We start from the raw sequence: 72089 nt of genomic DNA, 5'->3' as shown, positions 1-72089 counted from the left end.
TGTGCTTCATTGAGGTAGATATATAATTTGCGAATGGCGCTCTATTCTTCTACTTAGCATTGCAAGCAGTACTGTTTTCTTAGCTTTGTGCATTCCAAGCCTATTTACAAGCGTTAGCTGGTTGAAGACTTCCATCTTGCTTCACAGCTACGTTTCCTTACGTCTCTTTATGTATCAATATTGTTTCATCTTACATGTCCATTACATCGTTATTCTTTGTATTTCGCGCTTGTGTGTCATCTTTCGTTCGTCTTTTATGTTCATCTGTACGTCTGTCTGGGCTCTTATGTCGTCACCATTTGCCCTTCATTAAGACTCTTTGGGTCTCTTCGGGGACAGTTTGTAAGTAGTCTTCATTTCGTGTCAGCTGCTGGTACGTTGTCTCAGTGGGCACCGAGCTGCCCATGGTTGTCTGGTTATAGGCACTTCAACACGTATTGATTTTCTGATGGGTACTGGGAATAGGCTCAATGCAGCTCTCTGTTGGTTCAATTACTCATCGTACGTCACCTACCTTGGCGAGTGTGTTCCTGGTACCTCAAACTGTGGGGCTGGGGTGTATGCTATGTCTTGGACATCCTCTACACTCCCCCCTCTGGTTGGTTCACCGACCACTTCTGCATCCTCCTTTGAGTTTGTCTTATTTCGCTCTTCTGCTTCTTGTTCATCTTCTTCTGTACACAATTGTGTGAACGTATTTATCTTTGGAGTCCATATTTTTATTACTCCTTTCAGACTTCCTGCTGTTTTTACTAGTTCTTCTTTGTTTCAGGTCATGAGCTGACATTGTCCATGTGGGCTGCAATAGATCCACTTCCCTTTGTACCTTTGTCGTTTTCTTGGATACACAAACGTTGTTCCTTCTGACGCAAATTCACTAGCCCTGACACAGTCTCTGATTTCTTCATCAGTCAGGTCTCTGGGCTTCCATCCTTGTTTGACATTGACCACGATCTTCATTCCAATGGCTTTCTTTGCAGTCTTCCGGCATTGTGTGACGATTATCTTGATAACACAAAATCCTAGTAGTATCATTACTAGCAGGGCTCCCAGAATTTTGAATATGTCTGCCATCCATTGTGGGACCCATAGAAATAGTGTTCCAAACCAGCTGTCGTCATCAACCTTGTCGGTTTCAATGATCATCTGGTTCTGCAGGTTTGTCAGCATACTTATGGCTTCTGTTAAAGTTCCATTTTCTTCATCATGTGAAGGTATAAACATGCAACATGATTCTCCGATTTTTGCACAAACACCTCCATCCATCGCAGTGATCATGTCGAGTACATATCTGTTCTGGAGGGTCATCAATCGGATTGCTCTCAATTCTTCTTTGATTGCATTGAATCCTTTTATGGTGGTGTCGATGGTATGCAATAACTCCCATCTGGTTATCTGCAACCATTTCATATTTACTCCAACTTGGATATGTGGCAAGAGTATTGTTGTCAATACTGATGAGGTGAGGCTATACAGCCTGTGCTCATAAGGTATCACATAAAATGCTTCTTCTGATTTTTTCAGAAAAGTAATTCTCTTCATTCGGGATATCAGTTCCACAGACCTCCTCTTCCTCATGTGAGCATTTACCTTTGGGAAGCTGTCAATACTCAGGTCACTTTTTGGGATCACTAGTGCAGTAACGTGGACGTTCACTATCGTGCATATGCCTCCCCAGTTTTTCAGCAGCCTTATGTATGCTTTCGATCCACACGCCCAGTAATGGTGCATAATGACTGCGGTTGCCTGAGTCAGTCCTGGAGCTTCAAAGATTCTTACGCAGTTTTGATTCTCTCCCATCTTCCTTGTGCCATTGTTCCTGAAGCACAATTTTGGGCTTTCCAGTGCACTATCTGCAGGGGTCCTCCTCTGACTTTGACCCACGTTAGCAACTTCACCAACTTTGGCCATCGAGGTTTGCACAATTTTTGTGAGTTTTCTATTGCTTCCTTTCAGGCTCCAAGGAACATTCATGCTCGGCATATCACTACTCCTTTCTCCCTTCCATTTGGAGAAAGCACTGTTCCCAAATCTGCATCTGGCCTCTATAATTCCACGTTCGGGCTTCTTCTGGAGTTTTTCCTTGGACGTTTAGTCTCGGGCTTATCTCCCATCTTGTTCCTGCTCCTTGCACTTCTGGCTTTGCATACCTGATCACGTGATTCCTAGTATGGGCTCTGTTTCTTGTCTTAATGTCCTGGACATAGTCATCTTCATCGGGATATGCTGTTTCTGTTGCCCATATCAGTGAGGCATCTCTTCCCATAAACTGTCCTCTGGTTTTGCACATTGCTATGTGTGACAAACAGTGTGCTGTCGGAACATCAATTTCTACAGCTACGAAGATCTTGGATTTTCCCATGCTGTACGGTAGGAGTGCACAGATGTAGCATTCTCCTTCAACTTTCTTCTTCCGACCTCTTTCATGTGTTGGTACCAAATGTTATTTCCTAGATGTGATGTGCTGTCAAGGTAATCGTTCATTGTTATCTTCATACAGGCTTCTCTTTATTCTTAGTGTCTTTCTGTAGTTAGCCATAACTACATCTGTAAATGCGTTGGTGTGACTTTTCCTTGCTAGAGGGCTCTCAGGCATGATTGTCGGTGAAGCAGGTTTTATTGTCTGTATTGCTGTGATAAGAGGCGGTTTTGCATTTCTCTTCCTCTCCTCTTGTATTATTTCATAGAGTGCCTTTATCCACCATCTGTTTGGCATCGGCCCAACGTAAGGTTGTATCGCTGGCCTGGTGTTTGCTGTTTTCGTTGGAACTGGTATGCTTGTCACTCTAGTCTCTGTAGTTTTATTATTCAGCTGCTCGTGTAGTATCCTTGCTTTAGCTATAACTGGGAATAAATTATCTATCAGCATTTGTGTCTTTGCAGTAAAATCTCTTGTAGCTGTCTCCGTCTTCATGAGGGCTTTTGTTATGTCTTCCTTAGTTGGTCTTTCACTTGATTCTTCTTGGTCACTTCAACTATTTTCTGGGACTGATTGTTTGGTAGGCAGTCTCGTACTTTCTGTTGCCATCATTTGGGGTTCTGAAGCCATTGATACCTGCCCCTGTTCGTGTGCATTCAGTGTGTGCGTGTAGTGGTCAGTGCTACATTTTCATTCATTTGGCGCTGACCCTGTCTCCAGCCTTTCTCTTCATTCATTACCTCAAGTGTGTATAAATCGCTGCTAATTACATTCAATTTTAGGTCGCTTACTTTACCATCAGATTTTCTTGGGACTGGAATTATTATATAGGGTCTAGGTGCTTTTGTGGGACTCATGCATAACTATTCCGGTGGGTGCACTGAAATTGGGACACTTCATGCACCAATGAAAAATGCAGTTCTGATTGTTAATGACAGAAAAACAATTATAATTACTATGCATATACACATAACTGTGCGATGCGACAATTTGCAGCATTTTCTTCCAGGGAAGAGGGAGCGCACCTCTGTTTGTGGGAGGACCAGGTTACTGTTCTGGGCCCCCATCTCAATCATGTCAATGTCAGTGTTTAATTCCTTTCACTTATTCCATTATTGTTTCTCAAAAGTTTGTAACATAAAGTGACATGTGCTTCGTAAGTGTTCCCCCTCTTGCGGGTGACGATTGTCTTTGGTTACGGGATCCAGTTCCCTTGCTAGACTATGGAAAAAGGTTAGACTAACACCTTTGGTGAGGCACATTCGTTATGCATATTCAAAATAGGTCAATTCCCTGTCCACCCCCCGAATTTGCTTCAGTCCTGAAGACATGCTGGATCCTGTTTAATGTAAACGTGAAAAAATGGCAAAAGTGGTATCACCCAAAATTAAACCAAAAATAAAATAAAAAATGAAAAACAAAAAATAAAAAATAAAACAAAACAGTGAAGTTATCTTCTCTGCTCTTCTCGATCTGTCCCACAGCGGAAAGATGAAGAACTGTGTCTCTGTCCCCTCGATCTGTCCCTCGGCGGAAAGATGAGGAACTGTGTTGTGTCTCTGTCTCTTGGATCTGTCCCTCGGCGGAAGGTTTCACTGGACTCTCCACAGATATTCTCGTAGGAAGTTGGACAGCTCCACTTGGAGCATGATCCCATGGAGGAGTGTTCCCATGTGTGCGACATTAGCTGGATCTCTGATTAAGGTGATTACGTCAACCTCGGCAGGTCTCCCCACTATTTCTGGATAGTCAGTGACTAGGCGGAACAGGACATTGTGGGCCAGCCAGCTGTCCTCGGGAGACAGGGACATTGTCATTGTCCTTTTTTGCTGGTTTATAGATCATAGGCCTTTCTTTTGACGTGAACAATCTTTACACTTTCCTTCTGCGTGGATTGCCACTAGGTAGTTGAACTTAATCCACAGTTGGTTCAAATGTTCAGTGTTTCTTGGATCTCTAATGTATGTGAGTGTGTCCGCGGTTCTCCCGATGAGTCCTGGGCACTCCTCTATGATACGAAAGGAAAGCGTGTATGTGAGTTCATCTATGATCACTTGTGGTGGAAGCATTTGTGTCCTTATCACTGTATCCGGGCAACTCGGCAAAGGCTTCTGTGATGACAGTCAGTAGTTGCCAGATTACTTTCTTGTTAGCAGGATCTCGAACAAAGTCTGTGACACAGGTTACTCTCCCTATAAGTGACGGATAAGATAATACCACTAACTAGAAGTAGGTGAGTACATCCCATGTGAGATTTCTGCTGGGAGACACCATGAATTCTGCAAAGCAAAGTCTTGGTGATGGTTGCTTCAGGACCTGTTTTATGCTCTTACACGGAAAGTCGTTGCTCACAGTCTCTCAGAGATTTGTTTTCCAACAATGCTTAAGTGAGGCTTGGTTCAAAGGTTCGTATTGTCAATGCGTTGTGGCTTAGATGCGTAATTCTCTTCTTCACCCTGCAACTAAGATGCACAGAGTGTCCATTATGTCCTTATCCCCCTTTTTGCTTAGAGGTAATGTCCAGTTTAAAGCCACAATTTTTTTTTTGTCTTGGCTTTGCTGCTCATGCATCCTTCTTCCTCGTCATGGATCTCGTCAGCACGTGCTGAGGTTCTACCCCGTTGTCTGTGATTTCTTCGTGGTGGGGTGCAGATAGAGGGATCTCACTGATATAGGGTTTAAAGTCCTTAAGGAAGATCCATGCTCGCCTGCCTTACAATTTAACTGCTTCCGGAGTGCAGTCCTCGACGATAAAAGGGTCGTTGAATCTTGGCTCGTCCCACCTTTTTCTCGTGTGGTTCTTTACCAACACGGCATCACCAGGGAAGATGATTGCTGCACATAGACCTTGAACTGTGTCTGTTTCAGCACCTCCTGCTGTGTCTTGTGTTGTGCTGCACCCTTTTTCTTGTCACTGTACTTGGTCTGAAACAATAGGACGGCTTGATGTCATGCAGTTCAGGTACTCCGATAATTTGGTTCCCAGGACCTCTTGAGTTGACTGGGCATCACATCTAGCTCTATTTCGTGGGGTAAGAGGGGTGTTCATTCTTCTTCCTGTGACTATCTTGTGCGGGGTAAGATTATGGTTGGAGCCTGGTTGGTTCCGAAGAGCATACAATGCCAGTGGAATACAGTGCAACCATCCTCTCTTTAGCGTAAGCTTCAACTTGGCTATCCTTTCCTTTAACAAGCCGTTGAGCCTCTCACAAACACCATTACCTTCTGGATGATACGCCGACGAGAACTTGTGCTTTATACCAAGCAGCAACCTAATCTGCTCAAAGACAGAGTTTACAAAATGAGCCCCATTGTGTCATGATGACTACCCCCGGGCATCAGGACCAAGCCCTTCTGCCCCGGAAGCAGGCATCCAGACATTTAGTAAAACCTCAGAAGCCCCGGCTAGGGGCTATCTGGGTCCAGTCCTGGTGCCTTAGGCGGCAAGCTCATAGTAGGAATCAGTCCTGGCGCCTAAGGCACCAGGCTCATAGTCATCACTTACCTCAGGCAGACCATGCTGCACATGCATCCAGGTCAACGTGAGACCTGGAAGGGGCTATTTTTCTGCAAGGACTATTTTTTACTCGGGTGTGGTTCCAGGGACTTCTTACCTGGGACTACTTTTGAGGCTATTTAAACCACGCACGATCTACAACACACGCTTCATGTTATTCTGCATTCTGCAGCGTAACGCTCACCATGCCTGCGAACCTGCATCCAGTCTTCTGCCACGCCCGCCTCGCATCCGGAGCTCCTAGAAGAAAGGGGAAAATAGGAGAAGAGGTTAAGTTATGGACATTAATCTAATTCCTTAATTGATTCACGATCTTGCACCATTCCGAGCCTGAAGGGACATTACTTCGACACGCGTCGCTTCGCAGCTGCAGCGCCGCTCCATTCTCACCAGTCCACAGCATCTTCGACTCGCCGCTGCCTCCATCATTTTCTTCGGCGATCTTCAACACCTGGGGAAAAAAGACAAAGGAATAGCGAGGTGAGCCTAGAGAGACTACAAAGACAATCATTTTACAACAAGGCTTACCTGATTTACCACCGGAGGCATTATCCTTCAATACGCTGCATCTTCTTATGCCACATCTATGAAGGGAGGACAAAACAACAAGTTAAACTCACTCAACTTTACCGGATAGTGTTGGGTAATACAGACTCTTACCTGAACGCCACCAGCAACCTCCAGACAGTATTTGTTGCCGCAAAATCACCAAGGGGTACACGAGTGAGCATTGGACATATTGAACACTTTAAACTTGGTAAACTCTGAAGTCAATAATCTTCCAGAACTCCAATACCCCAAACCAGTGAAGTAACTGGTATCTACGCGCCCTGCAAGCCATGCAGGATGGAGAGCTCATCAATTAAAAACATAAGGTGAGGACACTAAGTGGGAATATCAGAGGTGGCCAGCGGGGAGAGCGGGAGCAGTGGGGAGGGGTCTGCACTCAAATCCACAAGACTAAATCCCTTTCTCCATCTACAAGAGAATATTCCTACGAGTCAAGCACACGAGACTAGGCGGGTCCGTCCAGACAGCCATCTTTGCCCTACGCTTCACATTGGTGGAGGCCGCTGCTGTCTGGGTTCGATCGATGCCTCTGTGGGAACCAGGTTAGCATAACACATTATCTGATCTCATCACCTCGCACACCCCCCATCTAGGGAACACTTCCCTCACCAGGAATTTGGCAGCACAGGTTGAGTCTGGGTGTGTACAGGGACCTGCTTCTATCCATCTAGAGAATGGACACACCACTACAATTAAATACCTGTACCCGTTACACACTTGAATCATGTCGACATAATCGATATGTAAGTGCTGAAAAGGCCCATTTGGCCGGGGGATGACTCCTCTCATTACTTTTATTGTGTGCCCAGTGGTGAATTGCTGGCAGATTATGCAGTTCACCATGAAGAATGCAACATGCTCTGCTAAATTCGGCATAAACCAGTCTTCTGCAAGCGTTGCAGCTAGATTTTCTTTTGTCATGTGAAATGTGTAATGTAGTTGTTCCAATGCTATTTTTAGAAGGGCTTCAGGCATTACTGGTTTACCAGTGCTGTCTTGCTGCCACAACCCATCTCTGAGGGGTTTAAAGAACACCCTCAACGCTTCCACAGGTTCTTTTCATCCTGTGGTTATTCCCCTTCAATCTCCATCATTTGAGTCTGCCCCATATTACTGTAGGCTTCTGGGGTGGCTCGAGCTACCATCATTTGTTCATGGGTGCATGCCACTTCTACTTACATGATCATTTCATTCTTGGATGCCACACGCTTGGCTTCTGTGTCTGCTGCATGATTTCCACGTGACACAAAAACTGTCCCATGATTATGGGCGGTACATTTCACGGCCGCTATTCCCACTCGGAGCTGCCGTGCCTTTATCAGCCTGTCCAATAAGGTTGCATGCTGCACTGGCGTGCCGTCCGCTCGGAGGTAGCCCCTCCTTTTCCAGCGCGCTAAACCTGCGTGTACTGTTGACGTCACATAGGCAGAGTCGCTGTACAACATTACTTCTTGATCTGCGTGATTCTCAATGGCGGGTATCAACGCCAATAGTTCTGCCGCCTGTGCTGAATAATGATACAGTATTCGTGCACTGACGAGTATTTGAAATTCTCCGTTTGATATGTGTTTCATTACGACAATGCCTGTGTATCTTTGCCCATCTTCTTGGTTGATTCTCGAAGAACAATCAATGAAAACAATCTCAACCCCCCACCAGGGCATTTTCCTTCACCCTGGGGATTTCATCATAGAATTCTTCATAGTTTGCACAATCGTGTATCGGCTCACCTTCAGTGACTGGCTCAGCTATGAACGTAACTGGGTTTACAGTTTTACCTCAAACTATTTTGATTGATGGATTGAATATAATCACTTCATAGGCAGAAGCCCTCTGTGATGTCAATGTGCCTTTTGCTTTCTCCAAGATGGCGAATAATGAGTGCTCGATGTATAATGTCATGGAGCATCCCATTACAATGGTTGTCGCCTTCTCCATGGTGAATGCTGCAGCAGCTAAGCTTTGTTCACATGGGAACTGGCCTCTCATCACTGGGTCCATATTTCCACTATAATACGCCAGGGGCTTGTACCCCAACAAGGTTTTTTGAGCGATCACTGGCGTCATAACTCTGCCATCTGTGTGCCAGAACAGGTAGAAATCCTCTGCATAATTAGGAATCCCGAGAACTGGACCCGTGCAAATTGCTCTCTTGAGTTCTGCGAACTCTTTGTCCATTGCCTCAGTCCATTCAATCTGTTCCTTTGACGCTTGGGCCTTCTTTAGGGCCTGGAGTAAGGGCTTGGTATACGAGCTGTAGTTGAAGCCTCATGCTCTAACATAATTGCACAGGCCTAAGAAGCTCTGCATTTGCTTTATCGTGAGTGGTTTAGCCGTGTTCATGATGGCTTCAGCCCTTTCTGGGGTCACTTTTTTTCCTTCATGCGAAATTAACTGGCCTATGTACAGCACCTCTTGTTAACAGTATTGCAGCTTTTTCTTGTCAACCTTATATCCTTTCTCTGCCAATATGGTCAGTAGCTGGATGGAATTGCGCCTGCATTGCTCTTCAGTGGTGCTGCAGATCAGAATGTCATCCACATACTGCAAAACAACACTGTCTACTGCAATATTGCTTAGGTCCATTTGCAGGACTCTGTTGAAAATGCACGGGGACTCCCAATACCCCTGTGGCAATCTCGTGCTCTTCAGACGCATTTGTCTGAATGTAAATGACGTCAGATTTTGCAAGTCGCGGTGTAACGGGATTGAGAAAAAACATTTTTTAAATCAATCACCGTGAAATATTTTGCCTCGATCGGTATGTTACACAAGATCGTAGATCGATTAGGGACTATAGGGAACTTGGCTTCAACAATATCGTTTAATGCTCTTAAACCTTGGATTAAACGCCAAGATCTTCTTTTTGATTTCTTGACGGAATAAATCACCGTATTACAGTGTGATTCTGATGTCACTAGGATGCCCTGATCCATCATGGAGGAAATTGTCTTCGCGATGCCTTCATCCGCTTCTCTGGACATGGGATATTGTCGCGCTCTTGGTAAAATTGTTCCTGGTTTTAGTTTAATGTTCACTTCCCCAGCCCCTTTCACAAGGCCTACATCATAGGGCCCTGTAGTCCATACTGAGACAGGCACCTGGGCCATATCGTCATCAAAGTATGCAGGACGGATCAATGCTAACATCATTCTCTGTGGTACTTCTCGTTTGATCATTTTGACCCAGAATATGAGACTTACTTCCACCCTCGTCTCTTCTAAGTCAGGGTGTTCTTCGAACAGATCGTCATCGGTGCTGTCAGTCACTCGATACCCTTCTTCAATGGCGATAATTGCACACCATTGTCTGCCTTTGTTGTTGAACCCTTCGACCATTGCTACCTTCCCCTGTACTGCTACAATATGTATCGTTAAGGGAAATACTTGTCCCCCTTCTTCAAGCATGGGTAATCTTGGTCTGAATAGAAACTCGTCAGGGGTTTTCATGGTCCTATCTGCAAGACCTGGCAACCCTGCCCTAAGCACACGTATGCGATATACGAAGACTTCTGGTTCTAATGGTATACCTCTCATGGCTATATGTCCGGTTTATGCTCTAATCATTTCGCACACGTTTCAATAATGCATTCCCGGAGTGGAGCATACTATGCCCTTCTCCATGAAAGATATAGTCATATTCAACTTTGTCATTAGGTCTCGACCCAAAATGTTTACTGGGGTCTGACATGAATACAATAAAGGTACATTCATCTCACAATCTCCTACAGAGACTGGGAGATTGTCCGTAAAGGGAACTCTGCTGTGAGCTCCTGTAAAACTCTGAGTATCTGTAGTGGGCCGGACAAGGAAAACTTGCCTTCTCGTATGCATGAGCGTGTTGCACCCGTGTCAAATATCAAGGAATATTCTTTCCCCCCTATGACAACATTTACCCTTGGTTCCCTGTTAGGGTCTGGTGTTACTGATAGGATAGAACACATCAGGGTTCCCAGCGAGCTGTCCTATTTCATGTATAAGTTCGGTCCACTGTATGATTGTGGATTTTCTCCATTCCCAGGGTTGCCTCCCTTGAGACATTTGCCCTGAGACATTTGCAGTGGTGTCTGTTGGGATTGCCGTTGTGGCAGATTCCCCATGTTCAATGGTTGAACTCCTTGTTGCGCACCTTGCTGCAAGCCTGGTGCTTGCTGCTGTACTGTGTGATTTTGTGCACTGCCCTGTTGTGGGATAGCAGGCGAATTCACCGTGCCTTCTCCCATTCTTTGTCCATTTTGCCATGTGCCTCGGCTTCTGCACGCACGTGCCACATGCCCTGTCATACCACACAGCCAACATACTGGCAGTGGTCGGGCTATCTGTCCATATGACATATATGGATTGCCCATCTGCACTTTTTGAAAGCCTCTTTGATTATTCTGGAAACCTCCCTGATTACTCTGCCATCCATTTCCTCCGAATCCCCTTCCCCTTGGGTAAAATCCCGCATTTCCCTGGTTATTCTGTGACGGGTTAGTCGCCTGTGGTGTGTTAGATTCAGTTGGGCTGGTCAGCATGGCTCATTCGAGAGCATACTTTGAGAGTTTCTTTTGCACCAGCTTCGTTCCTCACCCTTACGAGTTGCCTCCATTTTTCGATTCTTTTCTTGCAACAATCTACAATAATGTGCAATTGTCAACTGTATTTCGGCCCATGGTTTAGCTTCTACTCCTACCAATTTCTTGAGCTGTTTTTACACCGGCTCTGGCAACCCTTGGCACAATATATGGTAGAATACAGGGATAGATTTCATCCAAGATTCATGCGTTTCGAGCACCCACGTGTCTTGGAAATTCTGGATATAAATCAACAGATCTTCTGACTCCTTCGTTGTTCGAGTCATTATAGCTCCCATATGGATAGTGTTAATTATGGTTACCCCAGGGTACCCTGCTCTTTTCCACACATTGGCCCTCATTACAACTGAGGTGCTAAGTGCACCAACTTTACCACCATGGTGTAAACTACGTTTACACCATGGTGGATGGCGGATTTACCGCCCCATTACAAGGTGAGTGGGGCGGTAAATCCCCATTTCCCATTTTCCCTTCCCCATTCCCATTTTTGCCCCATAGGGCATAATGGGAGTGGGGAAGGCGCTAATTACGGCACCGTAAATTACGGTGCCGTAATTAGCACCAAGGTGCCTTAGCACATTGGAACTTAACGCCTGCAAAAAGCAGGCGTTAAGGTGGGAATCAGGCGTTAAGGGTTAACGGTGGCGTTAACCCTTAACGCCTGAGTTGTAATGAGGGCCATTGTCTGCTCTCTCCCCAAGTATGCGATCAATAGGCCCTTAATGTCCTCTATAGCTAACGTGACACCCCCTGTCATTTTCTCTAACTCGTGTATCCACTTCCCGGCTCCCGATGTCAGCAATAGAAGCTTGTTTTTCAGGTTCTCTCGATCCATGTGTGGCCATGGAATATAATGTGGTCTTATTTCCCCTTTTTCTAGCAGTGGGAATTGGAATGCGCATTCTTCCTTCTCCTTCCCCATGGCTCTCCTGTCTATTGCTGGAGTAGCATTTCCGCAATGTCCCGGCAATGTCCTCAATCTGTCTACATAGGCAGGTGCTGACACCCCCTCTGACCGTGGGGTGTTCCTTCATGTCGGCCAGGCTGTGTGACAGACTGTGATGCCCTGGATGCAGACTCACTGGTGTCTGACCTTTGTCTCCCTTCTTCATTTATCTCGTCCTCCGTTTCCCCTCTGGAGGACATTGATTGTTCCGAATTCACACAACTCCTTGCATCATCTTTGTTCTTACTAACTTCTAGCCTGTTCAGGGACATTCTCCCGCTCCCACTACTTCGGGTGACCTCCTCTGTATCATATAACTGAGTACTCTCTAAGCGCTTGTCTTCCCTTTCCCCGTGGGATTTTGGCTCCAGCCCCATTTCATCATATATTTTATCAATCGTTTCCCCAATGCTTCTGGTTTCAAAGTCATTTTCAATATTTGCCCCAGGTATGCCGGTAAAGAGTCGTACGTGGGGAAGAATTCTTCAATATCTTCCCATTCTACAACAGGATTGGGTTTTTTAACTTCCCGATCCAAATATTCAAGAGCATGCTGTCTATGCTTACGTTCTATATCATCGTCAACTTCCTTGCGTCTCCTTGCGTCTTCTCTAGTCCTTTCTTCTTCCCTTTTTCTTTCATTCCTACGTTCATTTACCCTTCTAACTTCCTCATCCTTTCGCTTCTTTATCCTTTTTGCACATACTCTTTGCTCTTCTTCCAAAATTTGCTGATTCTGTCTGTACTGGTCATAGGCTGCCTTCTGTTTGTGAACAAGCTGTTTTTCTTGCTCTTCGCGATATAGCTGTTCTCGTCTGAGCCTATCTTTCCTTTTTATCCTTTCATCCCTTATTTACTTCTCCTTTTCTTTCTCCCTTCTCTGCATCTCATCAGACTTCTCTCTCGGTCTCACATCATCACCTCCTTTCCCATCAAGTTTCAATAATATCTGTCCTCCCATCTGTTCATCTTTTGTCAATGCTATCTCATCAGTTCGGTCTTCACTTCCTTTCCACTTCTTTCATTCTCTCTCTTTAAAGAGAGGTGCACCAATCAGTGCCTGGTCCTTCCTTTCACCATCGCGTCTCTCCTTGTCCCTCGGGACAATGGAGGTAACATTAATTTCCTGATCCTTCCCCTTAATTTCGTCACTACTATAAGTAGGTGACTCATATGTGGGGTTGCTATACCCAGTGGCTGCCTTAAGCTCTCTTAACGGGTGGACTCCCTCTGACTTACTTCCCTCGATCTCAGGCAGGGCTGGTGGCACGGTAGGCATCTCACCCCCCTCTGTGCATACGTTTAATTTCCAGTCCATGGGTGACTCCTCCTCTTTTGGCTGTTCAATCATTTTCCAAAGTTCTAGAACAGCAAGCCATTTCTCTAGTTGTTTACCTGTATATGTGGCATGCAGATAAGTTGGCATGTGTTGTAGGACAGCTTTGGATAGGGACCTGTTCTGTGGCCATGACATAAACATCTTGTAGGCGGTACCCTTAACCCATTCAGCACTACATTTCTTAAGCTTGGGTGCATGTTCAGGCGATTGCTTACATAAGTGAGCGAGTGGTGTAATATCCTCCATGCTTGAATTCTGTTTTCAACAATATTTGCATGCACTTTCAATACTCCCAACAATACGAGCGAGCACCAAATAACGCAAGCTCCAATCCAATCTTTTCCCTCAAAATTTGATATCATAAATGTATTAAAGAACATCAATCCATGTGCGATTCCCTCTCAGTTACAGAATCGCGTAAAACCCAAACTTCATTTCAAACAATCAATGACACAGTTCTCTACATTTGACATATAACAGAACACGCACAACTGACACTTGACAGACCAGACAGACACCAGCTGGACAATCAATACCCGATGAAGTTTAAACAAACCCCTTTTATGACGTCTTTAACTGTCATTGTAGCCTAATTTTTCCCTATTATGTGGCACTATGAGTTCACATTTCTTCTGACTGCTATATGAAAGCGCAGGAACAAGGTGAATCCTCTTACTTTTTTATCTCAGCTGTCCTTCCTGGTATCCTCAGTTTTCTCTCGGGTGTCCTCCCGGTAACCACTGTTTTCTCTCGGGTGCCCTCCCGGTAACAACTGTTTTTCTCTCGGGTATCTATCCCATAATCACTGTTTTTCTCTCGGGTGTCTATCCCGGTAAGCACTGTTTTTTTCTATTATACTCGAGTCATAATCCCCTTATATATATACAGTCTTCTCTACTTCTGATTATTTTATTTTCCGCCGCCCTCTGTTACCTTTTCCCTTACTTGTTCTAATGCCAACAAAACTTTTGCCAAAGTATTGAATCCTTTTCGTTCACTCACCACTCGCATGGTTCCTCTCTGGATCTTCAGGATCACCTGGCCCTCCGTTACCGCATCTCCGGTCTTTTCGTCCGATCGTCTGCCCGTAGGAATGAGAAGGGTTATGCTCTGTAAGGCAGGTTGCTTCAGACCCACTGCAGATTTTATGGACTTACACTATCATTGTCCACAGGAAGCTTCTCAGTCTACTCAGCCAAATGGCAAAGGACTTGTGATATTGCCAAAAACCTAGAGTTACTTTGTGCTGTCGGTCAATAGGTGTCTTATCAATAGTTAATCAATACTCGATGGTCACAACCATCCTCTGCTACCAAGTGTACAGGAGGGCGGATCATCCTCTGACAGGCCCATAGGTCAGAGCTCACCCTCGAGTACCTGTAAGACAAGATAGCTGCACCTTGAGGAGGATGAGGTGCAGGATTCTCTTACTCCGACACAATTCAATAAGAACAACTCAATGGTTTGGCAAAGGGAAGTCTGTTTAATGACAAGTACAAAAAACGGGGAAACAAATGGAAATCTGCAGTGTTGCGATCGCCTGTCTCGCTTCAACATCCAAATTCTTCATGCAAACAGTAACTTTTATAGTAAATTCTCGTCATCATTGACGTGTAACACTCATAAGTTTGACATGCAATTCTATTGGTTGGAAACAGATAACTTAAGTATAGGTGCAATATCTGTATATGGTAACAGAGCGTGAGGATTGGATAACTCTAATCGGGTGGGCGTCTACGCCCATACCTCTACATCATTCGTGATAGATGTCACTACAACTACGACATCTTATTGGTTCTACAAGCTATAGGGCCCTAGATTATTTGGTCCATTGTGATTGGGTAGGTTACACCCCTAAGCATAAATCTCCACTTTAATTAGCAGCATGCAGAAGGGACACCCAGATGTGGAGTGCCTCTAGATTCATCCTACCTCCCTTTCATCAATCAGTACTTTTAGGGCTATGTGTCAATTAGTTGGCTGAGCATGGCCTCGAAACTCTAGTTTCTTATCAGGAAAAGTTATGGCATCCTCGGGTTCTGGGTGACATCAGAAGTTGGTACCTCTTCGCCCTTGGCTGGTCACGTGTATGTTCACTGTGAATCAGCTTCATTTTCCTTGCATTTGTGTATTTGATTCTCCCGTAGCCTCGCCACCTGCCTGGGGCCTCTTTATCTCGAACTTCAATGGCTGGCTGATATGCTCTGAAGTTTTGATTTTCTAAGTCTGCCACTCTCCTCCCTTCCTTAGGTTGACCTTGAATTCCCAGGCATTGAGCTGCTTCTTACTGAGTTTTGATTCCGCTCCTTCCTTTGGCTTTGGCTGGAATATGAATCTTGGCCTTGTTAGCCCTTTGCTGCCTGGGTTTAATTCTGCTTTTACACAATGGAGTCGCACTTATTTAATGCGCTTCATCGAGGTAGATATATAATTGGCGCATGCCGCTCTATTCTTCTACTAAGCATTGCAAGCAGTACCGTTTTCTTAGCTTTGTGCGTTCCAAGCCTATTTACAAGCGTTAGCTGGTTGAAGACTTCCATCTTGTTTCACAGCTACATTTCCTTACGTCTCTTTATGTATCAACATTGGTTCTTCTTACACATCCATTACATCGTTATTCTTTGTATTTCGCCCTTGTGTGTCCTCTTTCGTTCGTCGTTTATGTTTATCTGTACATCTGTCTGGGCTCTTATGTCATCACCATTTGCCCTCCATTAAGACTCTTTGGGTCTCATCGGGGACAGTTTGTAAGTAGTCTTCATTTCGTGTCAGCTGCGGGTACGGTTGTCTCAGTGGGTACCGAGCTGCCCATGGTTGTCTGGTTATAGACTCTTCAACAGGTATTGCTCTTCTGATGGGCACTGGGCATAGGCTCTGTTCAATTGCTCCTCGTAGGTCACGTACCTTGGCAAGTCTGTTCCTGGTACCTCAAACTGTGGGGCTGGGGTGTATGCTATGTCTGGAACCTCCTCTACAAAGTGATCCATGTTATGGCACTAAAGGAGAAGTGTGCAGAGGTGGTGAGATGTTGACACAGAGTTTCCTGGTGAACGAGATCTTAGGCTGCCGAGAGGTCTGGGGGGAATGAGTTAAGCCACTTTAGTGCACATCTCTGTATGTCACATTACATCAATCTTTTTTTATTAGTGTTGCGTGGCTGATTGTATCAAAAGTTGCTATGTCCAATAGTATGAGGGCCGATTGGGTATTGTTGCCTGCGTTTATTTTCATATTGTCCCATATTGATAGGAGTGCTGATTCTGTTCCTCTCATTGGTCTGAAGCCAGCTTGTAATCATTCTAGTATTCCATTTGTTTCAATGTGTTTAAAGAGGATTTGGGAGATGTTGTTTCCTAAAAGGTTTGCTGGGTAGGGCAGGTTGGCTATCGGTCTGTAGTTGCTTGGGTCTTCTGTGCTTTCAGATTCCTTTTTTATCAGTGGTTTGATTTATTGCGATTTGAATGAGGATGGTACTATTTCTCTTTTGATTGATAGGTTCATACGTTTCCAGAAGTGTGTTGCCGGGGGTACTGTGGTTGAGGATCCCTTTGAAGATTTCTGGAGTGCAGGGGTTCCTTGGGGATCCTGCAAGGTTTGTGTCCTTGATCAGTGCAGCAAAGGTTTATTCTGTGATTGGTTCTAGACAGGTGACATTTGCTGCAATCTGTGTTTTGCCTGGTGTCTGTGATCCAGCAGTTGTGGCTGTATTTTCCCGGGCTAGGTTGATGGCCTCCTGGATTGTGTCTATTTTTGCTCTCAGGTGGTTGATGATGTTGTCATAAAGTGTTTGTGTCGGTGTGATGGAGTTCTTGCAAGAAGAAGTTTCTTTTTGTATCTCTTTGATGATTTTTAAGATTTCCTTCTGTGGATTGTTTGCCAATTCTATTCTTGTGGCACACGAAAACCTTTTTGGTTTGAGGACTTTTGATTTGTATAGTTTAAGTTGTCTTTGATATTTTATTTTTGCTAATTGGTCAAGGGCCATGGTATCCAGTTGTTGAGTTTGTCTTCTGCTGTGCCTATGCTTGTTTTGGGGGGTTCCCTTTTGTTTGGGACGGTTGAGTCTCGAGGGATTTTTAGGGCCTCTAGATCCAGGTTCTTCCAGTTTCTTTTCTTGTTGGTATGGATTATCTTCTTCCCGGCCAGTAGGTGGGTTTAGGATTTGATGTAGAATGGTATTAAGTAGTGGCCGCTTCATACCATTGGTGTAGGTGGCACGAATATAGGAGAACTAAAAATTCATGTTTAATTCCCATTTTAAAAAATTAGATCAATTCAACATGCAAGGGTGGGTTTGTTACCTGCTTTAAAGCTATGTGACAAAATGAGATAGAGTGTTGATTTACACATTTGTTGAAAATGCTCTCAGAATAAGAAGTCACTATTCAATGCAAACTATAATATTGTCTTTAAAAGATTTCTACTATTTTATCAAGCTGTATTTACCTTAAAGTACATACTGATGTGACTATCTGTAAAAAAATGTTGTTGTAAAAAACATGTTAATTCTGTTGTTGTCCAACAATTCATGACACTATTACCACTGTATGAATATATTTTCAAACTGGCTGCCCCCAATGTATCCCAACATAAACACATGTGAGTATAACATTGCACTGCACAATGTTTCTAAATTGTGCTGTTTAACCATCGTACTGTGTAATGTTTACAAAAAAAACACGTATCAACATATGAAACAAACCACAAAGGTTCTACCAAATCATGAAATTCTTCCTTATTACCTTAAAGATTTAACAAAACACCTTAGCTAGATGTCAGAATTGTGCCTCTAATATGTTCTACCATGCTTCTGGAAACCTAGGGGAAATAATTATTGACTTATTGATTACTGATAGTGTATGTAGCTGAAAATGCATAGGAGATCCATGATTTGTTCTGTATTGTCTTGTCAAAAATTGACCCATTGGAATTTCTAGAATGCATATAGTTCCCAGGACTCAATCCTGCACATTACACTTATGTAGTAAATGTTTTAAGACTGATGCCACCTTTACAAGACTACTTGTAGGATGTGTTACCGCTGGAGTAATACAACATTTAATTGCCAAACATACTACAAACATGATGGGGTTTCTCAACTACAACATTAAAAAAGAGGTACAGTTCCAAAAAACTTTTTCTATCTCCTAATCCTGAACCGGTTTATCATGCCATATGAATATCAAATGCCTTTTTCTAGTTCAAGAAAATCTATATTTCTGTGACTAAGAAGCAGCAAAAATCAGAGAAGTCTTTATTTCTTCCCTCCACCACGAACATTACATCTTTTCTTGTCTGCTCTCCACTTTGTTCAAGAGAAATAGTCCTTTTCCTTGCTTAAAGGGTGGTATTCAACTGGAGCTGATTTCAGGTGATCAACTGAAACCTGACATTTTTATTTTTGGGCACATAGATGAAAAGACTGTTGTTCCTAAATGCACAAGCCCAATTACCTATACTGGTTGTCTGAACGTACATACTTGATACTTTTTTTGCTTTGTTCAGCCTCTCAAAATCCCAAGTGCCCTCCTGTATTACATACTTTTCATTCAGGATATTTGTTTCAATCTTCACAGGGTTTTGTCTGATAAGCAGTTTATATGTTGTTATGGAAATGGTAGTATTGCATAAGCCATAAATGTACATATTCATGCCATGAATCATTACATAACAAATTGCACTGTCACATTTTGATACATTAGTTGTATCTAGGGTGAGAGAACCCATATAAAAGATCAACATTGTGGAAGGAAGCCCCTGGAGACAGACCCTGCAATGTAAGTCTACTCCATGTCCAACATGGGGGTCCTCCTCCACACCTCTCCCCTCCTGCACACCCTCATTGCCCAACTTCCACCCACCACTGACCTGTTTGACCTACGATACCTGTTTGGACCTACGCTGACTCCTCTTTTGCTCTCCAATCAGCTTCCCATGAATCGGGCCCACTGTCCATCCATCAACAGGGATAATCTGCTAATCAGATCATACTTTCCTAAACTCCATGCCAAAAGCATAATCTACGCCTATACTCTGCTAGATCAGTACTATGATCTGAAGCACTTGCTCTCTAGAGGCATAGAGCAGGCTCAGGTGTCACAGGAGCACTTTTGACAGTTAGTGTGATAGCCAAGTGACATGCAGGGACACCATTTAAGACATGCACCCTTGTTCCCAAAACCACTTAACTATAGGAGTGTATATCCTGGTTGCATGTTCAACTGTAAATGTAAGCCATACCTGAGTTTAAGGTACAGTGCCTAGTATCTCTCATAATTATCCAAGTCATGTCAACTGACATCACATACGTGTCAGCCCTGTGATCCCAGCTCACCTGTGGAAGTGTTATTTGTATTGCCCCTAAAGCGCTGTGTCTTTTGCTTCCAGCAGAACTGTGGCCTATGGGGTTGCCTCATCCTGTCCTGGAAACAGGAATCAAAGGACACACCATTGACAAAAGAGCTAACCTTGCACCAGGTTACTGAATATCAAAAGCACCTTTGATGCAATTGACATGGAAAGTGGGCAGTTAGTGTAGATGCGTGAGCTCTGACCAGTTGCAGCTAAATTCCACCATCTTGATTCGCTTTATATTCTCTCTTACACCCTTTCCCCTCAAAGTAATTTAGCACAAAGCACTTTGAGGGTGATGTCAGAAGGCAAAGGACACTAGTTTCAAGAACTGGGATTGACTTTTAGAACAAATACTTAAGGGAGAATTAATTGGACCTATATTGGGAGAGCTGACTTTCCAAAGGCCTCTGTCAGTAAAGTGAAGACTGAGTATTCAAGATAGAGGCATGTTCTCTTTCCTAATCATCCCCAGGGCATATTGGGGTTGACCTCCAGGAGCAAAGGTACAGAGTACTTTGCTATATTGAAGAACATGAAAGGATGGCAGCCTAAAACCCGGGAATAAAAACAATACAAACATCAAAATAACCACAGCACGACATTGCAAGGGAAAACAAGCCTTATTACATGCAAAAGGGGTCTCAGATGTTCCTTTAGAACCACACTGACACTGAGCTCTCTGATTTTCCAAAGGATTACACATATAGCGACAAGACCGCAAATTAACAATACTATGTATAATGAGTACAGCGTAATCTCAGAACTCTCATTGGCTAACACCTATACATATGTATATATATATATATATATATATTTTTTTTTTTTTATTTTGTAATTTTATAGTTTGATTTACAAACTTTTTAAAACAAAAAAAACTCTTATCACAGATTTTACAACAAGATAAAAAACAAAATCTCTTGTCACAGACTTAAGCTTTGTCTTTTGTTTTCAGCATCCCCTTTGATATCGTCTTTCAAGATTTCATCCAAATAGTCAATTATTCGACAGGTCAGTGATGCATTTTTCCCTCCAAGGATGTAGAACCACCAATCTTCCATATTTGAGTTCCTCGGGGTGTATTTCCCTAGATGTAGTGTTTGTTGGCTCTTAAGGTCCGCACATTCAATTATTAGATGTTTGGTAGTTTCTACTTCGCCCTTGCATACTCTGCATAGGTTGTCACATGTTTCATTCACGTGTGTTCTGAATAGTTGATCTTTTGTTCTCAAGGCATTTAGACGAGAGTTTCATGAAACTGTCACGATGGTGTCTTGATGGAAATTGTTTTATGTACGCCGGTATTAAGTCTAGCCCATTTGCAGCTGGTCCCAGGTATAATGCAGATGCCAAGTTATTGTATCGTTCTGTATTTAGAATCCATTGCCATTGTTTTATTTTTCTTTTTGCAGTTTCAGGGCGATTTATCAACATCTCTAAGGTGATATCTGCGCTGACTAGTATTTTTTTGACGGTTTCTTTCCGATCATTTATCAGAGAGCTTGTGTACTCGCTGTGGCAGTTTTTGAAGATTTCGTAAGCCAGTTCTGGTGGGCTTAAATTCATTTTCCTTAGGAGTGAGATTGATTTCCATAGGACTGTTCCTTGCAGGGAGTCTAATACAAGCTCATTTCGTATTTTGATCACAGAGATGTAATTTGGTAGCCTCAAAACCTTTCTTGCACAATGTACCTTCTAGGTATGGCCATATTCTGTGGTGTAAGTTCCAGGTAGGATTCTACGCCATACGTTAATGCTGGTGTTACCTTTAGTTGGTAAAATTCTCGTACGGGTAGCATCGTACATTTTCTGCATAGTCTGTGTAATTTTGTAGCTTGTAGTGCAAATGTCAGGGTCCGCTGTATTAGATCTTTTGACCATGCCTATTCCCTTATTGATGTGTTGAATAAAATGCCCAGATATCTTATTTCTTTTGTTTTTTATTTCGTTTCCGCTGCAATTGACCATTTGTAGTTGTTGTTCCTTTTTCCTGCCGTCGACCAAATTGTCATACTCTTGGTCTTTGCTATGTTAATGCGCAGTTTGTTTTTGCGCATGTAATTGTCAAGTGCTGTTAGCAACCTTTGCAGGCCAATCTGCGTTTGGTCGGCTAGGACTATATCGTCAGCATATGTGACACCCCTTATTTGATGGCCATTTACTTTTGGAGGAAAGCAGTTTACTTGGTTTAGTGCAGTTGGAATATCAGCGATGAACAGCTTGAAGAGCAGCGCAGCTAGACGGCACCCTTGTTTCACTCCCGTGTTTGTCACAATGGGAGCTGTCAGGTCTCCTTGTTGGTTCAGTCGTATCCTGATAGAGGTGTTTGTATGCAGAGCAATTATAGGCTGTAAGATCTCTTCGGGCAGTCCCAGCTCCTCAATTTCTTCCACGGTAGCTCGCGGTTTATCGAGTCAAATGCTTGACGCATATCGACAAAAGCTAGGTGTGTTCTTTTTTGTTTTAGCGCCTCTAGATTTAGCAAATTCAATATTACTAGGTTCACTTCTGTCCCCACTCCTTTGGTGAACCCAGTTTGTCGATGATCCAGGCGATTTGATTTCACAGCCCAGTTTGCTAACTTCTGCTGCAAGAAGGATGCCATTATCTTACCAATCGTGTCTAACAACGCAATTGGTCGATAGTTGGTTGGGTCCTCACGCAGGCCTTTTTTATAGATAGGCACTATTATTGCCCTGGTCCATGACTGAGGGAATTATTTTTCAGTTGTGATGTGAATAAAATCTCAATAAAGCAGGACTATTCTGTTATATTCTTTTTTAGCATTACGCTACTAATGCCGTCTGGTCCAGCAGCTCTAGAGTTTTTTAATTTTCAGATTTTTTTGTTTATATCTTCAAGTCGCTCAGACGTGTCCCACTTTACTTGAGTGATATAGTTGTCGTTGTCTGTGCATTCGCTGTTGATGAAGAATAATTTTGAGAAATGATCTACCCAAGTCGCCTCGGCTACCCCATTAGCCAGCTTTAAGTTCTGAAACGGAGCCTCATTGTTCAAGATCGCCCAGGTTTCTCTTGAATTTTTTGTTACTATTAATTTCAACATCAGAGCTCCTCTTTCCTGATCTCTCATTGAGGCAAAGGATTTTTTCCAGTTTTGGTATTGTTGTTTTCTTTTTTTTATCAGCAGAAGAGTTTGTGGGCCGAAATTTTTCTTTAGTTTTCTTATGTCTTTCCGTACCTCCTTTTTTTTTTGTTAATCAGTGTACTCCACTTGTATTTATGTTGTACGTTGTTACTTGTTTTCCTTCCTTTGGGAAATTGAAATTGCATCAGCAGAGGCGTGTAGTTTACCAGTGGTACTGCCTCATCGTTCTCTGCTCGTAGTTTCGCAGTCATATTTGAGATTTGTTTTCTGTTTAATCTCAGGCGAGTTGTCCTTGATCTATTATTGCTGTTATTGAATTAATGAAGTGTTTAGTTGAGATCTTTACTGGCTTCCAGTATACATTGACTATTAACATATGTTTCCTTGCTCCTGCTGCATGGCATTTTAGTTGTAACAGTGTGCTTTGTACAAATGGGTTTGAGTTTTTTGATTCAATCACTTCCCAGCCTTTCCCTTGTTTGACCATCGTGATTAACCCTGAAAAGGGTCACCCCAGCCTGTTTTTAATTGCGGGGTTTGCGAGAACTAGGTAGCCGTCTCTCGTGGGTGTCTCACGCAACCAAGTTTCTTGCAAACATATGATCACGTTCAGCTCCAGGTCTATAGAGAATTCGTTGAAAAGATGGTTGAAACCCCTTGTATTCCAGGATACAAGTGTTGAGTGGTCTCTCTTTATGTCCATTCATTGCTAAACTGGGTTTCTTTCAGATCTTGTGGCAGAGTTGTTTCCGTTTCTCTGTGTATCTCCATTACTTCTGAATTTAGAGGGGTTTGTAGAAAGTTTCATCATTTCCCTGAGCTTCGCTCTTACCAGATCCTTGGCTTTTTCATTTAGTGAGGATGGTTGGTTGTCTGTTGCAGAATTTTTTGGTGAAGCCGCTTCTTGTTTTACTTCAAATCCAAAAAACAAGTTCTTCTGAAGCCACCAGAATTGCTTGGCGCACTGCGTGAGATTTTATGTGCAGCAATACTATGTCGGTGCCGCATTCGGACACATATTCTACAATTTTGATGTCATCTGTAGTTATGGTCCGTAGTGCAGGAACACTCTGCAGTAAATTTAGGATGTTCCGGCGATTTAGATTCATTGAATCATTGTCTGCCAGTACATTCTCGAGTCTCAGTTTACTCACGGAATCATTCGTCTCCTTGTTTGTTTCAACATGCACACATCTGTTTATTTTGGATCGTTGAGCTGCTGTAAATTTGGGATTTGGGTTTAAGTCGGTGTATACTGTTGGTGTCGTCCCGGCAGCAGTTTGTTTGTGGGTTTTTCCCTGCTCAGAACCATCATTGCTGCTAAGTCTTGGGAACTTTGCCGGGTTGTTGAGCGCATGTTTGTCTACTACTTTTGTAGTTGAGCCCAGGTTTGAGTCTGGGTTTTCGTCTTGTTTTCTTTTCCGATTAGGTTTTTTTTGTCGGTTTGTCTTGTCAGACATAGTTGCCAGGTGTTCACTTCTGTTTTGGTCAGGACTCGACGACGTCATTTGACTAGCTTCATCCTCCAAACTCACTGAATAAGTGGATAGATCTGCGAGATCGATTGATGAGGGTGTGGAGTGAACTTCACTACCTTCCGAATCACGACAAGCTTGTTTTTTCAAATTTCCTTTATAGGGTACCGTTTGCTCGTTGATATCATTCGATATTTTCTGCTTTTTCTTTGCATGGGCTGTAGGTTTTAGATGTTCACGTTCAAACAACCCAGGCCTGGTGGGGGTCGTCAAATTTCTTAAAAATTTTCTGGAACTGGTCGTTTGCTTCTTTATTCCTGCATTTTTAGTATATGTACACCTTTTCCTGTCTTTGCCTCCTTTTCTTTAGTTTCTTTGCTTAGAATGAATAAGGTCGACTTCGCTGGACCTTTGAACATATCGAACGTCAAGGGTGTGTTTTTTCCAGTCGGGTCGTGCTCATCAGTTTGTGGGGCTGGTAGGGCGGTTTTTACTGGATTTTGGTAGTTCGAAGTCGACGGGAGCAGAATTACTTGAGGAGGGGTGTTTATTTCTTGCACTTGTTGTGGGTCGTGATCACTTTCCACTACCACGACCTGTGTTACTGATTTGTCCTTCTTTCCTACTGCCTTTTGTTCCAACTGGGATGACTTCCCGGATTCAGTGGAAGTTTGTGTGCCTACTGATGCTGCGCTTTTTTTGTAGGGGACTCCAACTGATGGCACGGTCGTATCACTGGTCTTGACTTAGCTTCTTTGGTACCGTGATTTTCATTTTTTTCCTTTTTTTCTTCCCTGTCGCGCAGCCATGACATACATTCTAGTACAGCCTTCAGCAGGATTTCCTTCTCGTGATTATCGCGCATTGCAAGATCAGTTAGCCTTGATTGCCAAGCCGCTGTTTGTTCTATTTCCTTTTCCATGCATCCCTTTTCCATGCATGCTAGTAGCTCGCCATTTTGAATTTCCATTTTGTTTAATTTTTCGTTTATGTTGGTTAGCATGGAGCCCTGTGTCGAAATCCTGTCACTACGCGTTTCATATAGCTTGGTTAAAGGAATGAGAGCCAAGGAGGTGGCAGCTAGCACTTGTTATGTATTTGAATTGCGGCGGCCGTTGATATGTTTGATGTGGAGGTGGCTTTTGTTTTTTCTTCGTTATTAGCTATGCCACTTCAGTCGTTATGATTTTTGCTTGTTGTTGTTGCATCAAAAGTCTTTTCCGTCGTGCTTGTGTTAAGGTTTATTTTCGGCACAGCATTTGTTACATACAATAGCTCACCCTTTTTTTGTGAGGAAGTTGTATGTAAGCTTGACGTGCTGGATATGTGAAACTGCTATTTTCCAGATTGTTAGAATTTTGTAGCTCCCAGTCATTACTACTGGTGCGTCTGTCCTTTTTTTCAGTTTCAGGTGGGCTTCTGTTAGTTTTTGCTTCATTTGTTCAAAGTCTTCTTTCATTCTCTTCATTAGCCACGCTTCCCTTGTGGCTTCTTCGTGAGTCAAGGTATGAACACATACCGTTGTAAGCGGCGGACCTATTTTTGATGGGCATGTCCCCATGTCCTCAGCTTGCATGTTCGCTGGATTTTTGAGACCGGTGCTGTAGATTCTTGCACCAGTCTGTCATTAGAGATCCTTTCATCACTGACAAAACTCTGTGTTTTGTTTACAGGTGAGGCGAGATTTCTTTCGTAATCAAGTTTCCATTTGGATTTTGCCACTGTCATCTTGGCTAGCCATTCGATCGTACTTGTATTTGGAGCCAATTTTTTCAGGGTGGGTGACGTATTTCTTCATACAATGGGATCTCTATTTACTGGGTTTGAGGAATCGCCATTTTCCATGTTGTCTTTATATTTATCAAGGCAATCTTGTCCGTGGGAATTGTCATCTTCTAATACAGCGCTGTTTGCTGATTTTCCAACCACCTGGGTGCTTCAATTTGGCCGTGTCGAAGGTGACAGGGCAATTGAAACTTCTAGCAGTTCTCTGTCTGATTTATCTAACATAGAGGGCCGTGGTGGAACGCCTTTATCTGGTTGATTCTTGTCATTGGATGTTACCGGTTCGGCACACATCATGTCGTTGTTTGATTCTTGAGTTTGATCCAAATCTATTTGCATTTCTGCTCGTGGCTCGTGTTGTGAGCTCGAGCAAATGTCTTTTTCAGTTTGATCTATCAGTCTGGAAGGACTGGAAGGATTTTGGTCATTGGACTCAAGGGATTTACTTGCAAGTTTGTCGAGGGTCCAGTTATTCAAGCCCGCAATCACTCATACCGAGAGCCGCTGAATCTTGACAGCATTTTCTTCTCCCCTCCCCTCTTTCACCCTCATTGTCTCATTTAATTGTGCTCTATCGGTGGACGTCGAATTGTCATCTAGCACCTGACTAAGAGCTTGCGTGGGAGTGCATGTTGTACGTGAGTCTGGAGTGGGCGAACCTGGAGAGTTACCAGAGGGGTTTCTATTTGTTAAGGCAGGTAAGCTAGGTGTTTGCATATTTATGAGCAATACCTGCGAGTCGGTGTAATTTACACTGGAGTTAGAAAGCTCCAGTCTCATGACAAGGGGTGCTAATTCCAGGGTTTTACCCCGGTTATTTTTAGCTTTTAGGCGCGTTTGTGGGCCAATGTCTTGCATAATCCGACTCACCTCTCCTCTCCTCTCCTGCAGACTGCAGACTGAACTCCGCGCGCGCTCCACGTTCCTGTGGTTTTTAAAGTTGGTTGGGCTTTTTTTTCACTTAAAGCCTTAAAGCCACACCGACACCAGGATCAACAAAAAATAAAAAAAAAACACAAGAGAAGCCCGTCGCTGCAGCTCCTCACTTGTCAAGGGTCTCCTGCAGACTGAACTCTGCCGAACTTCGCTGATGCTGCCTGGAATCAGCACCTGAACGTTTCGTAAAGGGAGGCCTTATATTGCTTTCACTATCAATCACACATTTAACGTCCCACCTATACATATAGTCCCTTGACCTATTGGGAACACCTTCACTACCCCCACTCCCTTAGACATGTGGTCCCCTACATTGTCACTATCATATCCAGATATATGATGGGTGGTTTCTTACCAATAGGTTTGTAAATTTGGGACCATCCTGTTCCAGATGTGATCAATGTAACTTAGCGAGAGCAACTCTGCTTTAAATAAACAATAAGATTCCTCATTAACCCAGATGCCATGGCACACATGAGCTGCACCACCAACCTTGTACTAACTTTATTGGTATCAAATCACCTCCTTCTGTCTCAAATCACAAGACGTTCCAGACACAGCTCCCTCTTATCTCCTCACAACCCCAGGTAAACAGGGATGGCGTGACCAGGGGACCATTCTTGAGTCTGAATTACGAGGATTTATTTGCTTAAATTGTGTGTGTAGGTTTAATTCATATGGGGTGTCCACCCCAGGGTGAGAGCAGTAGTGTTCTAAATCTTTGCCTGGCTCTTTGGCCCTTGTGCCCCATTCTCATGAATTTGTCCTTGAATACAATTAGTGCTTATCTGCACACCGTGAGTGCCTATGACCTCAACTTCTCTCTTGGGGAAGGGGAAGTGGATTTGTTTTTGGAGCTGATCTACCAGAGCCGCAACTCCAAACCAAGGTCTGTGTTCTCCTCTGTTGATTGTGTGCTAGGCCTTAACATCCAAAATGGTAACACTTCTGCCAAGTCAATACACCAACCCTGCTCTTCATTTTCTGCTTATTTCAATCCTTCCTGCACATCACGCTATCTTACATAACTACAATACATCAACTAAACACCCGCCTATAATGCTGCCCTATCTATGACCTCTGCAACCACAACATTGTAAAGGGATACTACTTTACATAAGTTATCTGAAAAGGTACACACAAATGTATTCCTCAGAAGAACAGACATCATGCAAGAAGATACACATATTTATCAACTCCACCACAGCTGGCAGAAAGCAATTCAGGCAGTCCTGCAAGATGAACTGTTTATAAAGTTCTCAACTCCACGCATGACAGGCTACAATGTGTATACAACTAGACACACGTTATTATAATCTGAATTAGTTACATTTTGGGTCAGGTCAAAATGAATGATTGGTTGAAATATCATGTGCTACACCTATAGTGCTGTATTGATTGGGCTAGACCTATTGGACAACATATTTCCTGGAACACAACCCTCTACCACCCTTTTATGATGTCATAATCCTACCCCCAAGAGCTCTTGGTTACATCATTAAGCTAAACCGATTGGCTGGCATAGTCAAACATATGAAAAGCTATTGCAGTTACAAGTTTTAAGTGGATTCTTTTGGTTGGAGATACGCGAGCCCAGCATAACAGCCCCAATGTCAAAAAATGTTCCTTCCAGCTCCAGCACCTGATATCTCCCCACCTCCTTCCTTTCCTTGTGCCAATAATAGTTAGAATACAATCCATGCACCACCTTTGGTGAGTATGTATTTTCTAATATTTAATTCTCAATTGCTATTGTATTCACTGCCAGAGCTCTTGAACTTGGCATCGGGCTTAATCCCTCTTTGAGGCCCTCCTCCCATGAGAAATGCCTCCATTGGATCTCAGCCGTGCTTCTTCACGTGTCACCAGAAATTCAATTTTACTGTGAGCTGTGGTCTTAAAAAAATAATAATTCCATCACCAGTTCTGCAAAAAGATGTCTGTACTGTGGTTCATTAATGCATATAACACTAATGTATTTACTTATTTTTTGTTGTTTTATTTATTAGGAATTTAAATGTGCCTTTATAGCAAAAGGTGTTTTAAGGCTCAACAAGACAAAGGGGCGTGGAGGGCAGAGACGAAAAAAAAAAATGGTCCTACTAGGCCTTGTGTCATTCGGATTGTGCAAGTGCAGTAATAAGAAGTGCAGGGGAGAGTGGAGAGGTAAGCAACAGTCAGGGTGGCAAAGGGTCCATGGTTTAGAGGAGTGCTAAGTGGAGGCCAGGTAAACAAATGCCGGGGAAATGCAAAGAGTGCAAGGGAAAGAAGGTCCACATTCTGAATCAGAGGGACAGAGCTGGAAGGGCTGAAAGGGGTGTAGACCGAGCCAGTCTAGTACATGGGGAGAGAGCCTGGAAGGTCAAGCGCAGGTTAGGGTATGGGGGTAAGGGTAGATCAAGTGCAGTGGTAGACTGTTCTAGGAGGGCCCAGTCCCCTGCAAGAATCAGAGGGAACCAGGCAGCCAGTCAAAAATATGCAGAGGGGGACATTAGAAGGGGGAGGAGGGTCTTGAGAATCTTCTGGAACTTAAGGAGATCCGGCTCAAGTCTGAGAGGGGCAAGAAGGTCATTCCAGAGGGAGGCACCTGCAGTAGAAGTCTAACCCGCACTTTCTGCTTGGAAAAGCATCTGATTTGCAGAGAGTTGTAATTAGAAGACTGAAGGACTCCAGCAGGGAGGTATTTAGGGAGAGAGAGTTGGATGTAGTGGGATCCCAAGCCACGGAAAGCCATGTGGATGATGCAGATGATCTTGAACTAACTTGATCCTCACAGCAACCAGGAGACAGTAGAGAGATTTTAGGGCTATAGAGATGCAGTCACTGGGCTTGAGGCCAAGAATAAGTCATGCAGTCCTATTCTGGATTAGTTTAAGGGGCCAAAGCGAGGAATTATGCAGATTGAGGAAGAGGCTGTTGCAGTGGTCCAGCCTGGAGAGGACCAGAGATCTGGAGGCATTGAGTTTCTGGGGGAAGGTGAGGTGCTGCAGCTTAAAGTGGGCCTTCTTGGCAAGATCTGTGATGTGAGGAGAGAAGGAGAGAGAAGAGTCGAAGATGACACAATGGTTATTTGCCTCACAGGAGGATGAGAGGGCCATTGAGTATAAGGGAAAGAGGGAGCTAAGGTCCCAATCAGAAGGATCTTAATTTTACAGGCATTAAGGCAGAGATAATTAGCAGTGCAGCATGCCTGAATAGCAGATAGACAGTCAGAAAAGAGAGACAAATTATGTGAGGCAGTGGAAGGAAGCTTGAAGGAGAGCTACATGTTGTCCACATAACAAAGGAAGTTAGGAGAGTAGACGGAGATCAGATGGGCTAGAGCGGCAAGATAGATGGTGAAGAGCCAGGGCAAGAGGATTTATTCTTAGGGACACCACAGGTGTAGAGTGTGACATGATTGACCATGTCAAAGGCAGAGGAAAGGTCAAGAAGGATGAGAACGGAAGGAGAGCTGGAATCGAGATTAATGATCAAGTCTCCACAGGTGTTCTAGAATGCAGTTTCCATGCATTTGGCTACTGGTGGTCATGGAGACAACCAACAGATTCAGTGTGGAGGATAAGCTGGGAGATGGCCAGCTTCTCCAAGAGTTTGCCCGGAATGGGGGTAATGGAGGTAGGGTGGTAGTTAGCTACACAGGAGTGGTCATCAGAAGGCTTTTTGAGGAGAGTGTGTACATAATAGTTCTTGAGGAGTAGCAGGAGGGAGGCAGTGGCAAAGGCATGATTGAGAAATCAGCTGAGGCTGGAGCAAGGGACAAAATGTTGTACTTGATAGTTCTGGAGGGGCAGGGAGCACCTGTTTGGATGAGACTTTCATAGAGCGGACCTCATCAGGTGATATGGGTGAGAAAGAGGAGAGTAGGAGAGAAGGGGAGAGGAGGGCCAAGGGAGGCCTGAGAGTGGGTGAAGGGTGTGGTGTAGAGGAGAGTGAGGACAGCATGTTCTGAATTTTATTAATGAAGTGAGAAGCCAATGCAGTGCAGAGGGTCATTGAGGGCAGATGATAAATGGAAACTGCAGTAGGGTTGGCACATTCCTTTAATAATCCTTATTATACTTCAATCACACTGCTACAATTACCTCTAGCTGAAAGCCCTTAGTATGCTCCACTTATGCTTATGCAAAATAAACAATAACAGAACTGCCAAAAAACTCTGCAGTGAAAATATAACACAATTATTTCTACACATGTTATTATTCTTCACAATAACTGTGCTCTCACACCCCTATTCATCTATACCTTGGCACTGTAACTTCATTTACACATATATTTCTCTGTACTCCAGTTGTGGGGCTTTTTACATTACTGCACAGGCCTCTCCTCTTATGGACACCATATTTACATTTCTTCAACATTAATTAATGTGTTGCTCTTTCTGTGTTGCTACATGTAAGTAGCTAATATGTATCAGACCTAACTAAGACAATGGGCCTCATTCTAAGTGTGCCAGTCAGGAAACAACAGTGTTGGTAAGCTTACTGGCACCGTTGTTTCTGGACCGGAACACTACAACTCTGCGAGCAGGCCCCCGTCTGCAGACATTTCACGGAAGCACTGGCACCATTATTAACGGTGTTAGTGCTTCCGTGGTCCCAGTCCCATAGAGTCCTATGGATGCTATAGGAATGGGGACATACCATTTACCGGCGCCTGAGTTTCCTGGCCACCGGGGTTGTTATCCCCTCGTGGCACCGGGAAGTCAGGTGCTGGTAAATCATTATGGGTCTGGCAGCAAACCCACTGGTATCACCGGCATGGTTAGCACCGGACCCGTAATGAGGCCCAATGTATGCTATGTCTGCGGCACAACCTTCCCTCTGCTTCCACGTTATTTTACTCTAATAGGTTTGCCTCAACCTGAAACATTTTGCCTGGCTGGGATCCTGTACATGCAGCCCGAAATTCCCCACTTTAGATAATACTCAATTAACTAACACTTCTTCTTCCGTCCTTATATACTTGTATTCCTTTGGTACCCATGCTCTACACATGTGATGTAAACTGTCTCGCCCATGGGCACATTCTTCCAAGGTGTTGGTCATAAAACAGCAACATCCAACTTCTGCTAAATGGACCCAACACTCAATATACTTCTCTGGGTCTGATGGGGGTGTGGTCCTCATCCCCAGGGGTTCCAGAGACCACTCTATTTTCACGATTCTTGGCCTGACAACCCCATCCCACCTATCAGTCTGGGTGTAATTGTGTTTTCTGAGAGGAAGAGCTTTACCCGCCCTGTTGAAAACTACATTATGGTGCTTTTCTACAAAGTCTTCACACAGCAACTCAGCATCATTTGACAGGAACACAAGATCATGGGATCAAACCAGTCATCTGAGCTCACTGCAGGTTCTTTCTTCATGACAATCCACAAATTATAAAGGGTCCCTATGGACTGGGATAATAATTGGTTGCCCGTGTCATTTTGGGGTTGTGCATAAAGCAATACATTCCAATTGTCTTGCATACACCCCCTTGCATAGCTGTGAGCAAATCCAGAACATATTGGTTCTGGGGGGTCATACGCCTAAGCCTCTTCTATCTAGTTCACTGCAACCATTTTGCATTGGCTGCACTCTGGATACCTGGTACTAGATGTGAGGGAACAAATGTCTTGGTAACCGATATTCATTCACGATCACCTTTAGTTTCTTGGAGGAATCCTTGCACAGGTAGTTAGATCACCCACTATCCGTGGCGAGGCCTCCCTCACCACCTTCCGCAAAACGCTGAAGACTACCCTCTTCACATAAGACCAGACATGCCAGCACGAATACTTTTCATGTATACTGTATTATATGACCAGAAGCAATATCTGTAACAACAGTATGTTTTCCTATGACATTCACAATATGTCAACAACCGCTATCATGCCTGTACCATGTAACTAAGTTATTGCAAGTAACAGCGCCTCAATGCCCCTGGGCTGCTTGCGCGCTATATAAATGTAAATAAATACATAAATAAATATATATCCTCTGCTGGCAACCTCTTAGTGAGCAACAAACCTGCTTAACAGTTGGGGGCTCAGTTGATTCTGGGGCAAGCAAATGTATAACTTATAGATGAGAATAAGGAACTACTAAAACTGCTGAGTGTAGGGTAGTCAGCGAGCATACACCCCTCATGATGGTGGGAGGTATAAATATGCATCTTGTCCACACCTCCAGTACAGATCCATTAACACAGGTGTGCCTTCAGTTAGATCAGGGATGAACAAGGTCTCATCAGAACAGCTGTTTGTTAATATGGATACAGTATAATTTCTGCAAAAGAAAAAAGAGTACTCTGCTGGCCTTTGCACTTTTGCTGGTGTTCCACTTAACTCACTCCATGTCAATTTAGGCACATATTTAACCCATATTGTGTCACAGTTCTGATTCACGTTTGACACTGTGTCTTCAGGAAACCCCAGTAAGCCCCCACTTCACAGCTCACTACTCCTGCCACCCATATATTGTTGGAAAATAACTTTCTTTACATCTTAAACAACGGCAGCACCTTGCACCTTGCCTGTTCTTTCTTCTTGGCACATTCTTCATCATCTCTGTTGATAATTACTACTTAGACAGTCTGTCCTTGGAAAAGACTGTACTTTGCTCAGACACTGCCCGATAAGAGGCAGCATTTCTTGACGTATGAACAACTTTGGTGCATTTATTGCATGATGTATCAAAGAGCATACATAGCAGAACTCATTTGACCTCTCCCTCCTCACATCACACATGCAATCATTCCACATGTTATCTGATACAGGGTGATGCAAATCAGCCACTTTGTCAAATATAATGCCCTGTACTGATTGTATTCTATATCCTCCTCAGTATTCCTCCTAATTTGTGTTATCCCCAAGTATGTTTTGTTCTCAAAACATTCCATAATCCCCCAACCTCCCCGTTATATGTCCCCACATTATAAAACTATCACACATAGAAATATCCACCCTACAAAGAAAACACAACATAACATATATATCACACAATAGAGCTCATTACAAGGATGCCGGTCTGGACCGGCCTAGTCTGAGTAGCGATGCCGGTGACCCACTGCATCCGGAAACACTGTTGCTGGTATCTGCGGAATGATGCGGCAGCCGTGCCTGCTATACCGGCATAGCATTACTAAGTGCACATTGCCAGCAGCACGGAAACGCAATTACCGGCATGAGCATGCCACTATGAATGTGAAATCGATGCTGGAGACACCGGCATCACGGACCAGGCGTTGTAGTAGATCCATGTGTGTAGAAACATGCCACAGGTGCAAAAAATCATCACAGGTACTACAAATCAGCAGTGCTACACCACCAAAGGACCAGTTCCGAATCCCCTTACAACACCACAACGCTAGCACTAGCAGTACAGGAGCTGGAGGACATGCCTGCAGGACTATTACTTGAAGAGGCAGAAGATGCAGCGGATGGGCTTGAGGAGAAGGAGGGCCATCATGGCCCAGCAAAACCCTATTGTCCAGCTGGTTGCACCACACAGACAGCCACCAATCCCTTGGTTAAGGGCCACGCTATTAAACCTGAGCGAAAGGCAGATCCACACCCTGTACCGGATAGACAGGGACACCATCATTTATATAGTGGACTTGATCCATGATGACCTAGTCAGCCTCATAAATATACGCACAGCCACCCCCCCACCACCATGCTCAAGATAATGGGCCTCATTACGAGTCCGGCATTAACCGAGGCGTTAAAACCGCCTGGTTAACGCCGGACTCGTATTACCATTCTGCCTCCGTGATTCCCGGAATTACCGGGGCATTACAACCCCGGTTTTCTGGGAATCACGGAGGCGGAATGGTGTAAATCCCCATTCCCATTGAGTCCTATGGGACTCGATGGAAATAGGGATCATGGAAACACCGGCAGCATCTCGTAATGCTGCCGGTGTTTCCTCGTCCGCCTGCATGCGGGAGGTGTTAAACCCGCCAGGTCAGACCTGGCGGGAACATCACCTCCCGCCTGCAGGGGTCAGACTCAGGCGGTCCGGAAACAACGGTGGCAGCGGGTTTACCGCCACCGTTATTTCCGGACCGCCTGAGTCGTAATGAGGCCCAATGTCTGTGCTACAGTTCCTTGCCACAGGCACAAGCACACAGTTGGAGAGCTGCATGGGATATTGCAACTCTGTTTTTCAGGTGTCCTGTTCCAGGTCACTGATGCACTCGTGCATCATGTTCGAGACCACATCAGTCTACCCAGAACAGCAGACCAGGTCAATGTCACGAAAATAGCCTTCCTTTCCCTTGCCGACGTCATTGGTGCCTTGGACTGCAAACATGTGGAGCTGGTGGCCAGGCAGGCTGTGGAGGCTATGTATGGAAACAGACAATTTTATCATTCACTGAACGTGCCAATAGTGTGTGATGCCTGCCTCATCATCACCCATTGCTGTTCCAGATTTCCCGGTTCCCCCATGACTCCATGGTGCTGCGTAACTCCACGCTGCCTCGGTACATGGCACGTCACAGTGGACAGTGTACCTGACTGCTGGTTGAGTCCAAGTACAAGCCTATAAGTATATTTGAATTGGGGGCGGGGGTGCCTGAAACAGCATAGTGTACCTGGCTGCTAGGTAAGTCTAACTACAAGGCCATGAGCGCATTTGAATATAGGCCACACACATCACCAGTGGCTGTGCACACTGAATGCTTCATTTCATCTTACTGTCCACTTACCTGTGCTCCATAAACAACAAAAGCACCATGAAATGGAACATGTACACGATAGGGAATGTAAAGGGGAATGGTTGCCATGAATAAGACTAATTTTCAGGAATCAAGGCATGAGTACTACACGTATAGTCACTAAATAAAAGGGAAGAAGTATCTACTTTGTGTTGTGAGTGCATCAAACATGAAAGTGTACAGGTGTGACTGAAGCTGTTACACAGTTATAGCATGCCTGAGTGCAAGGTTTTGACAGACGTGCCACAATTTTTTTAATTGATCCAGTGCACTTTCTCTCTTCCCCCACCACTGCACTTGTGCAATCTCTATGTCACCTGGCCCAGTAAGATTGTTGTCTCTGTCTTCTCCCTGTTCCCCCTCACTGGCCGTGTTGCGCCTTGAAACACTTGTGTATAGGCACAATATAAATGCCATATCATATCATATTATATCATATGCGCAGTCTGTTTTTCAAGTTTGTATATCCACTTGCCCGCTCCTGCGGCTAGTGAGGGCAACACCTTAATCAAATAGTTTCTATCCATGTGTGGCCAGGCACATACTATGCTCTGCCGGTGCCTTCTTGTAGCAATGTAAACTGTGTTTCCGCCTTCTTTGCTGGTAACTTCTTACCCCCTTGCTTCCCTTTTACCACTGCCATACAACGTGGTTGTGCTCTTAATCTTGGGCACCACAAACTCTCTACTTTTGCTGTCACTCTACGTGGCACCTCTTCTCGATGCTCCACACCTGTCCCCTACTCTTCCTCCTACTCATGATTGTGGGATGTTTTTACCCATGCATCCAAGCCCTACCATAAAACTGTGCATTACTGGCATTGAAGACATCATGATGGCCAGAACTCCCCAGAAAGTGCACAGGGAAACATGAAGAATAGGCTGCCACCCATTTTTTCTTATGTTTGTGAGCACAGGAGGGCACTCCCTAAAACCACCATTGGGCTACACACACAGTAGCCTGAAACCGTTGGGAATGGCAATGCTGATTGCCAAAAGCAACCGAGAGCTGTTGGGAATTAATTTTCTTGATGCCAAAAATTTGTTAAAATCATGGCTCACAAGACCACTCTAAAGATTCAACCTTCTTGTGGGGTGTTCCACATCACCACTCTACTGTAAGGATTCCCATCAAAACTCCTAAAAAAATGGGTGCAGTACCCGCATTAGACACAAACCGGCGCTAGCGGTCTAAACTCTGACAGGAGAACTGTACTTCAGGAGTTGCAAAAGGATCCTGAGCCAGCTGGAAACTTCAAAGCCTTTTGGTTAATTACAATTCTTAAACACCTGCTGTTCCCAGAAGACAGGCTGATTCAATTAACACTCCAAGGGGCTGGGAAACCTTCTCACCTCAGAACTCCACACAAGAAGGCAGGATATCACATGGCCCTGTTGAATGAGAGGGAGGGGTTTCTCCTGCAGCCTGCTGGACCCAGCACAGTAGACCCTTTCAATTGAATGGAGTATGCTGATTTGGGTGTGGACTGTAAACAGAGCTCTGCCTGAAAGGAGAGACATGTGATCCCTGACTCCCCTAGTTCCTAGGGGCGGATCAGACAGGACTGTGGATTCATATTGCAGCAAATATATGTTTAAGTTAAATGCTTCTAAAATCTTGTATTAAGCTCACAGAAATGTACAATTTGGGGATCCTGAAAATGAAAAATGCTATCACGATTTGAGCCCAAATTCCACTTTGTACGGTGTTCTGGGACCGAACCCCGCTATTTATTAATATTGCAGACACTGTGTTTAGGATAGAGACATAGTAATTTCCATTAATATGCTCAGGGAAGAGGTGCAAGTCTGTGTACATTTTGAGGAAAAACCAATATGGCGAAAGTCACTAAAAAGCACAAAATGTTGCCATTTGTGAACCCAGGCTCTGAGGGGGATCAGAGTTGGGCGAGAGTGTATCTTAAATTAATCTGTGAAATGTGTATGTAATTTCAACGACGTGTGTATCTGGGAAACCTGTTAGTTATGAAAAATTCATTTTCTAAGTAAAAGCAAAGGGGCGTTTCTTCAATAGACTGTAAGACTCTGACTTACTCTGACACACTATCCCTTCTCAAATCAGGTCACAGAGAATCCTTGACCTATCAGATCACGAGTGGGTTGGGCATAGAAAGTTACCATCCACACCCATTTTCAAAAGACATAAAAAGAGCCACTGGAAGCCAGACAGGGACATTGATTTTCCAACCTTCAACTGAATTCCTGCGCAGCACGCTGACAGAGAACTCCAGAGATCCAGACTGACTCCAGAACAAAAACTCCAAACAGCTGAACTCCTATCTGCAGGCCTTCAGAACCTAGCAACCAAACCAAACTATTCAACTGCCGGGCTGTGCGGTTTGCTGCTTGCTAAGAATCCTGTGTATCCAGAACAGAACCAGTACCCAGAAAGCAGTGTGGTATCTAGAATCCACTTGATCCAGACCAGCAGAACCAGAGACCCAGACCAGACCGCTGTGAACAGAACCGGTGCCTGATTGATCCACCGAGCAGAGAGAACCGCAGCTAAACTTGTTGACCAGATCCGTGACGAGGCCATTCCTTTCAAATGTATAATGTGAGTACCCAGCTAGAACTGTGCAGAACCCATCTCTTAGCTTAAAATAATCTGATTCAAAACATTTGAACCTGTCTCCAGAACTGCATCATAGGAATCATGTGTTCCTTCTCCGATTTAAACCTGTAAAGTGTCATTTTGCCATTTTGAATCATTATTTCATATCTGACTACCTTCACAAAATCGTCTGTATCTCTTGAACCGTTTGTGCTAGGAGCGAGTTATAAATTTCATTTTAAAGCTAAGATTCCAGGCTTTCCAACGAAACCATACTTTCTATTCATTATACTTTTTCCGTAATTGTGCTCGACGCACTCGGAAAAAGTGCTGCGATTTGCGATTTGTCTCAAATTTCTTCACTTGTCAAATAGCAGCTTCTTGCTTTCCTTTGCTGAAATTCATTTGCAACCTGACAATCATTCATAGAGCATTGCTAAAGTGATCCTGAACTAATTTAAAGTAGCTATCACTCACCCTGAAACTCTAGAGGGAATTAAAAGCATTTTAGCATATTTTTCACTTCATTGCCACCGCATTAAAGTATTTTGGGCCTGTGTTTAAAAATCATCCCTGGTGCTTTCAGCTTGCTGGGGGGGAATTGGAACTTTGTATTTCATTTTTGTTGGTATTCTTGAAGACTGTGTGCTCTCCTTCCATTTCCTTATATTGCATAAAGGGGGGGAGTGAATTGTCAAAAGAAAAAGTGATCGCATTATCTCTTGTTGAAATCATATCAAATTATTTCTGTGTTGATTTCTCTCCCACCTTGCATTTCCTTGAAAAATATAAAGCATTCTCTGCTACCTTAGTCCTCTGTTCTTAATCATAAGTAACCAAGAACTGTGCTACTGTAGGATTACCTATTGCTGATTACTGCTCATATTCACAAGGGTGCTATCAATTATCAATTTATTTATAAATGTGTGATATATATATATATTGTTTAATTTTTCAAATAAACCTTTTTAATTTGCAAAACAAACCTACTTCTTGGCTCAGTGGGGTCAGGGGGATTCTAAGAGAGGGGCATTATACAAGGGTTCATCATCCTGTAAGCGATATTCAATCAACACTACAGCTAAGTCAATGCCTAGTCTGGGATGCTGAGGAAAACCCTTATTGATGTATTTTTATGTCCAGTTCAGTACTCTGGATGACAACCCTTGTATAACACCCCTCTTAGAATCCCCCTGACCCAACTGAGCCAAGAAGTTGGTTTGTTTTGCAAATTAAAAGGTTTATTTGAAAATGTAAACAATATATATATATATATATATATATATATATATATATATATATATATATATATATATATATATATATATCACACTTCTATAAATACATTGATAATGGATATTACACTTGTGAATATGAGCAGTAATCAGCAAGAGGTAACTTATGAATAGGAACAGAAGAATAAGGTGGGAAAGAATGCTTTATATGGTTCAAGGAAACGCAATGATGAATGAAATGCAGTACAGAAGATAACTTGATATGGCTTCAACAAAAGATAATGTAATCACTTTTCCTTGACCATTCACTCCCCCCCTATGCAATGTAAGAAATGGAAGGAGAGCACACAGTCTTCAAGAATCCCAACAAAATGCAATACGCAGTTTCCAGTTCCCCCAGCAAGCTTAGAGAAAACAGGGATGAGTTTTAAACACAGGCAAAATACTTTAATGTGGTTTGCAAGAAAGTGAAAAGGTGCTAAAATTGCTTTTAATTCCCTCTAGAGGTTCAGGGTGAGTGAGAGATGCTTGTTGGTATTAGTTCAGGCTCACTTTAGCAATGCTCTATGAGTTATTACCAGGTTTCAAACATATTTTAACAAAGGAAAGAATGGAGCTGCTATTTTGACAAGTGGAGAAATTGAGCCAAATTGCAAATCGCTGTAAATTTTGCGAGTGCGTAAATCGCGATTGTGGAAAAAGTATAAGGAGTAGGAAGTTGGTTCTAGGTTTGTTGGAAAGCCTATAATCACAGCTTTAGGACAAACGGTTCCAGAGATACGGACGATTTAATAAAGGTAGATTTTCGGATTTGAAGTAAAACTCAAAATGACAGGTGACAGCTTGCAGCTGCAGAATTGACAGGTGACAGTTGTGCAGCTTTTGAGCCCTTGCGCTGGTATGTCCCCATTATCTTCTTCCAATTCTGTAGATGGCACAGTTCAGCATCTTTTCCTCCACCCAGTTGGATTGATCGGTTCTCCTCGCCGGTCCTGATGGGAATATTGGGCGGTACCCCAGGCCCCTCGGGTCTCTGCTCCCGGTCCTCCTTGGTCAGTCTCCATGGTTTCCTCTCTCCTAGGATGATAAAGCAAAAACGGCAATACACATTCCTAGACATTTTTCCACCACTATTAATGGTGTGGCGAACATGTACATTTTATACATCCGAATGCATTTTGCAGTCTGATTTTACCAACAATATATAACACGGAACATTTGCATTGCGTTACTATATTTTTGATATGTGGAATATTTTAGAGTTTGAACTGACTTACTCTGGAGCGGCCCCCTCTGGTATTGCAGAGGACTCCTCCAGTTGCTGCAGCGTGTACCTGGGATGGCAACACTTAAGCTGATTTATATGTACCCACTTGTCTTCCCCTTCCGCCAAACTGCCTTTGGGGATGCGGATCTTGTATGCAACAGGGGAGATTTTGTCTATAATTTCAAACGGTCCCTTCCATGTCGGCAAAAGTTTTCGCTGTTTGGCCTGGTTCCTTTGGAAATTGTATAGATAGACCCGGTCCCCCACAGTATATTCCTTACTGGTGGTCTTCAGGTCGTAGTGGGTTTTCATGCTATCAGCTGATCTTTCTAGATTCCACTTAGCATAGGCAAAAGCATGCTGAAGGTGTTTCCTTAAATTCTCCACATACTCATGAGTTGTGGAGCCATTTATCAGTGTCTGCTCCTGGGTCCTGTAGAGCAGATGCTGGGGAAGCACCATCTTGCGTCCGGTCATCAACTCAAATGGTGACATTTTAGTTGCGGATGAAGGGGTAGATCTGATGGCCATTAGGACCAGAGGTAATCAGATATCCCAACTTGGCCCAGAATCTGCCACAAACTTTTTTAATATGCTCACAATGGTTCGGTTGTACCTCTACACTGCTCCAGAAGAAGCTGGCCTGTAAGCAATGTGTAGCTTCTTTTTCACCCCAGTATCTCCCACATCTTTGTCATTACTTCACTCGTGAAGTGGCTAATCCTGTCTGACTCAATCCTTTGAGGTAGACCAAAATGGGAAAAGATGTGGTTAATCATCAGGGCAGCTGCTGTTTCTGCCTTGCAGTTTGGGGCTGGGAGACATTCCACCCACTTGGTAAACAAGTATGTAACGGTCAACATGTACTTGTTTCCTCTAGACGAGCGAATTACAGGGCCTACAAAGTAGATTTGCAAATCTGACCATGGCAGTGTCATCCCCCTCTTTTGGAGAGGCGCACGGTGTGTGAGGGATGATGGCTGAAATTGTGCACACACAAGACACCCCTTCAAGTATTGGTTGAGGTCTTGCCCCATGTGTGGCCAGTATGCAACCTCTCTTAAGATTTCCAGTGTTGTGTGAAACCCCCTATGACCGGTGGTGGCCGCATCATGGGCGTGACTTAACATCAGGCTTTGGAATGAGGTAGGAACCACCCACTGACCATGGCCAGCTTGGGATTTCCTTACCAACAAACCGTCTTGGATTCGGAACATCTTTGGACATTTCATCAACACTCTAAGGTCCTCTTTCCCAATGTAATCGGTATCCGTCAGGGGAAAGTTCTCAGGGTCCTCAATGTGTTGGTAAAACTTACCAATTATTGGATCCCCCTTCTGAGCTGTAATCAAATCAGCATCAAGGGTCTCCTTACTCCATTGTGCAGTTGAAAGATCATTGTGAGCATTCGTCTGGGACCTAGTGATAGCAGTGACCTGGATTTCCCCCAACAGGGACTCTATTTCTATTAGATCCCCTTGGATGGCCCCGGTTTTGGCCAGCTGATCCGCTAAGTCATTTCCAGTTTTGTCTGGTCCCTCTACTTTGGAATGACCCTTGATCTTTTTCCAGTAGATGGTCATCCCATTCAATGTGACCAGATCATCAATGTTTTGAATTAACCTCCCATGTTTCAGGGGTTTGTTATTAGCACATAACATGCTCTGGTTTTCCAATTAACCAGGTGCTCCACGAACCCGTTCCGTACATAATCCGAATCTGTCATTATGACCAGTTCGTGGAGTTGATGTTGGACAGCACTGAGGATGGCCTGATGCACAGCCATCAATTCTGCCAACTGACTACTTCGGGGACCAATTTTGTATCCAGCGGAGGGTTCTGGTGACTCATTCACCCATGCATTCCCTATGCCGGCCACCAGTTCTTTCTCCCCGTTGTCGTCAACATGGTACGAGCATCCATCCACATAGACAGTGGGCATTCCCTCACACTTGTCTTCTTCAAAGACTTTGTGTGGGGAATTAAGGTATGCCTCCATGTTGTCCTTGATTTTTAGACTTTCGTCCTCAAGACAGTTTTTGCATTGATAGAATCCAGGAAGTAATTCGGGAATTACTCACATTTCCGGCCCGGATTCTGTCACTTTGGAGGTATTGCAGAGGCTGGTGTGGAGTCTCCACTATGATGTGTTCCCCCTGGATAAACGGGCGGTAATTCTTCAATGCCCACACCGTTGCCAGGAGTGCCTTCTCACAATCGTTGAATTTTTCCTCCACAGAGGATAAAGTTTTGCTTGCACAGGAGATTACTTTATTGAACTTGCCACGCTTTTGGTATAATACTGCCGTCAAGCACGTATTAGAGAACCCTGTCTCCAGGAAGAACTCCTTGTTTCTGACAGGTTAATCTAGGCAAGGCGCTTGTGAGAGGCTTCGCTTGAGTTGTCTTATTGCCTCGGAGTGTTCTGGACCCCATTCCCACTTGACCCCCCCTTCAAGAGATGAATCAGAGGTCTAGTGATCTCTGCGTAGCCTTCAATGAACTTTCTGCTGTAATTAGTCAGTCCAAGGAGGCTCCTTAGTTCCCGCAGAGTTGTGGGGTCTTTCAGTTTCTGAAGTGCTTCCACTTTCTTTTCCTGGGGACAGAGACCCTGAGGAGTAATCTCATGCCCCAAGAAATTAACACGGGTTCTACACCACTGTGCTTTCTGAAAGGAAAGTTTTGCTCTGGCGGCCCTCAACTGTGTCAGAACATAACGTATCTCCGCTATGTGTTCCTCCACAGATGAACTTTTGATGAGGACATCATCTACATAAGCCAGGTTACCCCTCGCACCCAGGTCGGGCATGGCCTTATGTAGGAAAATGTTGAATTCATTGCCGGAGTTGAGGTATCCGAAGGGAGTCCGGGTCCAGGTGTACTGCTGGCCCCCAAAGGTAAAAGCCAGTTTGTATCGGTCCTCCCTACTGACAGGCACGGTCCAGTATCCATTGGTCAGGTCTATTGCAGTGAATACTTGTGACCCTTGAATCTGGGCCAGCCCTTGGTCAATGTAGGGCAGAGGCCTTCGGGAAGTATGGACCCGTTTGTTGAGCTCCCTAAGGTCGGCACAGAGTCTCCACTGGCCGTTTGGCTTCAATATTCCCAGCACCGGATTATTGAAGGTGCTGTGTACTGGACGGATTATTCCCCGGGACTCAAGGTTCTTAATTATTTCAGTAAGGGACTCCATGGATGCGAGAGGCAAACAACATTGCTTCACAAACACTGGAGTCATTCAGGGTCCGTGGGAATTGTTGTGGTGTGGATGTCGGTGCGACCACAGTCATATGAGTCTACCGCAAAGAGATCTTGGAAATCCAAGAAAACTTGTTTCAACTTTTGCTTCTGTTCCAGAGTCACGCAGGCATCACCTAGGTTGACTCTCTCTTCCACCATCTGCCTGAAGCCTGGAAAGACTTCCGGTTTGGCTATCTCAGCGGCCTCCTCCAGCTGGGTGGAGAAGTTCCTGGTCAGAGTGCTGATTTGGACCGGAGGCTTCAGGTGGGCAAGGCAGCCCTCATGGACCTGGAAAATCACCTCATCCCTTCTGAAGTCACAAGTCACATCTTCCTTACCATAAGGGCAAGAAGTGTACACCAGGAACTTCCCCCCATGCCGGGTGAAAATCCTGTCTGGTGTTGTATTGTCCTCACTGTCACTGTCAAAACAGTCCTTGGGGATCGGTCCTAACAGTTCATTTCCTAAATCAATGGAGAAATGTCGGTCATCAACCGCCATTCCAATAATGGTGCCTGCGGCTAGAGTAATACTCTGTAAGTCGCTGTTATCCACCTCTATTGGAATGGTGTCATGTTCTATGTTGACTAATGGTGTTGGGTTTACCCCTAACCCTTGTTGTTGGAAAGAAGCATTTAGATGTATGTAAGCATCAGGGTTTTTCAATTTTTGTCCTATTTTAACTTTCACTTCCAGGGAGAATTGTCGGGTCCTTTCTGGGATGGTGACTTCCTCTTTAATCTGAATTTCAACTGCATAAGGTAGCAATTGAGCTGACCTAAATGCTTTTTCTGGATCATCAAAGCCCATGGGATTATCCGCTAATCGGGACCGAGCTTTGAAGTTTATCAGGTCCAAACTAATGGCAAAGCGATTGAGAATGTCACTGCCTAAGTAAAAGGCGGCAGTGACGTCTCGCACGACCCAACAATTATGGACTATGCTCTTGTTGCCAATGGAGATTTTGAGCATACACCTGCTTGGTAGGAGATGTTTGGAATTAGGTGCTTCCAGGTCCATTTCCCATTTGTCTATCAGTTTGAATGTGGGAATGGATGGATCTTTTGGGAGTTGGCGGAACATGGCTTCGCTGATGAAGCTCTTACCGTTGTTCACACACACTCGGGCGAGAACAGAGTCCTTCCCATCATTTAACTGAACAGGGATGAACAACTGTTCTCCAATTTGCTGAATATCAGCCAGGCTCTGAGCTGATTTCACATCTTTCTGGACTATAGGAGTGGGAGTGTCTGATTGTGGATTGGTAAAGAATTTCAGAGTGTTTCCTTCCAGTGTGGAATACCACCTTAAACTGGAAGGAAGGTTGATTTTCAGAAATAGAGAGGACCCCCCATCACCAGTCTGTTGTCCTACTGCTATTACTGTCACGTCTGGAATTTGGTTGTTCTGGAAGTGAAATTCTACTTGGTCAGATTTTTGTTCAACCATGTGGCAGGTGCCATTTAAACTAACATGGTTGAATCTCTGTTTTAATTTTATTGGTCGGCTAGTCTGGGTCCAGAGGACCTTGTTTACACAATCTATTAGGGGTGACAACCTTCTCAGGAGGTCATTCCCTAGTAAACAAGGGGTGCCCTCTGGAGTCACTACTATGACTGAGTGTTTCACCTTGTGTCGCCCAATTTTAATGTCCAAGTATGCAGTCCCCTCAACGGGAATTTCCTTCCCGTCAAAGTTCTGCAGTTGTCCAGGAAGAGAGGTGAGAGGAATTCGGTAATTCTCCCCCCTTCCTGCATTTAGTTCATCAAAGGCCCTTTTGGACAGAAGGGTAGCTTGGGATCCAGTGTCCAACAGTGCCAAAACTGTACCCTGCCCCTGTACTTGTACCGGGGCATAATATCTTCCCTCCTTCTCCTCAAGGGGGCAAAGATAATGCACATTTTTGGACAACTGGTGGGCTAACTTTCTGGTTTTGGACATTGCTAGCGAAGAGATTTGGGCAGAATTCTGTGGAGAGCCTGGGGAATCTGAAAGAAAAAGTTGGCAACTGGAGATCAGAGCCATTGTGGGCTCCCCTGGTTCCGGTTCTGGGCCGCGCCCCCTTTTTGGAGGCAGTCACCAGGATGGGTTTGAACCAGGGCATTTCGGTATTGTGGGTTCTGGGATGAGATGATGGGCGGCGGTAGCTTAGTCTCCATATCTCCCTAGCCTGGATTGGAATCCCTTGGGACCCATTTTTCTTTGGGAGGAGTTCCCCCATCTCTAAAGGAGAAGATCCTTTTCCCAGGATCCTCTGAGGATTCCTCTCCCTCAAATTGGAAGATCTGTACCTCCTCCACAAACTGGGCCTGTTTGGGTACTTTGTTTCTCCTACCCCCCCCTCTGTTCCTTTGGAGGCAGACTTTCAGGGGCAGGAGATTTTGTTTCCAGTTCCTGGTTTTCCAGGGGCTGTTTACAGGTTGGGAAGGAAGCTTCCTCCAAGGCTTTACACCCCCCTTCCCCTTGTGCCTCCTCCCTGGGAACCGGTGGGTTATCGGGTGCTGCTCCCGCCGTTGTTCTGGAGCACCAGGTCCAGAGATTGGGGCATTCTGCGGTGGCATGCTCATCTGAGGGTTCTGTTAAGCCCTCAGTATGTGACCCAGATCCCGTGCCATATTTTGGACCTGGCGCTCAAGTTGTGAAACCCGCTCAGGCTGATACGGGGCTCTATTTTCTCCCCTGGGCTGATCCCGGGAAGGGTAGCTATCCCTTCTCTGGTAGTACCCCTGGTTGGGAAGATTTGGTACCCCGCCACCCTTGGCCTCCCCTCTCCTGGATTAGGTTGTCTGGGCTCAGGGAATTGGGGAAAGAAGGATGGATGATTTTGGGGCTGGAAATTGGGCGGATACCTGGGGAAAAAGTTCTGCCCAGGATTTTGAGAATTTCTGCCCTCCTGGGGAAGTTAGGAGGGAAGTTCCCCGGGTCAGGTGCTTGGCTGGATCCCCCGCTTTGGGCTGGAGGGGTCCACACATAACCCAGGATTGGTCGGTTTCCCTTGTTGCGGGGACTTACATAGTCAGGGGAGCGGGGGACCCCATTTGTGGGACTACCTCCTCGACTCCCTGTCTGTGACTGGCCCGAGGGCCTTGTGGGCTGTGAATTATTTGGTGCAGGCAGGTTTTTAGGCCCCCCCATCTCCAAATCTAAAACGGGGGCAACCTTTACCTCTGCCACCTTGGCAGCAGCGGGGGTGCTGTTGGTTTTGGGGTTTTTCGGCGCATTATTTTTATTTTCGATGGGCTTCTGCACCTCATAGATCCGGGGAGCCTGTTCAATGACCCAGTCTAAAGATCTTTCTCATGAAAATCTCTCACAAGCTGGGTCATTATGTATTTGGGTATGGCATGGAAAAACGTATTGATAAATTCTCTGCTATCCGTGCGCACCCTTCTGGTGGTCTGCGCAAAAGCACGCTTTAATTCTTGCACAAACTCTTGTGGGGCCTGATCCTCCCCACATTGCAAATTGTAGGCTGCCTTGCGAGCCTCTTGAGGATTTCTGTGCACAGAAAAATGTTTCAAGATGGCCGCCCTGTATGTGGATCACCTTGAATGATTTTGATCTTCCAGCCCTGCAAAGAAACTGGAGTATTCTGCTGAGAAGGTCCATTTGACGTACTGGATGCAGCTACTGCTGTCCTTCAAATGGAAAGTCTCCATCATTTGCTCATAGAGCTCCAAGTGTTCCCAAACAGAATACTTGGCGTTCTTATGATAAGGCGTGATGACACGCCTTATTACCTTTATTTGTTTCAATGGGTCCTTAAGCAAGGCCCTTTTTGCCTTATTGGCCTTTTTGGTTCGGGTAACCCTGGTCCATTCATCCTCTGACTCAGAAGCACTGCTCCCAGAGGTGCCCGTTTGATCTTCCAGGTTTTCCCGGATTCTGCGAGCCTGGGAATGGCTGGCAGAATGTGGGGACCTGGTCTCCTGTGTCCTGTAATGCTCAGAGGAGTCGTCAGACCCCTCCTTGCTGCCAGGATTTGATGGGTACCCCCCCACTGACCTAACTGGGCAGAGGTTTTCAGGATGCCCATAATGGGCCTACTCTCCTGGGGTTCCCCACTAAATTGCACTGTGCTTGGGTGCCCATACCCGGATGCCTGCCCATCCATTCCTGGGAGGTACTGGCCTATGAGCCCCATAATTCTAGCTGGATAGTAATATGCCATCCCCGTGGCCCTGGGCTCATGTGCGCGAGGGGACATGAGAGTGGCAGAGTCCAGGGACTGGGAGAGATGATGGCCTCTGGTGCCAGGGCTCCTGAGGTTATGCTCAGGCGTTTCCCTTTCCCAGCGAACCTCGTCTCTATCAGCCCCTGCTCCCTTTTGCAATGCAAGAGCCTGCGCTTTCAGTTCCTCAGTTAAGGCCTTACTAGACTCTATCAGTCTCTCCAGCATGGCTACCTGTTGCTGGAGCCTATCATTGTGCTGACAGAGAGCCTCATTTTCTCTCTGTGCCTCCTGATTGGTCCTGGAGTACTGGGCCAGTCTCTGCTGCAGGAGGGTTACCTCCTCAGTCCCATCCCTACTGGCCTGCTCCTTTCTTGCCAGAGCCTCCTCCACCCTCCTGGTGTGATCTAGCAAGCCCTGATGCTCTTTTTGGAGGTCACCCAGCCCCTGGAGGGCCAAGTGATTTTCTTCAATTTTTCTTTTTAAATGGCCTGGCCTAAGGTATCCCTTTCCTGTTCAAGAGCCTGCATTTGTGATGCCAGGTCGTCCCTCTGCCTTTGCAAGGCGCCAGCTTTCTGGCATTCTTCATCAAACTCTGCCTGGGTATCCAAGTCTTTCAAAATCAATTTATTGCTTTCCTCTTTCTCTCTGTCTAGTTGGATTTGCAGGGTGGCTACCTGCTCTGTGCATGCCCTGTTGAAATTGATCTGTTGCTCCAGCTTTTTATGGCTCTGCAGTAAGGAGTCCAAACTGTCTTGGTGCTCCTTCTGCAAAGCCATAATTCTGTTATCCTGGTCTGTCTTTTCCTGTTGCAGTATATCCATGTCCTCTTTTATTTTAATGATATACTGCATACTATCATTTTCTGACTCCTGGCTCCTCTGCAGCCTCTGCTCAGAAGAGGCCAGGTCAGATTGGGCCTTTTCTAACGCCATCTGTTGCCTATTTGCCAGATCTTGGCCTTCAGCACATTTGTCCTGCATGGCTCCCATATATAGATACAAATATGCCGCTATCCTGGCAATCTTATTGTGTTCATCTTTGGCCTTAGAAGCCATATATAATTCACTCAGGGCCACATGTAACGGACCCTGATCTCTCCATTTATCTGACCCTGTTTCAGTAACCTGTTGCGCTATTGCCTGCAACCAGACCGTTTGGTCCTGATGAGTCCACTCACCTCTCACAAATAGCTTATGTAAGAAGTGCTCTCTGGCTATTTTCATATCTACCAAGGTCGTCATTCTGGAATTTGAGTTCCTTCCTGACTTACAGAAGTTTGTATTTTATTTTGCAAAACAGACCATTTCCTTAGAGCGTTCCTTTGAGGGATGCTTTCACAGTGTAAAACAGCGTGGTGATCTAACCGGATATGTGTATCTGGTCAGTTGGCACACTGTATTAATCTGCACAAGTGGTAATTCTAACCCAGAATATCCCGGCTCCGAGCCCCCACTTTTGTAAGCAATATTCAATCAAGATTACAGCTAAGTCAATGCCTAGTCTGGGATGCTGAGGAAAACCCTTATTGATGTATTGTTATGTCCAGTTCAGTACTCTGGATGACAACCCTTGTATAACACCCCCCTCTTAGAATCCCTCTGACCCTACTGAGCCAAGAAGTAGGTTTGTTTTGCAAATTAAAAGGTTTATTTGAAAATGTAAACAAAATATATATATATATCACACTTCTATAAATAAATTGATAATGGATATTTCACTTGTGAATATGAGCAGTAATCTGCAAGAGGTAACTTATGAATAGGAACAGAAGAATAAGGTGGGAAAGAATGCTTTATATGGTTCAAGGAAACGCAATGATGAATGAAATGCAGTACAGAAGATAACTTGATATGGCTTCAACAAAAGACAATGTAATCACTTTTCCTTGACAATTCACTCCCCCCCTATGCAATGTAAGAAATGGAAGGAGAGCACACAGTCTTCAAGAATCCCAACAAAATGCAATACGCAGTTTCCAGTTCCCCCAGCAAGCTTAGAGAAAACAGGGATGAGTTTTAAACACAGGCGAATTACTTTAATGTGGTTTGCAAGGAAGTGAAAAGGTGCTAAAATTGCTTTTAATTCCCTCTAGTGGTTCAGGGTGAGTGAGAGATGCTTGTTGGTATTCGTTCAGGCTCACTTTAGCAATGCTCTATGCGTTATTACCAGGTTGCAAACAGATTTTAACAAAGGAAAGAATGGAGCTGCTATTTTGACAAGTGGAGAAATTGAGCCAAATCGCAAATCGCGGTAAATTTCGCGAGTGCGTAAATCGCGATTGCGGAAAAAGTATAAGGAGTAGGAAGTCGGAAGCAGGACAAACAGTTCCAGAGATAGGGACGATTTAATAAATGTAGATTTTCGGATTTAAAGTAAAACTCAAAATGACAGGTGACAGCTTGCAGCTGCAGAATTGACAGGTGACAGTTGTGCAGCTTTACAAATGACAGATGACACGATTTCTAAAAGGCTGTTCTAATTAGGTTAAAATAGTTTGGATTAGATTATTTTAACTAAGAGATTGGTTCTGCAGAGTTCTGTTAGGTACTCACAATATAAATTTGAACTAGGCCTCGTCACGGATCTGGTCAACACGTCCGGTGGTGGTTCTGTCTGCTCGGCGGGTCAATCAGGCACCGGTTCTTCTCACAGCGATCCATATCTCTGGTTCTGCTCACAGCGGTCTGGGTCTGGTCTGCGGTTCCGGCAAAAGTTCTTGGCACAGAATTCAAACAGGTCGCCCGGCTGTGGAATAGTTTGGCTAGGTTTGCCGGATTCTGAAGGCCTGCTGAGAATACTTTTGCTTGCAGTGGGCATTCTAGGTTCAAAGTTCTGTAGTCTATGTTTAGCTTGGAAGTCTAAGTGTTGGATCTCTGGATGTGAAGTCGTCGGTCAGCATGCTCCGCAGCAAATGGAATTGAATTCCCTACCTGGGTTTCAGTGGCCCTTTTTATGTGTTTTGAAAATGGGTGCGTGCGTGGCATAACTGAGCCTGCCCCTCTCTACTTGTCATTGGCCCAATTCTCCCCTCTCCCATGATTGGGGGAATTGGGTTGTGAGTCAGAGTGATGAGGTCTGTTTATGGGTCAGAGGATCCTCCCCTGGTCAATTTGCCCACAAATCTACATTTGATTCAAATACATATTTCCCAGGTACACAAGTGGTTGACATTACATGTACATATGACACCTTGCTTAAGGTAGTCTCTGTTACGCCTCTGGCGTTTCTAGGAGCTTTCATTCAAAAATGGCAACTTATTTTCGATTTTAGTGGGTTGTGCAATATGGGATTTTCATCAAAAATTATACAAAGGTACATTTCCCTTCCACATAGATCCCAGTAACTTTCCATGTCTCTAGCTTAAACACATTGTCCACAATATTCATAATTAGCGGGGTTTTGCCCCAGAACATGGTACAAATTGGAGTTTGGACTCAAATCGTGAGGGCATTTTTCAAACTAAGACTCTCAAAGTTGTACATTCCTGTCATTTGGTTACAATAAGTTATCACTGTTTCTATAAAATATATATTTGTTGCAATTCAACTCCCCAAAGTGTTTGGGTCCGCCTCCAGAAGTCTGGGTGGGTCAGTGATCACATGTCTCTCCTTGCTGGCAGAGTGCTGTTGACAGGAAACACTCAAAATGAACATACCCTATTCAACAGAAAGGGGCTATTGTCTCTCTCCTCCAAGCTGAAGGGGAAACCCCCTCCCTCTCACTCAGAAGGGCCATGTGATATCCTGCCTCCTGTGGTGAGTCTCTGGGGTGTTAAGAGTTCTCAGCCTCTTGGCCTCTGGGAACAGCAGGTGGCTAAGATTTTCAATTAACCAGCAAGCTTTGAAGTCCCTGCCCCTCTTGCAACTCCTAAACACAGTTTCCCTGTCAGAGTTTAGACCGCTAGCGCCACCTTGGGCAATTTGTCGGTACTGCATCCATTTTTGAGTTGTCTTGAATTACTGCATTTCAATAGAGTGATCTTTTGCTTGATAGTATAGGACCCTTGCTTAACATTGTTTTGATGGCATCCTTACAGTAGAGTGGTGATGTGGAACCCCCCACAAGAAGGTTGTATCTTTGGAGTGGTCTCGTGCCAACTGCGCAGTTCTCCTATTCTGGCATGAATGTGGGCGGCGATAGCTCATCCCCACATCCACCCAGTCTATTGATTTAGTTTGTTCTGGGATAGAATAATGGGAGGCGACAGCTCATCCCCACATCTACCTATTCTATTGATTCAACATGGGTCAAAACCCTTGACAATCCAGATTATAACTTGTCATAAAAATATATAAATAAGGGTTTCCATCAGCATCCCAGACTAGGCATTGACCTAGCTGTAGTGTTGAATTGAAGCCGTTAACATGCATCAGAATCTGATTGGATAGATTTGTGATTTAAACTATCTGACCACGGTCACCCTCCCCTATATTCTTCATCAATGCAGCCATCATCCCTCGTTTCAACATGTACATCTCCAATTGCATTGCTTTCAATTCTAAATAAAATAAAATAAAATATTGTCCGCTGTCGACTCGTCAGTACCTATCAGCGCTCTTCACGCTTCTCCCTCTCCTGTGCTAATCGTGCAAGCACTGCTTCTGTCTTTCGGAGCACTGTTTCTAAATATCTTTGTGCCCCATTATCTGTTTCCATCACTAATGGGTTGCATGTGGCAATCACTTTTAGGTGCTGTAGGACATTTTCATAAGTTGTGGGGGCTTGCTGTCATGGAGATGGATGGGGCAAATACTCAGGGTTAGTATACTCTGCAGCTGCTTGATTGGGGTAACACCCCTTTGATGGTGGTATGGCTGTGGGTGTTGTGGGTGTTGTATGTGTTTTGGGCTGCTCACAGGAAGCTGTTGTGGCACTAGGAGTGGTGGGGAAGATATAATGCACCTGTATGACTACCTCTGCTCTTTTGGGATCCAATGGGACATCTTCCAAATCCTCAACCATTCTTTAGAGCTTGAGAAGGCCCTTTCAATTCCTCAACTTCTTCTACATATATGTTGCCACCAGATAAGTATGCATATGACTTAAAACGTCTCTGTTATTTGCTCCTTCTTTGGGCCAGGGATTATACATTACCCTTCTCATATCAATGACCCACTTATTGTGATACTTCATTATTTTTTCCCAGTACAGCGGAAGTGCTGTAAAAATAAATTCAAGTGGCTTCAGGGAACTCATGTTGTAACTACGCCTAGCCTAATAACGGTATCCCACGTCCTAGACACTGATCCAGCGGTAACAATCTTTCTCAAATGACCACTATTGTCCACCCTTCATGTTACCCCTCCTTTCTCTTGTTGCTTCACACTGCACAATAAATACCCCACACAATTCTCAACACTATTCAACAACCACAACATCACACTACAACAACACAATAACACTGTAAACCAAAAATCAATCAAAACACAAATATGTACACAATGCTTTAGATCCTTCCTCAATCTAATCTGTAGACAAGGGCAATTACCTCCTTACGCCCCCTTCTGCCAGGCAAAAGGATCCAGGGTTTGCAATATGCTGGACCTACACAACAAAATCACACTTATTTACAAAAGGTGCAGACCCTTCCTCATTCACTTTGCTTCAGGAAGAGGGAATTTACCTCCTCACACTCCCTTGTGCCGAGTGAAGGGTTCCCATGTCCTGCATGTAATGGACCTCACTCCTTATTTTATCCTGCAGTGCTGCCTTTCCTGCACAATCCCGTTAATTTTCCATCATCCTTTACCCCATAATATATACTGTGACATCACCATTGTGGGTGCCAACTGTCATGATTTTCATCACAATCCATTGGCTAACCTCTGACGCATAGGGTGAAGGATGCAGTGAGCTACAACATGGTTGTAGACCCTCCTGAGTGGAGTTATTTGAACAATGTTCATTCTCTGTAGGTTGTTACCCACAATGTTTTATATTTTTAAAGACTTGGGGTTTTACATTAAGTCAGTAAGAGCAATCCTTATATGGACCCCATGCACTCTGTGCCTAAGTAAGGTACAGCTTCACCTCAGTTATGAGGCCCAACAAGCCCAACAAGCCCAAACACTTGGATGGGGATGCTGACGGAGGATTGCCTAGCAATCTGGTGCTGCTCTGCCCTTCTGGGTGGGACTGGACTGCTATGCAAATGGCTATTTCTGCTGTGTGAAGGGTACAGTGAGCTCAATGTGGTTGTAGACCCTCCATAGTGGAATACAGGTTATTTGAACCATGTTTTCTCTCAGTAGAGGGGCCCCCACAATTTTTTATATCTCTTGACTGGGCCTGTTTTATCTCTATGAGTGGATTCACGGTTGTCTTGTAGAGGTGTGAGGGCTAAGTAGAGAAGGCGGTTTAGTCACTACTCACCGCAGTAGTCCTGTAAGGCAGTAGTCATTTGCACTCTACACAAATAGATTGTTGGCTCATTCTCCAAACTTTACGACTTATCTAACTATTCCCCAGGTGGACCTCAGTGGCAATGACTCTGACAGAGGCAACTCGATAACACTGGAGGAAATCTGGTGACAGAAAGATTGTATAAAACCACAGTCCCTCTTTTGGCTGGCAGTCTAGCATGATTAAGTCTAAAAAGAAAAAAAGAAGGGTACACAGACTAGTGATAAACTTACCACACCTATGCACTTGAGATCAGACAAAGCCATCTCTTGTTTCTGAAATAATGACATTCAACTCCATCTCCCTTTGACTGTTTCTAAACTGAGTTACAATCCTGGACGGTTGAATACCTGACATAAAAGTATGCCATCTCTGGCCTCTGATTCATCTCTTCTCGAGTCACTTGAACCCCTTATCATGGGAGCTTGCGACTCCAGAGATGATAATGTCATGACGCTAAACATCCACACCTATAGAATTAAGAATATCCCTTGGGAACTTACCACAGGCATGTTTCACAAGATGTCTTTTGACCAACGTGACAATCCCATCCCGAGGCAACATTTCGCTATCTCCACTGTGGAACATATATCTTGTGAAAACACTGAAGATATGCCTTCGGAGATGGATGCCCATCGAACAAAAATGAGACACATTCAGTTTGAGAAGGGCCCTGACAGGATTCCCATCAATGATGATAATAGTTGGTTGGGGCTGTTTTTCTGCCTGCAGACCACCGTCTCAATAATTGCCCGCTCCATTAACATTGTTTCTCGGAATTCTTCGAGTTATTGAATCTGTTTGATGATGATGCACTTCTTTCAGGATCTCACAATCTATGCATTCCTGCCCTGCAAGAAAACCTGGCGTATGGATCATCTTAAAATGGATGGCAGGAGCACTATATAACAGCAGACAAAAAAGGAAACCAAGTATGGCCTAAGGGAGGCCTAATGATCAGTGTTAAGAATTGTTTAATTTTGGTCGATCTTAATGTACTTGGAGACCGGCTCTTGCTGGGCACAATACTATGACACTCTGTAGACGGCTTAAGGCATTCCTTATTCATTAGTAGGATTCATTGTTAACATTTATGACCCTCCTGGTCCCCAACTATGTGCTTCTGAATACGTTTGTGTCTCTTTTGGAGTTGCAATCTGGCTGGGATTAATGTAGTGTACTTGGTGATTTTAATATGAAGCATTCTGCATCAACCAAACTACATACAACAAAGGAGGTTTGGGGTAGCCTAAGCTCATGTGTATTCACAAGCTCTGTATGTTGAATTTCCGTTACCAGGGTGATAACCCTGGAACCTTTACCAGAGTGTCACATAACAGTGCTAATGCACTTGACTGTCACACTCTCTATTCACGACATACACTGATGTATGCATGATCCCGTGAGAGATGAGTGATCATTTCCCCTGTGTGATCTGATTGGTTGGGCAGAGCCCAACGCAACGTATTATGAGATTGAAACAGCAGGCTTTAAAAACGGCCAGAATTGAATGACATGGAACACGAATAGTGGCGTTTTCTGTGCTCACATATTGAGACTACCCAGGCAAGGGCAAATGCTAACATATAACCTATTGTTGGGGACGCTGATGAGAGCAGCTGGTGCTTAGCTAGTTCTTCTGGCTCTTTTTAGCTGGCTGCTGTGAAGTAATCACTAGCGTTTCTGAATTGCTTACTACCATCTGCTTGCAAAAGGCTGCTGGGACTCTAGTAAACATTCCAATAAGATGTAAACACGGTTCTGAACAATGCATATTTGATGCTAAGCATAGACTGAGGTGCAATCTACCTTGGATCTGTTTGAATCTGTCTGAAAGCAGTGACTGCGGTAAGGCCATCGGGCCAATGAAGCTCTGCTATCGTAAATGCTTAAGAGAGCACAGTAGATACGAAAAAAGCACACACACAAAAAAAACAAAAAAACAATGGCAATCATTAATATTAGTGGCCAGGCAAAACAATAGTCGAGGGCTTGGGAAACTGGTTAACTCCAAACCCGCAGAGGCAGAGCCTCTAAATCTGATTGGGTCTAAAAAAATAAAAAAAAAACATTACACATTTTTTACAGAAAATAAATAAACAAAACAAAAAAATGTAAATAAAAAACAAAATAAATAAAAATCCGATTGGGTCCCTTATATTAATGATACCATGGGGTAACCTAGCTGATCGGATGGCATTCATACAGGAAATGCAGAGTGATTCATTCAAATTATCAAGACTCTCCAAAACTCGTGTGCTCTGGGTCCCAAAGACCTATGCAGTGCCCAGATTAAACTTAACCCCATTGGGTGGAGTAGACGGCTGCTTTTACAATTTACTACAATAAGCCACAGCGGCAACATGCCACCGACATGCCTAAACAGCACTATCATTTTGTTTCGTAAGAAGGGCTCGTGCAGTGTTCCATCGCGTTTTAGCAGTGCTGGATCCCACGATGTGCCTAGATGCACTTGGCTTGGTGTGCGCTATACAGGTGAAATAAATAAATGAATACATAAATAAATAATGTCTGGGCTAGTAAGAGCACCCTTGAATCAAACCGGATTTGTCAAAGGCTCCAATAGTTCCACAAACCGTCTGGTGTTGGTTTCCACTATTGAATATTCCTGACGGATATTGAGACAGACGGTTTATGTGGCATTCATTGACTTTAGTGTCGCTTTCCATGCGGTCCTCAATGATGCGTTATGGCACAAGTTATGCTATTAAGGTATACCATCAGCACTGTTATGATAATGCAATTACGTGGACACACCCAGGTTAAAGTAAGAACATCTGCAGCTGGCGAGGATACAGATGTCATTCCTACTTACGTTGACCTCTACAATGTTTAATTTATATCTGGCCGATATCCCTCATTCTTTCTGTGATCAACCTATCTTTGAATCGGCTGCAGTGTCTTGGCAGAGAAATGAGTATTAGAATGTATTCTCCTGGTGTATAACGCAAACATTCTTCCTTTGATATTATATGGCTCACAAGTGTGGGGCTTTAAACACTTAGGAGAATTGAAAAACAAAAATCTAAGGGCTGTACCTGAAAGTCATTACTAAATATCCTAGCTGCATTTCAGTGTCGCCATCATTCACTCCAGATTTTGCATTTTACAGCTTTTTGTATCTGTCTTTAAACATCTACTTTTGCTCTGTATGTCTTTCAGTAGGCGAGAGAATTCATTGTGCTATTGTCTTTGTGTCTATGTGATCAAATGTATCAACTGTCGGTCGTATTCTGTTGATTGTTAAATTAAAGATGCGTTATTGTGTTTTGTAAAATAGATAGCAATGCTAACAGAGCAAGTGTTTGCAATTGTTTTCAATTACTTTATTTACTCGAAACATGCAGGAGAGCCTTTGTCCCGAGCCATGGTTTAGGCTTGCGCCCTTCTGTCCACGTCACGCTGATAAGTTGATGTTCATTGCCAAAGCAGCATATGCAGAGCTTGTATTTCAAAGGCTGTTTGAGCTGCTAACAACACTGCCTATTTACCCATAACTCTGGTACAGGAAGTCTCATGAAAAAGAAAATGCCTACCAATTTGCCCCAGCATCGATCCACCCTATCTTCACTGTTCCGAAAAGGGGGGAATAAGTCACAATACACCTGTGATGAATTGCCATCTGGAAAGGATGTGAAAGACCATGCCTTTTTGATTTTTTTATTAAAGAATAACATTATGCAGGTAATGCTATCTCTGAAAGGGTAACCTGCTGATCAAAAGTATCAAGTGTATCTGTGTCCTGCTGCATCAGTATCCTGATTTGCAGTGCCTACTCTACCAGTGGCACAGAGCAGGTTTGGAGGTCACAGCTGCTCATTTGACAGCCGCAGTGACAGTCAAGTCTCTGCAGCACAGGGGCTGCATTTCAGAGATGCACCCCTGTAACAAAGCTATGATGATCATAAGTAGCGCAAGCTGGTGACAGGGCAAACTCTAAAAATAAGCTATGCCTGATTTAAGGCATATGATATGATACTTTATTTGTATCGCGCTCATACACAAGTGTTTCAGAGTGTGACAAGACAAGGGAGGGGAACAGGGGAGAACTCAACGATCTTACTAGGCCCAGTGACATTGAGAACGTGCAAGTGAATGGGAAAGGGGAAAAGTGCATGGAAGGGGGAGAGTGGAAAGTGCAGAGAAGTGGAGAACAGATAAATAATAATAAATACAAATAAATAGATAATAGAGCCAATAAACAGTGGTAAGTGCAGCCAGCAAGTGGCAAGTGCTGTGTTTACGACAGCAGACTGAGTAAGTCTGCTAAGTGTAGAAAAAGATGAACATGGGGGGGTCTGTATGGGTACAGATACAGTCCCCAGTGCAAGGGGTGGCCAGGAGGCAGTGTAGGAGGGTGGCAGGGTGAGCAGGTACCTGGGCCCAGGTGACAGAGGGTGGCCAGGTGCACAGATTAGCTGCTGCTGCAGTGCACCAAGTGTCAATGTGCCCCCAAAGTGTCAGATATCCAAAAATTGAATTGCCTTAGACGCTACTAGCCCTAGACTGCTTTTACACCTTGTGCGATACTCGCCCAGCCTCCACTGATTAGCATTTGGTCTCTACATTTGCCTTTTGTCACACCTATGTTATTATGTATGGACATCTTCTATACTTTACTTGGTTCCTTACCAGTTCCCTGTATACAATGTATTTCCCAATGCTCTACACTGTCCTTCTAAGAACTCTCCTACACATTACTAGCCTACATGACCACACCGTGCTCTTTAATCCACCCCTACTTGCGCCAGCGCAGAATGCCCTCATACAGGTTGCCATGATTAACATACCATGCACTGCTTCACAGAGGAACCTTAAATTACGTGCTAGACTACTTAGGCTCTATGACCCTCCAACCAAACTAGCGCACAGTAATGCCACTCGCAGCCTGCGTAATTCAAGCCAGCACCCACTCCAACTAAACAGCAGACTCTTCTGAGAACCTATCCTTCCCCTGAAATGCAAACCTAAAACACAACTAGCAATCCTGAAACCAGCTCAGACTGGGATGAGAGCTGCTCTCATAAATGCACACTCTATGGTAGCCCATGCTACTGACATAGCTGACTTACTACACAATGAAAACATAGACTTCTTAGCTGTTACTGAATCTTGGCTCCACCCAGCAGCCAGCCCAGCAATTATGCTAGTCGTGCCAGATGACTACACCCTCCTAAGACTCGACCGTACCACCTCCCGAGGTGGTGACCTTGCTATTATAGCTAAAACCAACCTATCAGTGAATCTCTCACCATCACAAAACATAAGTTCTTGTGAATCCCTAACGGCTAAGCTAACTCTATCTAATACGCAGACTGAATCCATTCACCTAATATACAGACCTCCTGGTCCATTAGGATCTTTTGAAGATGACTTAACAAATATTATATCGCATAATCTCAAGAACTCCTCCCAAAAGCATCATATTAGAAGATTTTAACCTTGGTCTTAGCGACCCGTTAGACACTAATGCTACTATAATCAATAAGACCCTATAGGAACTAGGATTTCACTCAGAAAATCACAGCTCCTACCCATACCAAAGGTAGGACCTTGTACTGGCTAGCTGTGCATAACTGCCCACTTACAGTCTCATCTATAATTCCACAGCCGTGGTCTGATCATCACCTGATCACATTCTCCCTAGAGCCCACACCACCGCTGCAACCTAACAGCATAGCTCCAGCTGTCCCAACTAGAAATAAGAGAAACATCACTCCTGAAAACCTTATTCCTATGAGCCTACCTACTCTTAACGCTATTCCCGACCATACAGATCCCTCAACCATGGTAGATCTGTACAATTAAGTAATGCTGTCCTCCCTTGATGCCATAGCACCTCTCAAAGTAAGAAAGAGCAAACCTCGCAAACATGTGAACAGTTGGTTCTCTCCTCACCTTAAGGCTATCAGACAGGAGAAACAACGCTATGTAAAAATCTGGAGATCAGATCCATCTGAAATTAATAAGATAAACTTAAGTAATTTAGCTTCCCAGTACAAAAAAGAAATTATCCTTGCAAAACAAACCTCTTATAACCTTCAAATCTCTCAAGCGAAATCTAATACTAAAGAGCTCTTCTCAATTCTGAAAGAAATAGAAACTCCCGTGCAGCCGCCTCAGTCATGCATCAAGGACAAAAACTGGTGCACAGATATTCAAAATGCTGTTGCCAATAAAATTACTTCTCTGCAAACTAAAATCAGTAACAAAATGATTCCCTTCTCTCCATCTCCAAATTGAGTATCACCAGTTCTACTCCACCTCAACCCACCTGGGCATCACTATCAAACTGGGCTGGCGGACTCACCGCTTTATCAGGTAAATCGGTAATGTCGTTCTCATCAGTAGAACTCAACTCATCCCCCGGTTCCCTTTCCTCCTCACCTGAACTCGAAGAGTAATTTAACTTCTTTCTTCTGACATGCAGAGCGGGAAGTGTTTTCTTCTTTAAGAGGTAAGGTCGCCTCGAAAGGAAGCCACCGCGGCTCCTCACAGGAGGCACGCTGACCCCCTGTAACGCTCACCTGACTCCCACGGAGGCGCTGGCCTGGTTCGCACTGCTGTGACCTCGTCTAAGGTGATGCGCAGGGTTCGGAAGACGGACTGGACCGGGCCCCAGATCTGGCTTGTCTGACTCGCAGAAGTATCCTTCTGTAGGTGAGAATAGGGGGTTAACTGTCTGCGGGGTAATGCAATCGGCCTCCCACTTACCCCTCTCACCCTCCTCAAAACCCTTCTGTGCTTCCCCGTAGCGTCTCACCTTAGGGTCTGGAAGGACAAGCTCTCCATCCTGCTTCTGATGCAGGGGCGCGTTGGTATCCTGTTACGTCACTAGATTTTCGGATGGGTGAGAACCAAACTTGCTTGGCTTCCAGGTAAGTTTTTCTATAAGTGGTTCCCCTTGTGTCCATGCATTAATGTTCTAATGCTAGTGTCTTTTTCCCCATAGGGGCCGGGGTACGGAATGCCGGGGAACAGGCACCGACCTGAGGTGAGCGGTGAAATCCTTGTGGAAATCAGGTAAGTCTTTAATGAGTGTTTTGGTAATGTCTTTTCATTCACTCATTAATGCTGATGTCTTTTTCCCCTTAGGGGCTGGGGTCCGAAAATGCCTGGATGCGGCGCGGACCCGAAATGAAAAGGAAATGACCCAACAGGTAAGTCTTGACATGGAGTTTTAGCTTCCCTTTTCCCTTCTTTCTCTCACCTTTGTTCTTGTCTTTTTCTCCCTAGGCGCGGGGGCGCGACTTCGAATCCGGATGGTCGCTGCTGAACATGGAGGCGCCCTGTAAAGGTGAGTAGAATGCGGCGCTGCAGCGATCGATGCGATGTGCTTTTAAAAATAAATGTCTTCCTTTTCAGGATTGTCGGCGAAATGTCTCTGGGATGCAGATTTAGCAGGTGAGGCGTTTTCCTTCTTCTGTTCTCTTGTTCCCTTCCTTTGCAGGTAATGCAGGATGCTGGCAGGTGTGGCAGAAGTCAAGATGCAGGAGCAGACACGGTGAGCGTCCAGCTGCTAGATGCAGAACAACGCGAAGCACGTGTGGTTGATCGGGTGTGGTTTAAATAGCCTTGGAAGAAGTTCCTAGAATGTGTCCTTCCTCCAATCAGGTATGTATGCTTCCCCGACCACGCCCGGGTGGTAAATGCGTCCCACAAGTAGTTCCTTTCAGGCCTCAAGGAGGCTGGGGTTCTGTAGCATGGTCTGCATCAGGTAAGTGCACCCAAACACTTTCATAATGAGCCTGGCGCCTATGGCGCCAGGACTGACGTGTTCTATGAGCCTGGCGCCATAGGCGCCAGGACGCTGTCCAAAGGGCCCCTATAAGGGGTTGCTGGGACCTTCCTCGGGGACTTGATGTCCGCTTTCGGGGACGCAGGGCCTGAGCCGGCTCCCCGGGAGCGGGCATCGTGACAGCACTCCCCCCCAAGGCCCCTCCCAAGGTTGTTCCCTCCGGGGGTTTTGGTTTGTTTGGGAAGAGTCGGTGGAATTTCCTGACTAATCGAGGTGCATGCGCATGGTCACTGGGTTCTCACGACCTCTCCTGAGGTCCGTACCCCTTCCAATCAATTAGGTAGAAAAGCTTTGACCTAAACATTTTTGAATCTAAAATTTTCTTCACTTCGAATTCGGGTTCCCCATCTATTTGAATAGGTTCTGGAGGTTTGAGTAGTCGGGTTCCGGGTACCACTGGTTTCAGAAGTGACACATGAAAAACAGGATGAATTCGCATATTAGCTGGTAAATGAAGTTTAACCGCTACTGGGTTAATTATTGCCGTAGTAGAATAAGGTCCCAGATATTTTGGGTTAAAAGTTCGAGGCCCTTTGAGCGGTAAATGTCTGGTAGCTAACCACACTTGATCCCCAATCTGATACGGAGGTGCTTCATTCCGACGTAGGTCAGCATTCTCCTTGTATTTTCTCTTGGCTTGTTGTAAATGCGTGGTTGCCTCTTTGAAGGCTCGGGTAATGGTAGAATGCAGATGTTCTACTGCGGGCACTCCAAGGTTCTGAGATGAGTCGAGGTTTGAGGTTTGAGGGTGATATCCAAACAAGGTATAAAAAGGACTATGGCCAGTTCCAGAGTGTACCAAATTATTATATGCATATTCGGCTATCCAAAGAATGTCTTTCCAGTTGCTTTCAAGTTGCTGTAACATACACCGTAAGTACTGCTCAAGGGTCTGATTTGTCCTCTCGGTCTGATCATCAGTCTGAGGGTGGTGACTGGTCGATAATCTTACGTCGATTTGTGCCATTTGACAACATTTGCGCCGGAAGTGGGAAATGAATTGGCTTCCCCGGTCAGAGATTAGTATAGATGGGAATCCATATAGCCAAACAATATTTTCGAGGAATTCTTTGGCTAGAACAGAAGCTGAAGGTAAACCTTTCAAAGGAATGAAGTGGGCCAGTTTGGAAAACAAATCCACAATTACCAGAATGGTATTGTATCCCGAACAAGGAGGCAAGTCCGTAATAAAATCCATTGATAGGGTGTGCCAGGGTGCTGGTGGTATGTCTAGAGGTTGAAGGAGACCGGCTGGTCTTTTCTTTTGACCTTTATTTTGGGCGCAAACACCACAGGACATCACAAAAGATTTAACATCTTTTCACCAAGAGGGCCACCAGAATTGTCGTTTCACCTTTTCCATTGTCTTGGCAATACCGGGGTGTCCCTCTAGTAATGTACCATGATAACCTGAAATAACTAGCTTGTGTAAAGCCTTATGCGGCAGGAATAAGAGTCCTTGGTAATAAGGTAAACCATTATCTATGGTAAAGTCTGATCCCTTTTGTATCCAATCCTGTAGGACTGTAGGGTCCAGGAGTTGTTTCACTCTGACTTGAATGTCTTCAAGCGTCTGTAACGAAGTCATAGCTAGAATTCTCTGTTCGGGAATTATTGGTACTGGTTCTGAGTTTGTATCAGATTCTCCCATTCCAATTCGGGATAAGGCGTCTGCTTTGCCGTTCTTGCAGCCAGGTCGATAGGTAATCACGAAATCAAATTCAGCGAAAAACAAAGCCCATCGGAGCTGCCGTGATGACTGAGCCTTGGCGGTTTTCAAATACTGCAAATTCCAGTGATCAGTGATCACCGTGATGGTATGTCGAGCGCCAAGCAGGTAATGCCGCCAGGCTTTAAAAGCGGACTTTATGGCTAACAGTTCTTTGTCAGTGATTGCGTAATTAATCTCTGGTGCCGAGAATTTTCTGGACCAAAATGCTACGGGATGCAGTTGGTTGGTTTCAGGATCTCTTTAAGACAGAACTGCTCCCATGGCTAGGCTGGATGCATCAGTTTCGACGACATACGGGAGATCTGGACGTGGGTGTTTCAATATAGGTGCGGAGGTAAACTTAGCTTTTAAATCCTGGAAGGCCTGCTCGGCTTCTTCAGACCATTCAAAACGTTTATTTTTCCTCAAGAGTGCAGTAATGGGTTGTACTATGCGTGAAAATTCCGGGATAAACCTGCGATAGAAATTGGCAAAGCCGAGCATGCTTTGAACCCCTTTTACAGAGCTAGGTGATGGCCATTTGAGGATGGCATCCACTTTTCTTGAGTCCATTCGGACTCCTTTGGGTGTCAGGATGAAACCGAGAAACTCAACTTCTGTGGTATGGAAAACACATTTCTCCAGTTTAGCAAATAGTTTGTGTTGGCGCAGTTTTTCCAGAACTGCCCTAACGTGTTTTCTGTGATCAGATTCCGAAGAGGAGTACACTAGAATGTCATCGATATAGACGACAACACAAACATCGATGAGTTCCCAAAGGACATCATTCATGAAGAATTGGAAGGCAGCAGGCGCATTGCACAACCCGAAAGGCATTACCTGGTATTCGAATAATCCATATTTTGTACTGAAGGCTGTTTTCCATTCATCGCCCTCTTTTACTCGCACCAGATGATATGCCCCGCGGAGATCTAACTTGGTGTATATGCAAGCGTCCTTCACCTGGTCAAGGAGTTCAGGAATCAGAGGCAGAGGATAACGGTTTTTAACCGTTATCTGGTTCAATGCGCGGTAATCGATACAAGTTCTAAGGTCGCCTTCTTTTTTAGGCACGAAGAACAAAGCCGAGGATGCCGGGGACTTTGACGGGCGAATAAAACCATTGGCGAGGTATTGATCCAAATATTGTCTGAAATGCAGGTTCTCAGGTTCGGTAAGGGCATAAATCCTGCTACAAGGGGGTTGTGCACCGGGCACCAGATCGATTTGGCAATCGTACGATCGGTGAGGAGGTAACGTGTTGGCCTGTTCCTTTTGGAAGACGTCCTGAAAGTCCTGGTATTCCGGAGGTAATTGCATGGGTGCAGAGGTTACAGATGCTAGATTAATCTTCAGGTTTTCTGGGTAGCATGTTTGTGCACAATCCGGGAAGGTTATTCTCTTAGCTCGCCAATCAATTTGAGGATTATGTGTCTCTAACCAAGGAATTCCAAGAATAACCTGAAACTGTGGAGCCTTGATTACATCAAACACAACTGCCTCCCGATGGCCGTCAGGACCAATAAGAGTCACCCCAGTAGTGGAATGTGTTACCGGTCCAGAGGCAATTTCAGTTCCATCGACTGTGGTGATGACGTCTTTACTGGTTTTAGGACGGAGAGGGAGGTTAATCCTAGAGGCCAATTCACGATCCACATAGTTTCCAATAGCCCCACTATCGATGTATGCCTTTATTGCATGCAACCGCTTAGGCTTTTCTGGATCTACGAGAACCATTGGCACAATGAAATGCGAGGTCTGAGAGTTAGTTTTCAAGCTCGGCAAGTGGACCCCTACACTTGTCGGGCTGAGTCGTTTCCCGAAACAGAGTCTTCATGGTTTTTATCAGCAGCTCCTACCGCTTTTCGGGGCGGTTTTGCCGGGCAATCTCGTAGAAAGTGTCCAGAGTTCCCACAATAAAGACATAATTTTAACTGCCGCCTCCTTTCACGTTCCTTTTGAGTTAAGGGTTCTTTAACCCCTCCAATTTGCATAGGCTCAGAGACATCAACTCCCTTGGGGCTAGCTTGGGTCTTGACCAACACCCGGGTCTCAAACCTGGACCGATCTGTTTTTCTGTTTTGAAGTTTGTGATCCAATTGGACCACTAAGTCTATATATTCTGTGCATTCTTGGGGCGGATTTACAACTTGGGCCAAGACATCTTTAAGTTCTCCGCATAGACCTCGATAAAATAACGTGACTCTTTTATCCTCTGGCCATCCCGTTTCCACAATTAGTCTATTAAAGGTTGCAATATAGGATAGGAGGTCCTGATTGCCCTGTCGCAGGGATAGAAGTTCGTCATCCAGAGCCTGCCCCTGAGAGTGTCGAGCAAATAACCTTTCCATGCTTGCTTGAAATCCTTGAAAATCACGGAGAATCGGGTCATCTTGAGTAACCAGTGGAACTGACCAATTGGCAGGGCAGCCGCTGAGATATGACAATACAAAGGCTACTTTGGTCTGATCATTAGGGAAGGCCCCAGGTCTGCATAGGAAGTGCAAACGACACTGATTCATGAATACAGCAAATCGTTTGGGGTCCCCAGCAAAGCGTTCAGGTGGGGCCAGTGGCATGTTTCCAGGTAGATTAATCTGCACAGGGTTACTGGGAACCACAGGAGCGGGGTTCTCTCCAGAACAGGGTAGAGGAGTTTGTCCAGCTTGACCTTGCAAAAGCTGTCTGGCCAGGTCATCAGTTCTTTCCTTTGATATTATTAATTCCCTCTTGAGGGCATTAGTCTCTTGACGAGTGGCATGTACTTTGCCCCGTATTTCCCCCAGTAATTGGGCCAACTGATCAGTCTCAGAAGTTTCCATAGCGCCTGGGTGGGAATTTGTAGGAAGTCTTTGCGTTCTGTAACGCTCACCTGACTCCCACGGAGGCGCTGGCCTGGTTCGCGCTGCTGTGACCTCGTCTAAGGTGATGCGCAGGGTTCGGAAGACGGACTGGACCGGGCCCCAGATCTGGCTTGTCTGACTCGCAGAAGTATCCTTCTGTAGGTGAGAATAGGGGGTTAACTGTCTGTGGGGTAATGCAATCGGCCTCCCACTTACCCCTCTCACCCTCCTCAAAACCCTTCTGTGCTTCCCCGTAGCGTCTCACCTTAGGGTCTGCAAGGACGAGCTCTCCATCCTGCTTCTGATGCAGGGGCGCGTTGGTATCCTGTTACGTCACTGGATTTTCGGATGGGTGGGAACCAAACTTGCTTGGCTTCCAGGTAAGTTTTTCTATAAGTGGTTCCCCTTGTGTCCATGCATTAATGTTCTAATGCTAGTGTCTTTTTCCCCATAGGGGCCGGGGTACGGAATGCCAGGGAACAGGCACCGACCCGAGGTGAGCGGTGAAATCCTTGTGGAAATCAGGTAAGTCTTTAATGAGTGTTTTGGTAATGTCTTTTCATTCACTCATTAACGCTGATGTCTTTTTCCCTTTAGGGGCCGGGGTCCGAAAATGCCTGGATGCGACGCGGACCCGAAATGAAAAGGGAATGACCCAACAGGTAAGTCTTGACATGGAGTTTTAGCTTCCCTTTTCCCTTCTTTCTCTCACCTTTGTTCTTGTCTTTTTCTCCCTAGGCGCGAGGGCGCGACTGCGAATCCGGATGGTCGCTGCTGAACAAGGAGGCGCCCTGTAAAGGTGAGTAGAATGCGGCGCTGCAGTGATCGATGCGATGTGCTTTTAAAAATAAATGTCTTCCTTTTCAGGATTGTCGGCCAAATGTCTCTGGGATGCAGATTTACCAGGTGAGGCGTTTTCCTTCTTCTGTTCTCTTGTTCCCTTCCTTTGCAGGTAATGCAGGATGCTGGCAGGTGTGGCAGAAGTGAAGATGCAGGAGCAGACACGGTGAGCGTCCAGCTGCTAGATGCAGAACAACGCGAAGCACGTGTGGCTGATCGGGTGTGGTTTAAATAGCCTTGGAAGAAGTTCCTAGAATGTGTCCTTCCTCCAATCAGGTATGTATCCTTCCCCGACCAGGCCCGGGTGGTAAATGAGTCCCACAGGTAAAGTAGTTCCTTTCAGGCCTCAAGGAGGCCGGGGTTCTGCAGCATGGACTGCATCAGGTAAGTGCACCTAAACACTTTGATAATGAGCCTGGCGCCTATGGCGCCAGGACTGACATTTTCTATAAGCCTGGCGCCATAGGCGCCAGGACGCTGTCCAAAGGGCCTCTATAAGGGGTTGCTGGGACCTTCCCCGGGGACTTGATGTCCGCTTTCGGGGACGCAGGGCCTGAGCCGGCTCCCCGGGAGCGGGCATCGTGACAGCCCCCTCCGCGACAGACTAACAACAGAGAGAGGGGAAAAGCCAAACGGCAAAAAAAACCTCCGGAGTACTGGAGCAAGTGGAAACCGGAAACAGGACAATTCGGTGTAGCACACTCTGGCGATCCAATGCGAGGTGAGTATGTGAGAGTACAATGAGAGGCAAGCTCCGTAGGCAGAGATGAAGCAAGGCGAAAACAGCCAGGAAAAGGAGAACCGTCTGGTACCCAACAAGGGAAGGAAAAACTGGGACAGCAGGAAGAGAGAGGCGAGCAAGGGATAAAAGAGCCAGGGAAGGGGGAAAAATTAGGACAGAGCGGGCGGAGCACCTCCAAGGAGAAAACTATGGCGGAGCGAGAGCAACAGAGGGAAAATCCGAAGTTGCAACGCGCCGAGCCGCCTAGTGTGGAAAAGTAAATACGCATAGGCGGCCATGTTGAAAAAGACTAGAACGCTGGTGCAGTCCGGGGAAAAAAAGTGACGGCACAATCTAATGGCGGCCCAGCTTCCACCTCTTCCACAGCCGCCAGTGCCCAGCGGTCATGACAATCACCTCCTGTGCTCACCCCCCTCTTCAACTTCAGTAAAGTCTCTAGTAAAGAGGTTCAAAAAGTTATTCTAGCACTTAAACCTTCGAACTGCCATGGGGACCTATGCCCTGCACAACTGATAAAAGATGCAGCTCGAGAACTCTCACCATTTAACACTAAACTAGTAAATGCATCCTTTATCGCTGGTACCATACCCAACAACCTGAAACAATCCTGGGTCCTCCCACTCCTTCAAAAAACAAATCTAGACCCTGCCATCCCTACCATCTACCGTCCCATCACTACAGTGCCGCTTCTTCATAAAATCCTTGATAAAATAGCATACCAACAAATTCAACAATACCTTGAACTTAACCACCTCCTAGTAGTCCAACAGTCAGGCTTCAGACCTCAGCACGGGACCGAGACTGCGCTTATAGATCTTAAGGCACAGATAGATGAGCTGAGAGATGAGGGCAAGACAGCACTTTTGTTACTTCTCGATCTCTCAGCTGCATTTGATCTGGTCAACCACAAGATCCTTTGCACACACTTACAGTCGGCAGCTCATTTCTCCCAGGAGGCAACTGAATGGATCCAGTCCTTCGTCAATAACCGCACTATGCAAGTTTTTTCCCCTTCAGCAGCCGCTGACCCTATGCCCATTATCTGTGGTGTGTCACAGGGTTCTTGCATCTCCCCCACCCTGTACAAAATTTTTACAAAGCACCTTTTCAATGATCTAAATGGCCTGGGTATCACCTACACAAACTATGCTGATGATACCCAGATCCTCATCCCGCTGACGAGGGACTATGACAAGGATTTGGCCTTTGTAAATCGTGTGTACCTCATCATCCAGGCATGGATGGCCTCTCATGGTCAATGCCTGAATGATGACAAGACAGAACTCCTCATTCTATGCACCACACCCAACCTCAATAAATTAGGTCAAAACTACTCCTCTTTTGTCATTGACAATAATATCATCACCGTAGCTAAGGAGGTTAAAACCTTAGGATTCTATTTAGACTCAATGCTCACCTTCTAAAAACAAGTCAATGCCATGGCTTCTGTTACATCTTATACATGTAAACTCATTAGGACATCCAAACCATTCCTCTCACCGAACAACTGCATCACTCTAGCCAGAGCATTGATCCTATCCAAGTTGGATTATTGCAACACGCTCTACGTAGGCGGTAACAAATACATTACAAATAAAATTCAAACCTTACAAAACAATGCCTTAAGAGCAGCCCTAAGCCTCCCGAGGAAAGCACATATTTCAGAGACTAGAAGATCGTACAATTGGCTTTGTACAAAAGATAACATTTTCCTTAAATCGGTCTCTTTGACCCACAAATGCCTACACCAAGCGGCCCCTCAATATTTGATAATGAGATTCACCAGACCAACTTCCAGCCACCCTTCTAGAAAGGCCAACTCAAACCTCCTCCTTGTCCCAAGATTCAAACGTACTATGTCTGGAGGGAATAGCTTTCCTGTCAAAGCAGCACAATTTTGGAATTCCTTAACTCCATCTCTTAGGGAAGACCTTCCCTTCCCAAAATTCAGATCTAACACCACCGCTGGATCAAGGAACATGACACCTAATGCTATGACATCTAATATCTTCCACTGCCGCACCTACTCTAAATTGTGTATAAATTGTATATCCTCTCACCTCTATGCTTAGATATATCTACAACTTGTAAACTATGTATATTCACCTATAATTTAAACTTTGATATATTGGTCCAAATGTTTGATGCTTCCAACACTGTAAACTAGTTGGGTTAATTTACTGCATGCTCTGTAACTTAAGTTGTACACTCCTCTTGTTGCTTGTGTCCTGCTACCCACTGGTTAGGTGTGCTTTACAAATAATAAAAACAAACAAACAAACACAGTGCCGAGAGAGAGCAGATCAGCAGCGGAGAGGGGGAGAGAAGGCAGAAGCAAAGTGGAAGGTCTTTAGGTGCTTCCGGAACCAGAGATGGTTCTCCTCATGTTTTAGAGTGGCAGTGTCAGATCCTCACTCCTCTTGACAGGTGCAGAAGCAGCACAAACACCTCCCTCCCCAGTGAGTCTTGGCACCTGGGAAATAGAAACCGCAGGCCTCCGCAACCCTCTGGGAAAGAGGGTTAGGGTCCGTTGAGTGGATGGGTAGAGGGAGTTCAGGATAACCGGAAAGAGGTTCAGGGAATAACAGTGGATGGGTAAGGGGAAAATTAGCGTAATATACTCCTCGACTCCTGTGCCGATCTTGCAGGTGATCGTTGGAAGTGACTCCGCCCACTCACACACATCCGAGTATCACACACTTAGAGATTATTCTTTTGGAAAGGCTTTTGTATTGGAGCCTCTAACCAATAATCACCATATGCTCTGGTGTTGCTTTGGATTTCACAATGCCTGCCTAATAAATCATGAATGACACAGCACCTATCCTTCATTCCTGCATTAAGGCAAACCCTCCCAGCATCATGTCATCTAGTGGTTACTCCCCACCGATATGCGATTCACAAGCACCCCACATTACCCCATGTGCAGGTAGCAAACAATTACATGCACTCAAGGTGCTAAAACACTTAGCTCTGGCTTCTGCGGGAGTTCGAGGTCCTTTGGCCTTTTCGTGTTGATGGGCCGTGATACGTCTCACCAAATCCGATTGAACAACAGGCTGTAAATAGCAAAACAAAGTCAGTGCACGTGCGTGCGAAAAAAGTTGTTCCCTAGGAACGTTGCCTGAGGGGTTTAAGATCGTTAAGTGGTGTGGTTACTTCACCGCCAAGCCACTCCAACTCTGGATTAGTATTCATGCTCTGCATGCATCAAGCAAAACAGGTTTTCTCGTGCTTCAAGTTTAGTCTAAACACTTAAGTCTTGCAGTGCGTAGTGCGTCTCCCTCCAACAGGACGAATCAGCTGTTCAAGATAAAACGTGTACTTAGCTTTTCATGTACGCGGGGCCGGGGATGTAGCAGGCGGGGGGTGCCCCGCGTAGGCATGCCTCCAGGAGCTCGGGAAGAACATGTCCTCTCTTGCCGGTGACCAGGATTGCGAGCAGTGCTTCTTGGGTGTGGCTCGCGCATGCGCAGTAGCGCGCGTGTGGTCCTGTTGCGCCCAGCAGGACCGT

Source organism: Ambystoma mexicanum, chromosome 8 (genome assembly GCF_040938575.1).
Source record: "Ambystoma mexicanum isolate Mex_15411 chromosome 8, UKY_AmexF1_1, whole genome shotgun sequence".
In the NCBI taxonomy this organism is placed as follows: Eukaryota; Metazoa; Chordata; class Amphibia; order Caudata; family Ambystomatidae; genus Ambystoma; species Ambystoma mexicanum.
This window is presented reverse-complemented; position numbering follows the sequence as displayed.